At 42.1% G+C, this 72,089-nt stretch overlaps 2 protein-coding genes across 4 annotated transcripts; both read right to left on the bottom strand.

The window, feature by feature from the left end:
* Positions 1-21,119: 21,119 nt before the first annotated feature.
* On the bottom strand, positions 21,120-24,605 carry LOC147904866 (E3 ubiquitin-protein ligase RSL1-like). The gene is made up of 2 exons (XM_087395976.1): positions 23,433-24,605; positions 21,120-22,356 (listed from the first exon to the last, which is right to left on the bottom strand). The coding sequence occupies exons 1-2, from the start codon at positions 24,407-24,409 to the stop codon at positions 22,299-22,301; spliced, it is 1,035 nt and encodes a 344-aa protein (XP_087252102.1). The 5' UTR covers positions 24,410-24,605; the 3' UTR covers positions 21,120-22,298.
* A 9,358-nt stretch (positions 24,606-33,963) lies between these two features.
* Positions 33,964-54,534, bottom strand: LOC147904865 (nuclear transcription factor Y subunit A-7-like). 3 transcript variants are annotated; one of them, XR_015542499.1, is made up of 6 exons: positions 52,892-53,744; positions 36,114-36,232; positions 35,918-35,989; positions 35,642-35,809; positions 34,886-35,479; positions 33,964-34,677 (listed from the first exon to the last, which is right to left on the bottom strand). XR_015542499.1 is itself a non-coding variant. In XM_087388821.1 (5 exons), exons 1-5 carry the CDS (start codon positions 53,136-53,138, stop codon positions 35,063-35,065), a joined length of 1,023 nt encoding a protein of 340 aa, XP_087244947.1. In that variant the 5' UTR covers positions 53,139-53,744; the 3' UTR covers positions 33,965-35,062. The 3 variants fall into 3 exon arrangements, 2 of the variants coding, with proteins under 2 accessions (XP_087244947.1, XP_087244958.1); XM_087388821.1 differs by having other exon boundaries at positions 33,965-35,479; XM_087388832.1 differs by lacking the exon at positions 52,892-53,744 and adding an exon at positions 54,352-54,534 and having other exon boundaries at positions 33,966-35,479.
* Positions 54,535-72,089: the final 17,555 nt, after the last annotated feature.

Raw genomic sequence — 72,089 nt, 5'->3', positions numbered from 1 at the left:
TGCTTATGTGGAGGAAAGTAACACAAGAGGACCTTCCATAAAGAGCCAAATGCCATTTGGAGAAGTTGATTCAAAAGGTTTGCATGGAAACAGCGAGAAAGATGAGGGTTCAAGAACTTCCACTCAAGAGAGTACTAGAAGCAGTGAGGATATTGAGGGCATTGGTTCCTCAAATGCAATAGAATACTCTTGAGCTATAATCATACTAGTGAATTCACATAGTTTAGAAAAGAAAGATGAGGGTTCAAGAACTTCCACTCAAGAGAGTACTAGAAGCAGTGAGGATATTGAGGGCGTTGGTTCCTCAAATGCAATAGAATGCTCTTGAGCTATAATCATAGTAGTGAATTCACATAGTTTAGAAAATCAAATTTTATCAGCTCATTCAAACTATGGTTTTTGTGTTTTCTCAAATTCCGTTGATGTAAAAAGTATGAGCTTTTAATGGTACTTTTGTAATGTCAAATGCAAAAAGACTATAATTTAATGGTTCCAAGGGACCTTATTATGCATAAAATTGCATGTTTGTAGAAATAGCTTTTTCTTCAAACGTTTTTTGGGAATCTTTAGAAGATGTCTTTTAGTTGCCATTTGAGACGTAATGTTTTCGTTTCAAATGTTACATTATTCTCTGTGTCCCATGCCTTGTATTGTAGACATAATGGGACATCAAGAGAGTGTAGTGGTATTTGATGGACCAACTCATGCTTAAAGGATATTCACTAACTTCTTTGAGGAACCTTATGCCAAAAGATATTTTGTCAAAGGGCACATAGTGATAGCTATGGTAGAGGTGGAAAGGGAATTCTTGTGAACTATATGTTTGAGCCGATTGATGGCCAACACTTTTGTACAAAATTTCTAGGGAGTCCTTAAGGAGAGGAAGAATTACTTCAAAAATCTCCAAAAAATATCAAAATTCAGATACTTTTTTATGCCAATATCATGTACAAAAATCCTATAAAGTATCCCATTGAATAAAAAAGATTGAAGTATCAAAAAGAGGATATGCATATAGTCATGTTATGTTTAATCATGCTTTGCTTTTTTCACTGCTAGAGCTATGTCCTTGTATGTATCTTTCCTTCCTCATATGTTGGCAAGCATGTACTCTTTTTCCAAATCTTCAATCTTACAAAAGCTGATGTAAGTGTGCATCAGAAATGTTTCTCAAAGGTGAGAAGTTTTCTAGGAAGAAGGATAAAGAGCATCACATGGAGTATTGTGATGAAGTGGAGGTGAAAAGAGATGCATATCTTAGTGGAATTAGATATCTCATAAAAGACAAAGGCATACCTCTCCATAATTGCAACATAGAGATGGATGTAATCAGGCAACATTTTTGCTCTTTTTGTACATCAAAGTAGAGGCAAGGGCACACATGTGGGTAAGGGTAACAAAGGTAATGCATTGGATGTTAGTTCATCCTATATTAGATTAGTTGAAAAATATATGAAACTAGATTGGGTGCTAGGAGAAAGAGAAGTGGAAATTCCTATTCAAATTAATCTTGACAATGCTTCTTTTTAAAATAGAGTGGGTGCAAGTGTAAGGGGAAAAGTGGACATTCGTTTTCGAAATTGACATTGAGGGGCTTATTTTTAAGGATAAATGAATTCTCTTTAGCAAGTGAAAGCTATTTCAATAGCAATTTTAAATCAAAGGAGAAAAAATGTGGATCTATGGCTTGATGGGAAGGTATAGCATTCATAACCAGTCTCTTCACAAGGTCCATAATGGGTTACCTAGTATTTGTGTATGAGGGTGAGAATGGCTTGTTAGGATTTTGTTGAAGGTCTTTATAGCCACTAGAAATCTTAGTTCTTTAGAAAGAGATGCAAGGATTATAATGCTATAGGCTTGGAATTAGTATTCAATATCACCTATACATGATCTAAATATTATTATGACCAAGAATGAAAGAGGGAACACTAGTCTTCAAAAGTAAAATCAATCATTGCAAGGTGGCATTTGAATACTAAATGTCACATGGTAAAGAGTACCGTAGAAACTCTTGAACTTTAGATGAAAAATGCATATTTAAATGAGGAGATCTCAAAGTTACAAAGACAAATATTATGCATGAAATATACTATCTATAATTTAGCACATCTTTTTTATTAGTGCATCTATGTGACTAGCACATATGTGTTTGTGGCACAGCTATTGCTAGCACATTTTTTATTAGCACATCTTTTAGTAGCACATTTATAATTGGTACATATGTTATTCAACACATAAGTTAGTGGCACGTCTATGTTTCTATCTCATCTATGTTATTAGAACATTTGTAAATTAACACATTTGTGATTGGCACATCCATAATTAGCACATCTATGTAAACAAACTAACATACTCATATGCAAAAGAGAGATGTTAAAATTTCTAATTAGCATGTGTATGTTGAGTAACACACCCTTGTTACACATGAAAAAAATAGATGATATTGACTATGCCAATTAGTACCATTTATATATGCTTGCTGACATGCTCAAGTACTAATTAACATTTCTATTTATAATATAGTATTTTATGGTTAAAGAGACATAGCAGTTCTCTATTGACTTTGCTAATTAACCTTTTGTCTCTTTCTAACTCTTTGTCTTTCTTGTGTAGGTAGATCGTGAAGAGGATAGGACAAAACTAAAACAACATGGAAATGAGTTTTTTCTTGCAAAAAAGGATATTTCTCCTACAAAGGTCTAGAGAGAAATAGATGAGTCAAGTGGAGAGGACATCTTGCACCTAGATGAAAAGACAGTCCACATTGAGGACTTGGTTGATGCCTTGGAATGGGTGCTTGACACAAAGGCACAACATGAAGCTGTAATTGTTAATGTATCTATGCCTAAAGATGTAGCTGCAAATGATGCTATAGTTAAAGTATTGACTAAATTTAATATGCTTAAGGAGAACCAAGGGGGGGCTCCAATTGATATTCAAATGGACATGGTGGTGATGACACTCCCTTGGAAATATGGCTCAAAGGAATGGTAAGAAGAAGAATTCCACCACTTTTTCTCCTCTTCCTTTGACTTGAAAGAAACAAAAGCTCCCATTTGGCACAAAGGAGGATGCAATAGTGTTAAGCATATACTTAAACCATGTGTACACAATAAATTGTGATGTATCTTACTACATTATATTTGAGATTCCTTAGAAAGTCCTTGTAATACTTTTCGATTGCATGGGAGAACTAAGATCCCACATAGCTTTTTCTGATGGAAAATTGAGTCAAGTACTTCTAATAATTTTTGGTTCCATACAAGCCTTTTGCATGTGCATACTATGTCTTACCATGACACCCTAATTTGAAATTTATGTAAAACATTTCAGACATGACCATTGGAAAAAAATAGCTTTGAATGTGTTATACGTATGCTCATTTTGAATGCTCTCCATTTTTGCAGCAACTACTATATGTGTAGTTGAAAATGATGTAGTTAAGATTGCAAACTTTATGCTAGCTACTTATATCTATGTCTACAATTGATATGTGTGTAGGTGAGAGTACTATAGTCAACATTATAGACCACCTGAAAGCTTTGAAGGCTACTTGGCCAATGCATTGGTTTCCTTCACTTTCATAGTTAAAGTACTGATGATGTGCTCTAGGGAGATGTGATCATTGGTACTAGATATGAATGACATGCTAATGCATATGCTTAATCACAAGGAGCACATTTGTTTTCCCACATGGCATGCATCTTATAAGCAAGCAAGATTTTGTAGGAAAGGACATCAAGATGTCCACACGGTCTAGTTGTTGCTGCAAAAGGATGCCCAAGCATTTATTTGATAGGGTATTCACAATGGTTGTACATGTTTGTGTGGAGTAGTCCAATGGTGCACAATCTCAAACAACATTTTGATATTCACTTTTCTAGCATGAGGAGGGAACTTAAAAGAATGCTAGGTCAAGATAGTTGTGCAAAGGCTACATTTTGCTTTTGTGGTGGAAAAGCCAGGGTTTTTAAAGGACTTGGCCACCTTTTGGAAAAGCTCGGGTTTTTTAAGGACTTGGCCACCTTTTGGAAAAGCCAAAGGTAGTATGGGCCAACAAACATAGTGTTGGTGGATGATAGTTTCCACAAGGTGTCTAGAAACCCACCTAGAGTGTTTTTTCTCATCCCTAAACCTAGGCAAATGTCACAACCAGATCATGAAAACTTTCTAGCTTGATGCATGATCCCATTTCTCAAGGAGAGGATTAAATCTCATAATCACAATTCATTTTTGCCAAGGATGTATTTAGTATGAGCGAAGTGTGAGCAATGATGAGCATACCTTATTTTTTAGGCAATTCATGTGTCTATGGAAGATGCCTCTATGTTATTTTTGTAAAAAGGATGTTGTAATGCAAGAATTCTTATTGTCAAGTCATTGTCTTGTTTCATTATTAATTTTTTACCATCTTCCTATTTCCTTGTTAATGCTACACAGTCTTGACCACTTATAGGTGAAAATGGACATATTTTATATATGTGGAATTAACAAGAGGGAAATTCCTTTCTCTTAGTTTATCCAATAACACCTCACACAAAGCACTTGAATGTGTTCAAGCCCAATCTAAAGTGTGCAAGTGAGAAAGAGAGAGAGAGAGAGAGAGAGAGAGAGAGAGAGAGAGAAAGAGGGAGAGGGAGGGAGGGAGGGAGGGAGGGAGAGAGAGGGAGGGTGGGAGCGAGAGAGAGGGAGGGAGGGAGTGAGAGAGAGAGAGAGAGAGAGAGAGAGAGAGAGAGAGAGAGAGAGAGAGAGAGAGAGAGAGAGAGAGAGAGAGAGAGAGAGAGAACATACACAAAAGAAAAAATTATTATTATTATTATTTTAAAACCTAGCATGTGGCATTATTTTAAAAAACTACCATGGCATTTGGCAATCGAACTGCCAAATGGCATTTTGGTCGTTGAAATGCCACATGGCAAGGCCCCCCCAGGTGGAAATTTTATTTAAATAGTCACCCAAAAACACCTACTCTTCCTATCCTTGTCATGCATAGCTTGCATTGGCCTCCCCCTCCTTGCCCCAATGCATGGAAACTTTCCCTCCATAGCTAGTTGACCTACATGCCTATGCCCCATGCCTTGGAAAAACCTTGCCTTGGAAGCCTTACTTGCTTGGAATTTCCCAATCATCACGTCGTTACCTATACCTTGGGAACCTACCAGCTAGAAAAATGGATTATACTCACATATAATCAAACATAAAAATGCTTAGAAAAAGATCCAATAAATCCCTTGAGAAAAATGGATTATACTCACATATAATCAAACATAAAAATGCTTAGAAAAAGATCCAATAAATCCCTTGAGAAAAAGGACTTCTAGTTGCCCATGCAAAATATAGATATGCTTGGAAAAAACTCTAATCAATCCCTTGAGCACCCTCATGAAAATTTTTTTGGGAAATACCTTTAGAAGGCACCAAGATATGAGCCACATATTTACACGAGGCTAAAGGATGGAGAATCATGCACAACACACCATTTATGGGAGGCATAACCACTTAGGGATCACTCACTTAAAGAGTGCCTCCTATGGACTTACCATTCAAGAACTTGAGCACAAGAGCATAGAATTACTTATGGATAATGGAGATGAAACCAACACAAAAGTGAAAGAATGCACACCAAATCAGCCACGCCAATCCTATGAAAAGTATTATTCCAACATGCTAGAGTATCAATAGGATGACTACCAATGGTACAAGCAATAGTATGACTAATGACAATCTCTCTAATGAATGCTCCCTAAGAGAATCTCTTCTCCCCTACCTTCTCCTATGGTATTGAGCCTCCTATATCAGTGGCTCACATTAATCAAAGCAAGTCAATGGAGTAAGAGTTTTAAAGCCCAACATCTAGCCTACTACTAGAGCTAGCCAATTTCCATCCTAGATACAAGAATTTGACAAATGAGGTTTTACCATTGGTGTGAGAAAGCCATTCAGGTGAATACCAGTCTCGACTCTTCACAAGATTTAGCATGCATCCTAAAGTTCATAGAGTAACAACCCTACCAACAGCTCAAGAGATGCACGTCCAAGAGGCAATTCTCTCTAACCTGAGAAATGGCCTATAGAAAGCAAAAGGGGTGCATAGCTTAGATACTAGCTGCAAAGAGGGAGACATTAGCTATGTTGGTGTCCCCTGGAACAAAGAATAAACGGCTTGGGCCCACAATGTCGAAGATGTTGTCAATTAGAAGGACCAACATGGCTCTAGTGGTTGAACATAGAGTGGAAGAGATTTTCTTTACTTCAATAATAGGACAGAAGATGCATCCATCAGAAAATATTTCCATTGCTTAAGAACTTTTTTTCCATCCACTTTGATTTTCAAAGAGCATTAAAGCATCAGGGGGAGAGAAAGTTATTGCAAGGACCTAGTTATATGCTTTCATCCAATGTCCTTCATATTCGTTGAAACACCCATCATGTTGGAATTCACAAAGTAGTATCAAAGAAACTGTCTAAAAACACTCTCATAGCAGTTGATGATGTCTCCAACAAGTCAAGAAGCAATCTAAAACAACTCTCAAAGCAATTCATCATGCCATCCCATAGGTTTCTTTGTGGCCAAAACTATCATATCAATTTGTGCCCCTTTGTGCATTGTGAGCAGTCTCAAAGCAGTTACTCAAAACAATCTCAAAGTAGTTACTCAAAGTAGTCTCAAAGCAATTGTTTGAAAACAATCTCAAAGCAGTTCATCATGGCTCCAAACAATCAGAAAGAAGTCAGAAAATAGTCTCAAACCAGCTCATTGTGGCTCCACAACCATTCAGAAAGCAGTCTCAATGCATGCTCAAAGCAGTTCATCATGGCTCAACAACCAGTCAAAAAGCATTCAGAAAGAAATCTTGAAACATTCAGAAAGATCCAAAAATCAAACGCAATCGGAAAACACTCCTAGTGTAGTTCATCATGGATCCAATCAGTCACAAAGCAGTTTATCATAGGTCGAGCAACAAAGCATTTTCAAAGCAGCCTCAAATAGTCTCAAAGTAGTCTATCATGGATTTAGCCACAAATCATTCTCAAAGCAATCTCAAACAACCTCAAAGCACTTTATCAAGGCTCCAACCACAAAGCAATCTAAAAGCACTCTCAAACAATCAAGAAACATTCATAAAGCAATCTAAAAACATTTAGAAAGCTCCAAAAATCATAAAGCAATCTGGAAACACTCTTAATGTAGTTCATTATGGATCCAATCAGTCACAAAGCAAGTTATCATCGATCCATCCACAAAGCATTCTCAAAGTAATCTCAAACAGCCTCAAAGCACTTTATCATGTCTCTAGCCACAAAGCATTCTAAAAGCACTCTCAAACAATCCCAAAAGCAAATTTAGTATGTGGCCCCTGAGAGTGCTCTCAATGGAAGCAAGAACGGAAGAGGGAGAGAGAGAAACAGAGAGCCACACAAGTTTTGGTGGGTGCAGAACCACCCTAATCTTCTTTTTCATTCATTTATATATGTGTTCGAGTATTGTACATAACCGAGGTAAAGGCACAGTGACCTTTAACCCCCACAACCTCCCACTTAAAGGACAATGTGCCTTTAAGGGAGAACAACCAGTGAGCATACTATCCAATGCCCATCAATACACGACAATACTCAAACCACTGACTAGGTAGACTCTTCGTCAGCATATCTGCAGGGTTATCATCTGTATGAACCTTGACAAGCTCTATGCGCTTGTCCTCAAGTACCTCCTTGATGAAATGGTACCTGACCTCAATGTGTTTGGTCTTTGCATGAAAGACCGGATTCCGTGCTAGCTGAATAGCACTCATGGAATCACTATGCAATGTCGGTACACCTGTATGAATCCCCAAATCTCCCACTAGCCGATCAAGCCATATAGCCTCCTTGCAACCCTCTATGGCTGCAACTTAGCCTCTGTGGTAGACAAAGCAATGCACTTCTGTGCATGAGACATCCACGACACTGTACCACCTGCAAAGGTAGACACATAACCAGAAGTGGATCTCCTACTATCCACATGCCCTACATAGTCTGAATCTGTGTACCCAAGTACACGCATGTCTCCTCTACCAAAGCAGATGCACATCTCCTTGGTATCCTTCATGTACCTCATGATGCACTTAACTGCCTCCCAATGCCTCTTTCCTGGATTAGCCATATACTGGCTAACAACTCCCACTGCAAATGCAATGTCTCATCTAGTAGCTATCATAGCATACATAAGACTCCCAATTGCTGATCCATAAGGAACCTTGGCCATCATAGCCCTTTCCTCATCTGATTTGGGACTATTTGTATGACTCAGTTTCACATATGGAGGCAATGGAGTACTCACTGCCTTCCCCCCCTCCATATTGAAATGCTGCAATACTTTTGTAACATACTCTTTTTGTGAAAGCCAAAGGAGTTTCCTACTCCGATCACGCGTGATGCGCATACCAAGAATATGACCTGCAAGTCCCAAATCCTTCATATCAAATGCCTCATGCAACTTGGCCTTTAATGCATCTAGCTCATAAGTATTCTTGCTAGCCAATAGCATATCATCCACATATAGTGCCAAGATTACCAGGCTATTATCCTTAGCCCTTTTAGTGTAGAGACAGAGATCAATTTCACTCCTTCTAAAACCTTGGGACCGAATGAAAGCATCAAACTTCTGATACCATTCTCTAGGCGCCTGCTTAAGACCATAGAGACTCTTCTTTAGCTTGTAAACTAAATGCTCTTTGCCCTTTTCTTCAAAGCCTTCCGACTGCACCATGTAAATTTCCTCATGCAAGTCCCCATGCAAGAAAGCTGTCTTGACATCCATCTGCATAAGCTCCATATCCTCTAATGCCACTAGTCCAAGCATGCATCTAAGTGTGGTCATCTTCACAACCGGAGAGAATATCTCATCAAAGTCCACACCCTTCTCTTGCTTGAACCCTTTAGCGACCAAGCGGGCCTTGTACCTAGGCACATCATATGTGACCTTCATTTTGTAGACCCATTTACATGGCAATGCTTTCTTTCCATGTGGCAAAGAAACCAAGTCCCAAGTCTTATTCTTCATAAGTGAACTCATCTCTGATTGCATAGCATACTCCCACTTGCGTTGATCCTCACGCATCATAGCCTCTCTGTAGCAAGAAGGCTCCTCGCAATCAGTAAGCATCACATAGTCTACCCCTAGAACAAACCTATCAGGTAGTCTAGACACTCTAGATGATCTTCTCAAGGGCATTTCAGCTTGCTGTCCCACTTGCATATCAGCCACATTTGGCTCATCATTTCCACCAATAGATAATCCATCATCTACCCTTGATTGTATACCTGTGGGAGTACTTGATGGTACCATTTCTTGCACATTTGGTGCATGGACAGCTTGATGTCTATCAACATATGCAGGTGGATTCACATCCTGGAAAGTGATTCTCCTCATTTCCACATCCCTCATGGGTGCCTTATGCATCTTCTTCTCATTGAAGACTACATCATGGCTGCGTATGATCTTCTTTGCTTCTGGATCCCAGAGACGATAGCCCATCTCTCCACTTTCACCATAACCCAGAAAGATGCATTTCCTAGACTTAGGATCTAGCTTCTTTCGAAGCTCTTTTGGCACATGTGCATATGCCTCACACCCAAATATATGCAAATGAGAGTAAGAGGGCTTCTTGCCACTCCATGCCTCTTCAGGAATACCACCATCCAAACTCTTACTAGGTGATCTATTGATCACATGCACTGCAGTCTTCATTGCCTCAGCCCAAAAACCACCAGAAAGACTTGCATTGGAAAGCATGCATTGCAACCTTTCTTGAATGGTACGATTCATCTTTTCTGCAACTGGATTTTGCTCTGGAGTACGAGGGGATGTGAGCTCCCTCTTAATCCCACGTGTATCACAGAAATGCTGAAAGCCATGAGAGAGATACTCTCCACCATTGTCAGTCCGTAGGCATTTTAGCGTTCTACCTGACTGATTCTCAACCAAGGCCAGCTATTTTTGAAATACTTGGAACACATCACTCTTCCGAGCTATAGCATAAGCCCACACTTTCCTAGTTGCATCATCAATGAATTTCACATAGTATTCAGCCCCACCTAATGACCGTGTAGGCATGGGACCACATACATCTGAATGCACCAAATCAAGCTTTTCAAACTCTTTCTTTCCCCTTCTTTTATGGGCTGATTTAGTCTACTTCCCATATAGATAGTGCTCACAAAATTCAAAATCAGAGAAACTCAAATGCGGTACATAACCCAAATGGCATAAGAGTTTCATTCCATTCTAGCTCATGTGCCCCAACCTGCAATGCCACAAAGAAGTGCTTGGCTGCTCGGTTATTGCAACAACACGATCAAATACCCCTGATACACGTAAGGGATACAAAGTCCCACACTTGGCACCCCTGGCCAAAAGCATAGAGCCCTTTTGAATTTTTCAACTCTAAAAGCCAAAAGTGGTGTGAAAACCAGCATCATCTAGCTAACCCACTGAAATAAGACTCTTGGTCAACTTAGGCACATGTCTCACATGTTTCAAAACAAATGCAGACCCATTTGCAAAAGAAAACGTTATGTCACCTACTCCCACTATGTCACATGCATAGTCATTTCCAAGATGCACACAACCTGTCTTTCCACTGTCATAAGTGGAGAACCATTCCCTATGGGGAGTAACATGGAATGAAACACCAAAATCCAAAATCCAATCCTGGGAATATGCATCATCTGAAGTGATAAGCAACTCTGCAAATAAATTAGACATGAAGAGAACGTCATTGTCACTATCATGTGTGATTGCATTGATCTCCTCGATCTTTACTTTTCCTTTGTCCTCCCTTGGACTCTCTTCCTTTTGATTTGCACCCTAATTTGCATTCTTTTTCTTATCCTTTTGCTCTCTTTTCAGCTTGTAGCAATCCTTTTTCATATGGCCCTTCTTGCCACAGTGGTAACACTCAATGTTCCGTGCCCTGGATTTGCTACAAGACTTCCCTCTTTCTTGGGACTTCCCCCTGAATTGTGATCTGCCCCTTTGCACATTTAAGGCTGCATCCTGCTTGTTGCCATCCATAGACTTCCATCTAATCTCCTCGGCCAACAAGCTACCCACAACATCATCAAATTTCAGTACTCCACCAGGTGCAGAGTTACTGACAGCTGTACGGAAGGTATCCCATGAGGATGGCAATGAACATAAGAGAAATATTGCCTTAGTCTCCGCATCAAAATTCATCTTCTGAGCCTGAAGCTGGCTGAAAATAATATTGAATTCATTCAAGTGAGAAGCAATGGAGACCCCTTCCTTCATGTGCAGCTCAAACAACCTCTTCATGAGGTAAACTTTATTAGAGGCAGTTTCCTTCTCATAAGTGGCACACAGTTTCTTCCACAAATCTTCCGTAGTTTGCTCATTTACTACTGTGAAATAAACTGACTTTGCAAGATGAAGTCTAATAGTAGACTTTGCTAATGCATCCAACTCATTCCAACCATCCTCAGACATATTTGCAGGCTTACCTTCAATCCCTACCAAGGGTTTAATCTGCTTCTTTTGAATAAGCACATCCCTTATCTATTCTTTCCACAAAGGAAAGTTTGTCCCATCAAACTTTTGAATGTTGAAAAACTTCTTTTCAGACATGGAAGAGGATGCCATATTGCAAATAAAGCAAAATCCCAAATGCTAGTGCCTACAAGAGAGAATCACACCAAATACCAGGTGCACCCAAATGTGTATGTCACAATAGAGTGAAATATCACCAAAACTCATGTCTCAAAGCACCTGACTCATGTGCATATACTATGCATCCATATGAGCAAATCTGGCCCAAAAGAAAATGCCAACTGCAATGGCAATCCAAAATGCCAATAAGTGCCAAATGATTCAAGCATAAGCACCGTCCACTGGCATATGCATCAATAATATCTCATCCAAGAGAGCATAGCACTATCAGTGCATCACCTGCAATGTGTCAAAGCTGTCCCTCAGCATAAAATAGCATCCATAAAACTAGCATCCACAAGGCAATTTGGGCCTATCAGCGCATCCAATAAGGACCGCAATCCATCCAAATGGCCTATAAATCATCCATTACAACCCAATGCACACCACAAATGAGCGCACACTGCTCAAACTACAACCAGAGTGATCTTCATAAGGTATGTTCAAGAAATCATGATCCCATGGTAATGACCGCTACTGAAAATAGAAACTGAGATGCCTCAAAACATGGGCGCCATTGCATAATCAGACTCAGCAAGAAAATCTGCAAATATCTCTCTTCTGTCAAAACTCCAAAATCCCAACCAATGAGTGAGAAATGGGAGTCAACACTTATCCAATTCCATGTGGCATAAATCTAAGGTTTCAAAACCTTAGAATGAAAAATGCATAACAGAGAGACGAAATCGAATACCCAGAGATCTATAACTCTGAAAATACTCCACCGAATCATGCAAGAACTGATAGGTAGGGGTTTTTGGGCGTCGGAACGCAATGGGACAGACAGTTTTGAAAACCGTGGTCTCAATCACTGGGTCCAACACACGGGCTGAAAAACGTTTTTGAAAATAGAGCTATTTGTAAACTCCACTGGAGTGCGAATGATGAGCAACACAGAAGTTTTAGAACCTCCTAAGTCCACCGAAACTGACAGATCTGCAAATGGTTGCTCCAAACTTGAGTTCCAACACCCAGGCAGAAAAACGCAAAAACTGACATAGTGAGTCAGAAATCCAATGAAATGATCCCAGATTCAAGAATGAAGGTGTTTCCAAGCTCCTGAAGTGAAGTGGACACCAAAAGCAAGCAATAGTTGCCTCTACAAGTCAATATGGAGTCTCTGTCATCGAACAGAACATCGAACAGAACAGGGAAAAGCTCAAAACATGACTTTTTCTTTGAAAACACTTAACAGGCTCTCAAAACCACTTCGCAAAACCAAAGTGACTTTTCCAAAGGTTCCTCCAAGGTCTCTACACACTCAAATGCAAGTAAAGTCACCCACAAAGCTTCCCACAGAGCTTCTCCTTCCTCCCACAAAGCTGCTAAGCTTCAAGCATTCACTCATGCTCAGCTAGATCACCCGAGCTCTGATACCAGTTGAGAGTGCTCTCAATGGAAGCAAGAACAGAAGAGGGAGAGAGAGAAACAGAGAGCCACACAAAATTGGGTGGGTGCAAAACCACCCTAATCTTCTTTTTCATTCATTTATATATGTGTTTGAGTATTGTACATAACCGGGGTAAAGGCACAGTGACCTTTAACCCCCACAGCCCCCAGCTTGGGGGAGTCCACATGACCCCAAGCAGTTCCAAAGCAGTCAAAAAATACCAAGAATTTGTGGTTTTATTGCTTGTGATCTTCATTATGGCCTCTAGTAGCCACACAACATTTTCAAAGTAGTCCCAAAGCACCTCAATCCAAAGCAATCCAAAAATACATAGAATTTATTAGGGGACAATGAATGTGTAAAGCATTGTTGTGTCTATTGGAAGTACCCAATAGCAGTCCCATGAAAACTACAAAAATCAGTGAGTGCACTAATCTGAGGTTCCTCAAGAAGGTGGATAGGATGCTTCATACAGCTTTTTCTGCCTAACCTCTTTCGACATACATCTTTCTTATTAAGGGACACCCTTGTTTCTTAAGTCCAAAATACAAAGACAATATCATGAACCTCCTGTGTAATGCTGCTACATCAGTGTTGTTGTCTGCAGCACATGGATAGCAACAACATTCCTTGATCTTCAACCAACAAATGAGATTTTGCAGAGTAAAAATTCCTTCTTGGACACCCAAAAGCTTCGAGGCTTTTGTAATGTTAAATTCCTGGTATTTTGGTCCATTAGAATTCATCACCATCATCATGGTAGACCTTTTGAAGAAAACTTCATCAAAGGTTCGTGGGCTACTTGACATGGCTTAAGGTGCTGCAGATGTTGGATAAAATTGCTCCCTACAACACTAAAGTTCATCGTTGGCATTATGCAAATTCTTGACACAGGAATGAGAAATGATTTGTTCAAAGATTTCCTCTCTAGCTACTGATCCCATTCTACTTGTTTGTTTTAGCAAGAACGGCACAACCTCATTCGCTATCTTTCATCTCTTGTCCAAGTCAACTTCAACAGTAGCCTGATTTGCAACAGCTTGCTTCATCCTTGTTTTTTGTTGATGCTTTCTTTTTTTCATAGCCTCATATTCTCTTATAGTGTTTGCCTCTTATTCTCGACAACTGGTCAAATGTTTTAGTGTCCCTGCGTTGACATCCTCTGGTGCAGAAGGCAAATACGTTAGACACACCTGCAAAAACAAAACATAAAAGATCACTAGTTTCATTCTAAAATATCAATCAAGAATAGAAAATCCAATGTATTTCTTGCAGCACAAGCACCTATCATTTCCTTGAAAAATAAAGTACAAGAAACAAGGAGCTTGTAAGAAAAGACAGTGCAGAGAGAGAGAGAGAGAGAGAGAGAGAGAGAGAGAGAGAGAGAGAGAGAGCTTGCAGTACTGGAAGAGATAGGCAGGCCAGGAAAGATGAAACAGGGAGACACAATCGAGGGAGACAAAAGTAGCCAAAGATCGTGGGCAAGGGAGAAATAATTATAAAATATTTATAAATTTGAAATGCATTTGTAAATTTTTTTTAAATTTTTGAATTACGACATTTATAATTTAAAATGTGAAAATTTAAAATTTAAAAAACGTTTAATGAGGCATTTTTTATTCAAAATGTGAAAATGTTCTATATTTCTGTTTTTTTTATGTAGCCTTTTCTTTATGAGACAAGACATGGGACTTGGGATGTTTTTTTAAATCACATACCACTTTCAAATCTACACTTGCAAGACTTGCAAGGTACTTTTTAGGCATCAAAAAGCATTTCCATGGACACTGCTTTTTAGTCCAGCCAAGCATGCATGCATCCAAATGACAATGACTTTTCAATTGTCAGAAGTTATAGTTTCAAAGTGAGTGAATCTCCATCTATATCAGTTAAATTCAATCCATTGTGTGTTCTTTAGCACACTCATATCAATTGTGTCTTTAAATATGTATTTTGGGCAACCAGTTTTTCTTAGGCAATGTCATTTGGGATTAGTAAACAGCTATGTCTTAAGTAGTTGGAACCTTGCTATTGCACCCAGCTCTTCACTCTATATTCTAGCATGGTCTTGCTAGATTAGTGTGATGATTCCATCATGAAGTGGGTTTACTAATTTCCATTTGATTGAACCTAGAAACATTTTGGTGGGTTTAGATCAAGAATTTTTTCAATATTTCTATCCACCCAATGTGCTAGTGATACATAGTTAAATGTCCAAATAGTATTTAGTTAATAAACTAGATACAGTTACTTAAGTCGTTTTCATATAGCAAGATACACCAACTATTAGGTGCATCTCTTCATTCCTCCAATTCATATAATGAATAGAGATAAACACATTATGCGGAGGTATGGGAGAGGATTGAATGTTGTGATGATGAGAACTGTTGTATTTGAGGTCTCTAATAAAAACTCATTCTATTTTTTGTCATATATCCCATTATTTGTGTAGTAATGTTTAAAATGTGATTTTCTATAATTGTTTATCAATTCCTCTATCCCAAATGAGAGAAGGTTCACAAATTTGAGATCGTATGAGTTGTGCAAGTAATCTGCATTGTATTTCAATAGCCAAATAATGGAGTATCCAAATGAACCCCTAAACAGTGGTGGCAAGTGCCCAAGTGACAAAGGTTGAAGTCACAGGCACTCAACCACCCATAGACATAGGAACATGACAAGGATTTAAGTACAAGGGAAAAAAAGGCAAGAATATCTAATAAATGGGATCCCTAACCTAGCTTATTGATATATCCTCTCATACGTCCAAATGCATCCTTATAGAGCACAACGTAGATGTTGATTGTCATGACCACCATAAGATTCTAGGACTAACATAAGGAATGAGTGCAAGATCATAATGGAATGCACATTGACTCGCATTACATTGCACAATAAGGAGCTCAACAATAATAGAAAACTTAATTCCAATACTGCTCAATAGATTGCAATAAACTTTCCTCCTAGCAAAGGCTGGAAATCCTTTGTATTGCCCTAGAAACTTACCAACATGTATAGCAATTTCAATACAACTATCTAAATCAGTATGCTACTAAGAATATAATGAATGGATAACCATGTAACGTCCAATCTCTTAACTCCTTCAATGTGGATGTCATGCACTTCAAGGGTGTTACAAGAACTACCACTATGCTCATGCTATCAAAGTCTTGACTATTTTCTTGGAATAGCCTTTTGTGTTATTGTCTCACCTTCTTTGCAAGATCCCATGCAGTGGCATGGCTTAACACCTTGTAATCTCCTGATGGGTCAACCATACTATAGATAAATAGAAAACCAAGATAACTTGGGTGATGGGTGCACAACATTCATGCAAGTGTGGGTCGACTAGTACAGCACATAAGCCCACTTTAGAGGTATAATTCAGGATATGGATGTGGTAGATGACCACACTAATCCAAGAGTGTGAAATGTATGTGGTAGATGACCACACTAATTGGGAAGGAATTGAAATGGAAAGAAGCTAGAAGCAGACTGAAGAGGGGGAAACCAGTCATGTCATCATTTGATAGTGGAACCTTGGGCATAAGGGGAGAAGGAGGCATATGTGCATCAGAATCAAATGCTATTACTAAAGAACTAGGTTATGGTGGAGGTGATCGAATGGTTCTTGAATTGATGATGGCCAGCTAGAGGTGGGGTGTGGGGTTGAGTGTGGGAGAATTGTTTGCATTCACCATCAGGTGTAGTAGTGGTAGCAAATGGCCTCAAGTAAGGTAGGCGATGTAGTTAAGGTTTTCAAGTGAGCAATAAAGGAAATTTTGGATTAGTTCTACTGTATGGATGTTTAGTGGCATGATAAAGGGGGACCCAAGGGGGTCAGGATGTAGAAATTCTCCAAAATCATATGAGGGAGGATACATAGAAAACCCCCCTACATACACCCCCCCCATGTATATATTTCTAGATCATAAAATTTCCTCCCTCTTTTGTATACATATATTGGGTGTACATTCTTTGAATTACAAATACCCCTAGTTTGCTCATAAGTGTTATGATAAGCATGTTTCAATGGAGGTTGGAATGAGTGGTGGCAGGGACTAGTGGTGAGGATAGCACCATGTATATATTTCTAGATCATAAAAATATCCTTCCTCTTGTATATGCATATATTGGGTGTACATTCTTTGAATTACAAATACCCCTAGCTTTCTCGTAAGTGTTATGATAAGCGTGTTTCAATGGAGGTTAGGACTAGTGGTGGTAGGGGCTTGTGGTGAGGATAGCACCATCTAGGAGTAAAAGGAAAATGTAGAGTTGAGAAAAGAGAGGGACCACTATAGTTGAAAAATCAATATCATGTCTAATATGAAGTTTGCCAAAGACTGGAAAAGCTGGATCTAGGTTGTAAAATATAAATGCCATGCCTTTTACATTAGCCTCTTAAAACCCTTCAAGGGACCTCTACCTTCACATCATGTTTACAAGCAGGTCCCATTGATTGTTGATGAAGAAGAAATACTTGAACTCAATGAATTGTTAATCATCAATTATTCACAACCCCAAAAGGAAATGCTTATGATAAATATTTGCTCAAGTTTAAGAACCATCTGAGAGATGATGCTCATGCATCAGTGGATGCTTGAATGGTTCTTTCAAGCTTTTCCATACCTCACAGTTCCTATAATCAAACATCAACTGAGGTCAATTGCAATACATGAAAGAAGGATGTTATGGAATTGCATTTATGATATTCCTTGCTATCGATAGTACTTTACTTTTAGCTAAGTATTTGCCCAAAGGCAACCACTTCATTTTTCTTGTACAATACCACATCTATTTCCTCTTCAAGAGTATGGCAAAGCATACCATACAGTAGCAATGGATGTAGCGAGGGTTCTAGTGGTTTGTGTGATCTAGTTGGGGACGCCTAACTAGCCTGTGTTTTGCCATGCTAGATAGTCAGTATTGTGGGTGATTCCATGTTAATACTGATGTTTCTAGCGCTATTGGTATCATGTTTGATTACTATACTTTGAGTGTAATTAAATTAGGATCGATTGATTCACTGATTCATTCAATTAATTCTTAACAGAAATGTAATTGGTGGCTTGAGTATAGGTGATGGAATCAATGACGAGGATTGGAGATAGCATGACAGTGCTGATTGAGGTGTCGCATGGCACATGCTCCATGGGCAATATCTTTTATAAAAAGCATAAATCATTTTTGGGATAAAGCAAGCCCAAAGAGGCTATGTAAAGAGCATCCCTTATTTTTCAAGAGAGGGATAATTTTGGGTCCTTAAGATTTTCATGAAATATTATGAATACTCTAGATGAGGGAAGCAAGAGCTACTCATTTAGGGGGAGAGATTGTACCTAGTTTTTTGTCACTGCCTCTTTGCACTTTTTGTTTTCTTATTCAATCTATCAAGTGGTTCCCTTTATGGTTTCAATTATAAATCTTGAAAATTTGTGAGGGTCTGAAAATTCTTCATATCAATTTTCTTTGTTGAAGCTTGCTTCACATTAAGAACTTAGGAGATGAAATGCTTAAAGTGTTAATTAAATTGATAACTCCTCCCCATGAACTAGAATCAATGTTGAAACTCCCAAAAAAAGGAATCAACATTGAACAAACAACATTGAAGGACCATACACATGACAAATAAAGAGATTTTGCTAAAATATTTATATTCTACTAAGATGGAGAGATTGCATACTAGACGGCTCTAACTCTATAAGAACAAGTAAGCATTCTTAGGAAACTATTCCATGATGTAGTTTTCAAGGATGTAAAATCTACTTAAGAGAGAGGAAGTGTTAGAATCTATTGAATAATCAATTTGGATGCTATTAGATAACATTTGGTTATTGAATTTTGCAATCTTAGTTGTGACCCCATAGTGGTCATAAGAACCATTTCATTCACCAGCATCTATGTTGTGAGAGAGAAGGAGCAATGCAAGCTTGAGAGAAACCAAAAAAAATTAGATGAATGAAACAAAAGAGAGTAGAATCGGTTTATATAGGTCCCAAAATCACCTAACTTTGGGAAAAACCTCTTAAGGAGGAAAAAGTGCCCTAGTACTAACATAGTGCATTAAACACAAGAAATGTAGCAAGCTCAAAAGCTTTTTGACAAGCTTCTCACTTCTCATGAGGAAGTGCCTTCTCACTTCTCGTTTTCATGAGAACATGGCTTTATGAATAAGTTTGCCATATTCAAGTAATTTTGTCCTTCCACTATGAAAACTATATGCCACAAATAAAAGTGCAACAAGCCCAGATCTGTCATGTCAAAAGATGCATGCAAGCCTTAAAGGTTGCAATATCTTCCTCATGGGTCCTATGAGAAGCATGCCACTCATGTAAATCACAATGAGCATAAACTCCACTTTTGTCTTCGTAGCATAGAGGGTACTTTAAGTTGAACTATTATAGAAGCCATGTGCAATCAAGTAAATGTGTATATTTTCATCTTGGTGCCTACTTAAGGCCATAAAGAGCTTTCTTCAACCTACACACTTTATTTTCCTATCCCTTTTGCACAAAACCACAAGGTTGAGAAATGGTCAACATTGCCACCTGCCTTATGTTTAAGGTTGTAAATCTACTTTGTGCCAATGGAATTCTTGTCATCATAAGGCAAGTAAGTCAAGCTCCATGTGTCATTCTAATGGTTGAGACCATCATCTAAAGTATCCAACCTTCACCTAGGAACTTGTCTAGAAACTTGTATCCTACCATCCTTCACCTAGGAACTTGTCTAAATGAAAGAATCATTTTCTCTCCTTGTCTTGCATCCTCAACACTTGATTCATCAATTGGCAATTTGCCTATATATCAGTCATAATAGGCTGATTGTGATTGCTATACTAGGGTGCAAAACATAACTCATATTGTGCAAGTGTAGCATGGTATTTGGCACATATCATGGTGGCCATATATCTTGCTATTTTGCACAAGATAGCAAGGTTCGACTGGAGAACATCACGTGTCTAATAGCTATCTTGTTTGAGGGATGCTAGAGCCTACATCCTATGCTCATTGTACTATACCCCAAAAATATGCATTTGATAGATTTGTACTATAGACCACAAATATAGCTTTATCATCACTAGCTTGGTTCTACATTACTCTAGCATCTGAGAATATACTAAGCATCTAAAGACATGATCGTGTGAGACTGAAGGGCCTTTTTTGGACCAATCATGAGGGGATTATTTGTCTATAAGACTTTTGTTGGCATCGATTCAAGACATAAGCTGCACACATGATGGCCTCTAGTGTAAGGCACAAGGCATTGGTGAGTATATCTTTGTCAACTAAAAAGCATGAGACTCCATGTACTCCCCTCCTTGATGATCTGTACGAAGATTCAAGAATACCAACCCCAGTTTCTCAATTATTTTTAGTCATGGAAATGCTTGAATTTTAAGAAGACTTTGACTTCGCTCTTAAGGCATAAACCATAGAAGCGAAAGTAAGGTTTTCCAGCTTCATATGAGTGTAGTCATCAATAAAGATTAGAGAGTAAAAATATCCCCCAAACACAAACACTGTATAAGCTACAATCTCCTTATAGCTCTTGTTGTCCCATCCTTGGGGAATGATGCCCAATGCATCTTGCCTAGAATTCACACCTCACATACATGCCAAACGGGGGCCTCAATGCTAAGTTGGTAGTTCAGAAACCATGTCTTTCTTCTTTAATCACGATTAAAAGTAGACAATTAAAATACAAGTGGTCCAAGTGGGCATTCTCTAGGTCCGCATCCACCATTTCAACAATAGGGTGTATGCAAGTGTCTGGAACATCGAGGGACATCATTACTTTTACCTCTTTCTAAGGGCAAGTAATACATTTTAATGCATCAAAACCAAAAATCACAGTGCTTTTAAAACATTTGATAATTTGGAATATTTGAAAAGAACTTGGTATTTCTATTCTGAAATCCATGAAATGCTTTAAATTATGCTGTAAAGTAGTGGACATCACTTAAAGTGTACCACTGTATCTTGCGTTTACCCAACAAAGCAAGCATCAAACTTTGATAATAATTCAACTTATACAAGCCATGGAATAGTGTTCATGAAGCAAAAATGGTGTTGCCATCATCCATGTCATGAACCGTGCATCCAACTTGAAAACTAGGCCAGACCTAGCAATGGCAAAAGCTGACAAAAGTTTCTTCTTAATTCTAGGAGTGCATAATACATCTAAGATTTTAAGTGTCCCACCATTGGCAGCAATTTGTGGGAATGAGGAGTTGTTTGCACATGTGATTGTGCCTCTATGAAATGCATTGATGTGCTTACTAGCACTACTATCAAAATACTACACGAAAAGGAAAGAATCATAAAATAAAGGATCGTAATTATGTGCCTATGCATAGTTAATAGACATTTTGTCTCCACTAGATATTCAAAGTATCAGTCATTACCAGCCCAACATCTTTCTTCTTCTTCTTCTCTATCCTCTTCCGGCACTCATTGATGGAGTGGCCAAGTTTTTAGGAATAGTCCCATATCATATATGGCAGGTATGAGTATTGAAGGCCTATAAGGCCTATGGGCTAGAGCATTCTTACATAAGCCAATACAAGTTAGCTACGAATTAACTATGTTTCATTTAGCTACAAGTTAGCTTACTACGAGTTAGCTATGTTTCATTTAGCTACAAGTTAGAGATTCCATCATCATACTACTTCATTGCTATATAGAAAACATGAGCCTTGGCTTAGAGGAAAAGAAAATAGGACGAAAGAACACGATGGAAGTCAACAATGCAATAAAGAAAGATTTACATCACAGGAAAGCGTCAATGTTTATGACTGTTTCGTTTAAGTAAATTTGAAAACTTATTGGCAAAATAAGTACAAAAAGTTTATACATAGCACACAAACATCAAGTTTTCTATTGAATATTATTCAAAAATCTGGTAAACAATGAATCAAATTAATGCTAGGATGCATACAGAAGGGCCCGAGGGAGAAGACTAGGATATAATAGTAGAATTCAAAGCAAAGGGAGGGGAAGGAAATTATGAAACTTGTCGTGACACTCAAACCTTAAAGTCATGAAAGAAATGCCTATACTCATAAGATAAGCAATTGTAATACCTTCTTGAAGGCAAGGTGCAATCATGCACCAACAACACATATCTTACTTGGTATAACTTTAATGTCTTTGTCTAGCGCCATAAGGATGTTTGCCACCATGTCTTTCAAAATTAACATTTGCAAGTCTTCCACCTTGCTTGGCAACGGTAACAAAACTGGTAGCCACACCTGAATGGATGCCGCATGGAAAATAAATAAAAACAAAATATGATGACATGGTGCAACAAGAGTACATGCAACAATGCATAAGAAACTTAACAAATAGTTGCCCAACCTATGCAAACACTTCTAGAAAAGTAACTTCCCCTAAACATAACTTTAGGCATGCCCACAAGGAACTGCAACAATAAGTGGTGATGGGTAGGTGACACTGACGTGTTATGTTAGTACAAGGTAAAAGATATTCATATGCCGTACTTGAACTATTGCTTGATGAGTAGGCCAAAAAAGAGAACATGCTTGAATGGCCATTAAGTTATTAGTTAAGAGAGTCTATTAGCTTTTACTAAAAATACAAGAAGCAACAAAAAATGCTATGTGAATGTCCATTCTTGATACTTTGAAGGCATTCGTTCCCTATGTCTTTATTGGTTCTACCATTGAGGGGCACAAACTATTAATCCTGGTACTTATTTTGCTGATTCAATTATTAGGTGTCCTAAATTCCTAATATTTTGACTACACATGCTTTTTCCACACCCCCACGCACTCACACATGCATGGCCAATGATGAGGGACACATCTGCACTTGGCTATGTTGCCAAATAACAAGGAGTCATCGATCAGGATTCAACGAGGACAACCGCTCAAGTGAGCAAACGCCTCCTATCTAAGTGCCATTGCTCCTCAAATCATGCCAAGTTTGGCTCTTCTTGAAATGTGGCGTGGAGAGTAAGAAATAGAAGTTTCCTTTATGAAAAAAAATGTATTTCCAAAACTTCAAGCCTCTCTCTCTCTCTCTCTCACACACACACATTTATGTTCACTTTTTTCCAATGAGTGCATTGAAAGAGAAAATTCACGATTTATGTTCACTCTTTTTCAGCATGCACTCATTGGAGCAACATGTGAGTATTCTATTTCTATCCCACGAAATTCTTCGGGCGGGGGCTCTCTCTCCTTCTTCTTCTTAGTCCTCCCTTAAAATCCTCCACATTTTTCTCCAATAAAAGACAAAAGCATTTAAAACCTCCCTTAATCTCTCTCTCACACACACACACACACATCCACACCCACACTCGTACCTGCATGTCATGTGGTTACAACCTTGGCTGCGTTGAATCATCATTCGACACTGTTTGCACCTCTTCCAGTTGCTCATGGCCGCAAGCCTGTGCAGCTTTAGGTAGTCCTCCTGCCTCTCTTCGGGAGGAAGCTCCCAATACCTCTCGCAAGTCCACGGAACATGTGATGGAACCATACACCGCGTGCAAAACTCTCGTCTGCACCATACACACCTCACTTCTGTGGATAGCCTCGCTGCTGATCCTTCCGCCCTCTGTAACATTTCTCGGCAATTCGGATACGGGCAGTAGAGCCTCTCCCATGGCGGAATTAAGGCTTCCGCTAGTACTCCATGGAGTAAGACGTGTAGCTCCCTAGGCAGAATCTCCTCGCATTGCTCCACGGCCATCTGGGTCCGGCAGTGGGGCTCTGGACAGAGCGGAGCTCGTCTGGAGTGCTTGAGCTCCACCTGTGCATGCTGGGCTATGCACGCGAGGCAGAAACCGTGCGAGCAGCTGCTCAAGCTTACCATTTCCTTCAGCTGCTTGTCGTCTAAACAGATCCCGCAACGTTCCGTGATTGTTTCCGTTATATGGGTTGCCGAAATTAAAATGCACACAGATGTCACATAGTATCTAACAATTCTGTAGTCTGAAAGAACCATACGAGAAATTTCCCGACCCAGAGCCGGAATCGAGAAGATCGTCGCCATCGCCTGCACTAAACTATATCGAAGAGTTCTGTAGTCCGAAAGGAGCATCTCGCGAATTTCCCAACCGACAGACATCATCATGTCCCAAGCAACGAGATAAGCGTATGTAAGATTTCTGAGGTCTGAAAGCAGCATGTCTGAGATCTGTCGAGGCACGAACATCACAAGGTCCAAGAGAAGACCTTTAGTCAAGGGACGGAAGACGTTCCCGGCGAGGGGAATGAAGCTGCGATTGGATGGGCACGGATGAGGTTGTTGGGAATCCTGGACGATTTTTGAGGCCATGTCTTGTCTGTCTACGGTGAGTGTGTTTGTGGGTGAGTCCGATTCAAGTTTTCAATACTTTCTCCAACGAGCATGATCCATAGTCTTCGTGGAAGCGCCCTAGTCACGCTCCGGAATCAGGGTTGCGTCCCTTACAAGCAACGAGAGGGTCGACCATTCAGAACATTTCGTCGCAGGAGACTTTCTGGAGAGATGGATAGATACCTGCAAGTAACAATTAACCAGCTCCTCCTCCAATCGTATCCACCTCCTCGAATTTTATCCACGGAATGTGCTCGCTTTCAGAATGATCCAAAAACTCCTAGAACAGAAAATCACTCGCCTTGCTTTTACCCCAATGCCTTCAAAGTTCTAATCTCAGATTATCTCGGCACAACAGCTTCCGCCGACCATCTTTGCTAGCTCAATAGAGTATGCCGATGAAACCCGCGATATATGAGGATGAGTGGTGTTTTCTGTTCATTCAAGTTCGAATAGCACGAGCAATGGGTGATGCAGTATGGCGGCGTGGGTAGTGATCTGTGTCAAATAAATTTGATGCCTAAAGTAGCCGATTACAATGTAGTTTGCAAATTACGATTATGGACAATGGACATTCGTTGATCACAGCTACAAGGAATTCTTGACCAATCTCTATATAGTGAAATGGTACAAAACTAGAAATTCACGCATACTAGGACAAAATTCTATTTCCTATCTAGCCAACATAGTGCTATCTAGGAACTGTGAGTTTTGTTTGCAGAAAATGAAGTGGTTTCACATTCCCTACATAGAAATTGTATATCTTATATAGCTTATATAGTGAGATCTAGCAAATGTGAATTGGATTCTCCATTTCCTATATAAGAAATAAGGTCTTTGTCTAGGAAATGAGCAAGAATGTATATTTTCCTATTTGCTATTGTAATTGTCTACATACGAAATGAGTTGTTTATCTAGGAAATAAGAAAGTCTAACATGTATTCTCCATCTAGAAAAGCTTTCTAAATTTTAAGGAAAATGATCATTAAACCAATTTGAATCAATATTCCTTACATACATAACAAGCTTATATATTTATGTTATAGGATAATTATCTTGATTCTATGTATAAATTGCTACTTCATTTTCTATACATCCAAGAATTATTAAAATACTTTTTTAAATAAAAATTGATTCTAAGAACAAGACTTGAATTACCAAATTTTGTTGAGGTCTCTTTCTAACTAGTAACCTTTTACTTAGTGTCCTTTGATTTTATGTCCTTGTTGATGTACATGTTCCCCCCCCCCCAAGCCCTCCCCTTGTATGCATGCGCTAACACCCCCCCAAGTAGGCCTCTAAAGCTAAAGTGTGATCTTGATCCTTACTATTGACATGTTGAAAGTATCCTATTGGTGACTTGCGTAGCATGTACCCAATTTGGTCGAGGTCTCTTTGTAATTGGAAACCGTTTACTTTGTGTTTGCTCCTTTTTTTTTAATGTCTATTTGTCCTTTCTATCCAATGCAATCTGATTTTCCCGTCTTCCTTTACATGATCCTTGGCTTGGTAGTAGATGCGATTGATGTCAAGGTTGGGCAATTACTTCATCATCAACAAATGGGTACATCCACAAAAAATGCAGACTAAGGTACCCACAAATGTGCTTATTTTCTACACTCCAATAATGATCTCTCTGCTCATGCTATTATAAAGAATGGAATGAAAGTGAAGCCATCACAGATTCTGTATCCTTGATAAGAAAAGTAAGGTGGTCACACAAGGAGTATCCATCAATAGTCTTTACAAGATCAAGACAACCAAGATCACACTTAGACCACCTTACACAAAAGCTACAACATATGGTGCAAAATTAAGGTCCTCAATCTTTCTTCAAGGGACTAGCTATTCAATTGTTGAGTTTGTGGTATATGGTTGTCTCCGCCTAGGTTAGTATGAGCCACGCATAGGGCCATTTCAATGGGCTCTCAATTATTCAAATATGAAAGCCACACTAACCTTAGACATTGTGAAGGCTGTTTATCTCATGCAAACTATATGCCTATACCAAATAATATGCTATATGCCTATACCAGATGATAAGCTTAATGCACTCATTTCATATGCTTCAGAACTAAAACTCCTCCCTAATGTATTCCCAAATGCTTTGTTTCTTTCATATACTTGAGGGATCCATCAAAGCATTACACTTTGAAAGGGCCCCATAAGAAAAGTGTCCAACAGCTACTAAAGACTGATTGGCATTGAGCATTTTTTCGTTGAAAGACAGGCATCTTGTACTCATTGAAAACATTATAGTTCTTGGTTGGATCCAAGACAAAGGCAAATTGAAACACATCTTATAGTTGTTGCTCTTAGATTGTTAAAACGTGAATGCAGTCCAGCGAGAAAATACGAACATATAGATGAGACCCACTTGTCATGTGCACGGATTGGTGTCTGACGTGTACTGGGTACACAAGACTAGCTCAGGTAGCCTGGGGAGGCTTAGAGCTAGGCAGGCTTGATTCTCGGGTTGAGTGGCAAGGGTACGAACTAGTTAGAGGTCTTCGCTATTTTTGGCGCTTGGGGCCCGAGTCTATATAAGGGGCCCAGAGGTTCAATTCTCAAAGAGCTGATGGGAGCAAGTTTTGTTCCCAGGTGCTAGGTTTGATCCTGGATTGAGTCGTGGACGCACACCGGCATCATAGCATAGCCCAAGGCCCAGTAGCAGATCCCAGGCTTCACAGCGCCACCTGGTGGTATGGGACACCAGGTTGGTTAGGATCTGGTTGGGAGTTCGTACCAGTAGCTTAGCTCGTGGCTCAAAGAGGACATCTCATGATTTAGGATCACATCTCGTAGATGTCATGGTTGGGTGGTGAGCAGCCTGCTCAGTTTCCTCACGTTGGTGTGTTCTTGTGTTTGCTTGCAGATCAGAAGTTTTAGGAGTGATGGGGGCGTGTCAGTTGGTATCAGAGCCAGTTCCTGAGGTAGGAACTTTTGTTCCAATAATTTTGGATGATTTTTTTCCTCTAGGTATGCCCTAATTTCGAAATTCATGTTTATTACCCTGCACGTGCCTTATGGTTCATGGTTAAGAGTGGCCGTTAGATGGGGAAAGAAGGAAGGAGAGACAGAGAGAAAGGGTGAATTCGCAAGTAGCAAGGTGGAGTGGAAGAGAGGCCATGAGAAAGGTCGTCAGTAAGGGGAAGAGCTTGGGAGCAGTTCATTAGTTGTAGGAGTTGGCGCAGGAAAGAAGTAGGAGCGAGTTTCAAAATAAAAGAAGAGAGCAAGGACGGGATGGAAGGCCACGAGCAACCTTCAGGATGAGAGTTAGGGAGCAGGTATTGATGGCTGGAGTGAGGATGGAGATGTGCAGCAGATAACAGTCTCGAGAGACTAGCTTGGGTGCGAATCAGGCTGGGGAAAGCTACGTCCAAATTTGGGCTTGGAAAGCTGAAAGAAGCAAAAGCCCTACCAAAAGTAGGTGTCTATTTTTTTTGGCTTGCAGGCTGCTATAAGCCTAGAGTATGGCGATCTTTGTTCAGGTGGCCATCTCGCATGCTCTAGTTCGTAGTCCATGAGTGCGCATAGCCAACCATCCACCCGCCCTCACCTAGTATCACCCGTTAGCTCAGGCTGCTGTATCACAACTCTGAGTTAGGAACAGCCCTTCTCTCATATCCTTCCGGTTCGCCATCTTGCTACTCCTTTGCTTCACCACTCTCCCCTCTAACGAAATCTCCAAGCAGATCGTTGTTTGCTGCCTGCTTTGGGATTCCGTTTTCTCTGCTACCCCCTCCTTTCCTCACAACTCTCTCTCCTTTCCCTTTGGCCTTCAGAGCTCTTTCACTCCACATCCTTTATGGCTGATTCTGTAGACCTTGAGCTTGCGATGGGAGACCAGGATATGAACTACCATGCGGAGGATGACCAGGGTCTGTACGATGATCTGATTACGAAAAAAGCCTTCAGTGAATTCACCACTGCTCTTGATGGAAAGTTTGAGCAAGTTAACACGAATCAAATGGGGTTGACGCAGCAACTCCAAGGGATTCAAACTACACTCACACTTTTGACTAGCACTATTCAGGCGCTCACGCATGTGGATGCCATGGCTTTAGTGTTAGGTCCGAACATCACTGCAGATCCTTTTCCCGGAGATCAAAAGTCTCGTACCAAGGAGGTTGTTGACACTTGGTTGCACAAGTGGCAAGTACACTTCCAATTTCACCCTTACCCATATGACAAGAAAATACAACTTGCAATCGGGTTTATGTCAGGAAAGGCTTTACTGTGGTGGAAGGAACTCCAACCCAAGCCTGCAACATGGATAGAATTCGAAGGGGTCTTCAAGAAAGAGTTTCTGAAGGAGGAGGAAGATTATGATATCGTAGGCAAGCTCAAAGCCCTCGATATGTCCAAGCTGAATTTGACTTTTGAGGTTTATCTTCACAAGTTTTGGGATTTGCAGACCAGAGCTACAAAGATGGATCTAGTGACCTTGTTAGGTTTCTTTGTGGATGGTTTACCTGACTTGTACAAGTTACAGATCAAGAACAACAAGTGTACCACGTTGCAAGAGGACATGAATTACGCGCGCATTTATGATGATGCCATGGCCAGTGCAAAGGGAACCACAGTTGCCGACACGGGTGGGAAGAACAAGAGGAAGTTCTTCCAGTCTACCACTGGTACCGGGGAGTCGAAGTCTATAGACAACGCCTCCAAGAAACATTTGACTCAGGCGAAGAATGGTCGTGCCCGTTTCCTTCGTACCTTGAAGCTAAAGAAGGAAGGACATTGATTCTTCTGCGAGGAGTGGGGCCACACTAAGAATGATTGTCCTAAGCGCAAGAACCAGAAGCAAGCGCTGGGACCGAAGCTCCAGGTGGGTCCAGGTACCAAAGCTAAGGGAGCTAATCAAGTTTCGATGACTGGTATTTCTGTAAATGTCATTACCTACCCACTTTCTTGTAATTGCACTTTTAATACTTCGTTATTTGGTTCCCATGATCTTTTCCGAGTTTATGGAGAAGTTAGGGACCAAAGAGTTCACATTCTTTTTGACTCGGGCAGCTCTCACAACTTTGTTAATTACAAACTTGTGCAGAAGATGGGGCTGTCCACGATACCTAGCGATCACACCTATGAGGTGCAGCTTCCAGCTGGGAAGCAATTTTGGGATCGCAAGATTGAAGCGCTTTCTATCTGGATTCAAGAATACACAGCAGCTCTTACATGCTATGTCATGCACTTGGAGCATGTGGACTTGTTAATCGGAATAGAGTGGTTTAAAACCCACGATATTCGGATTGGATGGAAGGACCATACTCTTTCTTTTTTGGATAAGGACACCCAATTTTGTATTCAGTGTGATAATATTCCCTCTTCTCAGGGACCTATTGTATCTGCGATGTAGCTTCGGAATATATTAAACACTTCTCATTATGATGTCTATCAGTGTGTTTTGATTCCGCTTTCTTCATTTGTTGTCTCTCTTAATAACAAGAATGATTTAAGTGTGTTTGAACACCGTGAATTGAGAACGTTGTTAGATGATTTCATGGATGTATTCCCTGCTCAACTGCCGAAAGGTTTACCTCCAGAACGGGCAGTAGACCATCGCATAGATTTAGTACCTGGGGGGTGCAACCTATTAGTGTTCCACCTTATAGGATGAGCCAGCTTGAGGAGGATGAGTTAGCTTCACAGCTACATGATTATTTGAAAATGGGCTATATTCGCCCAAGTAAATCACCTTGGGGAGCACCTGTCCTCTTAAGAAAGAAGAAAGATACTTCATGGAGAATGTGTATAGATTATAAACGATTGAATAAAGTGACAATTAAGAATCGATACCCTCTACCTCGTTCCGATGATCTAATAGACCGTTTGGCCGGAGCGAAGTATTTCACTAAGATTGATTTGCATACGCGTTATCACCAAATCCATATCTATGCTAAACACATAGATAGAATCGCCTTCCAAACTAGGTATGGCCACTACGAGTTTCTTGTATTACCTTTTGGTTTGACCAATGCTCCTGCCACCTTCCAGCAAATGATGAACGATTTGTTCCGAGATTTTCTGGGCAAATTCGTTGTAGTGTTCTTAGATGACATCTTGGTATATAGCCGAACGCTAGAGGATCACATAGGACACCTCCGGATTGTCTTAGTTATTCTAAGACAGCATAAGCTCTATGCCAAGATGAGTAAATGTGACTTCTTTATGAAGGAGATCATTTATTTAGGACACAAGATTTCTTTTGAAGGTATTAGCATTGATTTGGATCGTATCCAAAAGGTTTTAGAATGGCCTATCCCTCAGACTGTGAAACAACTTCATTCTTTCCTAGGATTTACGGTATTTCAACGGAAGTCTGTGCGTGATTATTCACACATCACTGCACCCCTGACAAACATATTGAAAGGTCGTGGACGCAGGTCTACCCAACCGATCTCTTGGAATGACACATTGAACAAGGCTTTTGAAACCTTGAAGTTAACTATTAAGGAAGCACCCGTTCTTGCATTACCCGATCCTTCCCGGCCTTATGTTTTAGAGGCCGATGCGAGTGATTTTGCGATTGGGGCAGCTTTATTCCAAGAGGGCAGACCTGTAGCTTTTGAGAGTAAGAAGCTAGACGACACCCAATATCGCTGGCCCACACTAGAAAAGGAACTCTATGCAGTCGTGTATGCACTGAAGGTTTGGAGACACTACTTGTATGGTTCAAAGTTTCTTGTATTGACCGATCATCAACCAATCAAGTATGTGTGTGATGGGTCTGAGTTGAGGAAACGAAAAGGTAGATGGGCAGAATTAATGCAAGATTTTGATTTTGAAATACGTTATCGGAAGGGTTCGTTGAATAGTGTGGCAGATGCCGTAAGTCGAGTCAAGTTTGTAAATGCTATGTCATTTACGGAAATATCCTCAGACCTATTTCAATCCTTGGGAGGGCTTTGCGCAACTAATAGTTATTTCACTTCTTATTGGCAGAAAGTCCAAGATGGGAGCTCCATAGTTGACCAAGACTCAGGGATTGTGCCCCTACGGTACAGGCGACGGGAGGTCATTGGATGATTAGAAACGGCTTGCTGTTTCGGAATGGAAAGATTTGTGTGCCAGATGTTCTGAAACTTCGATCCAAGATTCTCTGGGAGTGTCATGATGCTCCTAGTGCTGGACATCCGGGTATACATCGTACTATGTCTCTTGTGAAGCATACCTTTGATTGGCCAAGATGTGTGCATTTATTGAAAACTGTGGTAGGTTACTGGGTTTGTCAGGTTACTAAGGCAGAACGCCTTAAAAGCGCGGGTTTATTACAACCATTGCAAATTCCAAGTAATAAATGGGAACGTATTTCCATGGATTTTATTACTGGTTTGCCTCGAACGCGCAAGGGTCATGACTCCATTTGGGTCATAGTCGACCCTCTAACAAAAATGGCTAGATTCTTACCTACTTGTTTGAGCAGTATGGTTTGCCCTCCAACATAGTCAGTGACAGAGACTCGAAGTTTACAAGTAACTTTTGGACACTTGTTTTTGAGAAGTTAGAAACTACTCTAAGTATGAGTTCTTCAAATCATGCACAAACTGATGGTAGTATAGAGAAGGTCAACCAATTGGTTGAAGATATGCTTCGGGCATATGTTTCTAAGAGACAACCTTCATGGGAAGATTATCTACCTATGATAGAATTTGCTTATAATAGTGCAAAGCATTCAAGTACTGGTTACAATCCTTTTATGCTTATGTACGGGTTTTAACCTAAGTCACCAGTTATGGTTGGATTAAAAGGAATCCAAAATAATGCTGCAAAGACCTTCTTGCTAGACATGCAGGAAATGTTACAGTTTGCCAAGGAGTCTATTAGAAGTGCCCAAGATCGGGACAAATTTAATGCTAATAGACATCATTCACCTAAAGAGTTCTCTGAAGGAACGATGGTATATTTGCGAATTCCCAAGGAATCCAAGAGCCTAAGTAGTGGTTTGGTTCCAAAGTTATCCCCCAGATACTGTGGTCCGTTCAAGGTTATTAAAAGAATTGGACCAACTGCATATCGACTAGAATTGCCTCCTAATGTTAAAGTACATCCAGTATTTCATGTCAGTAGACTGAAAGAAGTGTTGGGTGCAGATGATCAACTTGTTTCTCCTCAAGAAATAATAGAAGTTACAGATTTGACTTTTATTCCACACGAACCTGAGTGTATTCTTGAATTTCGTGAAAAACAGATTCGTAATAGAACTATCACGGAATACAAGATCAAGTGGAAGGATTGTGTTGAGGGGAATGCAACATGGGAGACATTACAAAACCTCCAAAGGACATTCCCGTGTTTTTTAGCGAACTCATGAGTGAATTCTTAGAGGAGGGGAAGTATGTCATGTGCACGGATTGGTATCCGACGTGTACTGGGTACACAAGACTAGCTCAAGTAGCTGGGGAGGCTTAGAGCTAGGCAGGCTTGATTCTCGAATTGAGTGACAAGGGTACAAACCAATTAGAAGTCTTCGCTATTTTTGACGCTTGAGGCCCGAGTCTATACAAGGGGCCCAAAGGTTCAGTTCTCAAAGAGCCAATGGGAGCAAGTTTCATTCCCAATTGCTAGGTTTGATCGAGTCACAGACGCGCGCCTGCATCATAGCGTAGCCACAGATCCCAGGCTTCACAACGCCACCTGGTGGTATGGGACACCAGGTTGGTTAGGATCTGATTGGGAGTTCATACCAGTAGCTCAGCTCGTGGCTCGGAGGGGACATCTCATGATTCGGGATCACATCTCGTAGATGTCATGGTTGGGTGGTGAGCAGCCTGCTCAGTTTCCTCACGTTGGTGTGTTCTTGTGTTTGTTGCAGATCAGAAGTTTCAGGAGTGCTGGGGACGTGTCACCACTCCACCCAATGCCCCACGTTGCCAAGCTCAAGAGCTACAGCAGAAAACACACCCCTCATGAAGCACATGGTAGTGACGAAAATCCATCAACCATAAGGACGCACCGTCATCTAGAGCGGCAAGATTTGAGGACGGCCATGAATACCAGCAGCTCATGCTGCTCAAACACTGCCACAATCAAGGAAGCTTCAACAGCAGTCCGAATGTCAATAAACCCAGGAAATAAGGACACAGAAGGTCATCTTGACAGCACCGACTCCCAGCAACTGAGAAACTTTGCTCAGGAGCAAGAACAAACTGCCACGGGTCAACAAAGCTCAACAGCAATCCAAACATAGCAGCAGAATTGAACACACCAATGGGTACAGAAATTCCATCGACTGCACATCGTCCAAGCAATGTCACAGACTTGCAAGGTCCTGAAGAACTTCCATACCAGGCTGATAACAAAGTTTCCTAGAAGGACGTCCAAATGGGGAGCAGGTGGAGAGAGAAGACAGTAAGTACAGGAGCAAGAACTACACTGTTTTTCCAAGAACAAGAGTTCCCTACTAATCTCAATTACACCAACATAGGAAGGGGATGAGAAAGACAGAATTAAGATGAACTAAAAACATTAATTAACATCAAGTCTTCTAAAAAAAGACACTTCAGACCTTATACAAAGAAAGCAGTAAGCAATAGCATAAGGCAGGACAAAGAGGCCTGTGCTAAATATAGATAATTTATCTCCCTGAACATGCTTAGGTTTGCTCAAGCACGCTCCTGCTCATCACAAGCTCAGATCCAACATAGCTCTCCATTATAATTAGGCACGTCGCACAGAATCATAAGAGATCATCATCAATGCTACAAACAGCATTAATTCTCTCCTTTTGAGGAAGGAACAAAGGGGGAACATGGATCCTACATAGAGCAGAGACCAAATGTTCACATCATATCACAAGTTACTTTACAAATACCATATGAGCAGCATTATCTACAGCATAAAGAAGACAAACGCTGCTGCTCACAAGTAGCAGAATCCCTGATAATTGCTTCGAAGAGAGAGGTAAAATTGTTCCATTCAGTTAACCAAAAAACTTCCTCAAATACTGCTGAATCGTGACCCAGTCAGTACTTCACCCTTGCCTTCTCCCATGAGAAAGACCCACCAGTTCAAAATTAAGACCTCATCCAGAGAATGGCAAACAGTGGGCCATCCCTGTTAATTCTCAGTGCCAGTATTTTCACAATTCCTCAGAAAGGAATCAAAATTTTGATATAATCTCTGTAATGCATCCAAGTCTGCATCAGCATTCCAAGCATTCCACAGGAACCCGCGAATAAGCCAAGAATGAATTGCCTCAGTCAACATCAATTCAAGAAGGCCAGGTGATTCTTTTAGCTCTGACCAATCAAGCAACAAATCTATCAGCCAGAGATGTTCATCCAGAGTGCAGGTGGCCGGTTCAGTCATTTACTGATCTAAGTGAGAACAAAGTCAAAAGAAAGGATGCCAAAAGGCAAGAACATGGCGCTTAGGTCATGCAGCCTGTTCATCACCCACCAAGATGGAAAAAGAAAACTACCATAGGACTGATTACTTACTGATGACACTTGCTGCCTAACAAAAATGCAAGACTTCTTCTGGTTTGATTATCTGCACATACACACACATCCCATCCCAGCAAAGAATGGAACTAGAAACAGGCTCGTTCTTGACTGAATTGTTTTGCATCACATCCGTTCTATCATTTGCACCCATGACACTGCATAGAAAAGAGAAGGCGGCTTAGCATGCCTTCATTGAGTTGCAAACAGCTCTCTGCTGTGAACCATTAGCCATGATGCCTCCAGTATTGCTCTCATCGCCCACCCCAGGGAGGGATGAATGGAATGCCTGATTCGGGTGATGGCTTTGATAAGCCCCTTGCATCATTGGATGACCACCACGGGAAAGCATACCAGGCTGGTGAACAGCTCCGTTGATGCTAGACTGACCCCTGCTGCTATCCTCTGATGCTTGATCCATAATTCCTGATTGTGAATCAGAAGTGCTGCCCCCTTGCAGAGACTGGCCATCAGAAGGTCTGGTGCTATCTGAGTGACGTTTTTCTGCTTCCTCCTTTGTCTTTGCGTTAAGGAAACGCCCTCCACTTCCCCTTGCTCTTCTCTGTGCATGTAGGTGGCGTGATTCATGTAAATAGGGCTGCCAGAAGAAAGTTTGTTAGATATCAGATCATGACACCAACAGGTCAAGGAAATAAAATAGGGCTGGTCCTGTCCACATGCATAAATCAGGCTTTTAAAATTTTATCTATAACAGTTGGGAAAGAATCTATAAGTGAAGTATATGAAATGAAGCACAAACCTTCCTCGATTTTACAAGCTTATTTTCAGATTCAGCCTTGGCTCGAGACTGCCTACGCCTCAAGATGCCATGATACTGTTTGGCATTTACATATACAGGCTCTTCTTCAGTAATTTCAGAAGGCAAGGGCATGCGAGCTTGCTGAACACCGAGCATATGAGGATGGACCTACACATCATCCAGCACCAAATCAGCAAGGCAAAACTTATTTGATTCATTACGGTGCAGAACAAGCACTGGGCATATGAAATCATAGAAAACATCATATCATCCCACCATTGTCTGTGCTCCATATGCAGCGAGAATTCCACAGAAATAGGGATCTGGATATGGATAGGCAGCCTGGCCCTGAAATTGTCCAAATCCCAAGAAGCGAACTATTAAGAAGTAACAAGATGCCAAAATAAATGCAAGTTTTAACTTTTTGAAAATCGACCCATTTCAATGGCCCCTTCCTATATTTTCTACACACCATGGAATGACCCAATTCAAGCTGTGTATGTGGCAGCATATATTCGCCTACAGCCAGGGGGAGGACTCCAGGAACACCTGGCTGCTGTTGATGTTCATCGCTTGTACCAACCTCATAGCCTGCAGCCAAGGGGACACTGATGAGAAGGCAATACGAAGGCCTTTGGCTACTTTTTATGAAGTTTCTTTCAACAGTCACTAAACGAGAAGGCTAATAAAAAGTTCTCTTCATTCAACCTTCAACTGCTTGTGAAGAGTATGAATTCATTTTAGTCTCTTCCAAACGCTAAGCAAAAACTGCTTAGACAAACTAGCTGATATGCCAATGCAACATTTAAAGATGGAAAGAACTTATCGCAATATCAGCAAACCAACAGATACTTTGCATTAGAATGCATTTTGAGATTTAATTGTTTCCTCGAATAAAACATGGCTCATGAGAATACACTAGGTGGTTACAATCTTGTCCCACACTCAATCCTCCAAAGACGAAGGCAGACGCAGTTATGCAAACCCACAGAGAGTCCATGTTACAAGGTGGTATCCCATCAATCCAGCTGTGCACGCTATTCAGATCTGCCATACGATCAGCAAATAATCTGTGGCTATAAATACAGCCTAAACCACTCTTTAACTAAAAAAATCAATAACCAATTCCTCCACCTGCTGTAATTTCTGAACTACACCTGCACAATGGGCATCTATGACCCGCACACCTCTGAACTTACGTGATATGTGCTTATTTACCTCGTAGGATTGGTCAGTGAGGCTCAGTAACACACGCTGAGTTGGCCACAAACATACAATTACTTGAGTGACTTAAGTAATATCATGACAATCTATGCTCTCTCTCTCTCTCTCTCTCTCTCTCCACACACACACACGCACACATACATACATATATTTATTTTTTTATTTTTTATTTTTTTAAAGAAGGGGAGTGGCTTCCGTCCACTCTCACGACTGATCCACTTCCACAATCAGATCCCATCAGGCTCTTATCTGATGAAGATGCGCCAACACAGGAAGACACTATTGTGACAGATCAGAGAGCAACAGGAGGCGACCAGGCCACCGGACACAGAGGCAAACCGAGCACAGTGGCACGTCACAGATTTTTATGCATTTGAGTCAGCCCCGGGACATAGTGGAGTGGAGGAGGAGCTAGCAGATCTGACGACAGCCTAGATCAGCATGGAGAGAGACACGGAGAGCAACCAGATCACACACTATTGAGGCCCAGTCTACCTCAGCTCTCCTTAGGGGAGACCTGTGAGAAGTGCAGCGGAAATGAACAGAAGTGAGAGAAAGAGAGTCCAACCTTACACACACAAAACAAGAAAGGAGAGAGGGATAAGAGAAACTGCAAGTGATCTCAGGCCAAACCCCACAGCCTGCTGGGGAAAACCTCTTCTGAAAAGGACTGCCAAAGAGCTCACAAAACTGCTCACAAGGCTCCACTCTGAGATGCAAAACACCAAGGAAGGGGGGGGCATATAAATAGTGTTAGAATTATAGATATAATTCAGCAGTGACCAATGTAATTTAATAAGCTAGTTAGGGGCACTTTTCCCTCTTTAAGAGGTTTTTCCCCCTAACCGCAGTTAGTTCACTAACTATGGTTAGTGACTACTAAGGTTTTGTCACTAGGACAAAACCTTATCTCTCACTCTTTGAGTTGTACTCTTTACACTCTTCTATTGCAACTCAGCTCTCAAGCTTTCAGCTCTCAAGCTCTCACTCTCTTGCTCTCTCTCCCCAATCTCTCACATTTGGTATCAGAGCAATTGATCCTGCTCCCTGCTCCCTCCCCGTTCAGCTCCAGCCTACAGCCCACGCTCCTGCTGCTACATCCCGTCTGTACCTGCTCGAAGCAGTCAAACGACTACCCGTACAGTCCATACGACTGTACGGAATCCGTACTCTGCACGTCCGTACCTTCCGTACCGTACCTGCTGCATCCGTACCTTCCGTACCTGCAATCTCGAAGTACTATGCGACTGTATGGCTGTACAGCTCATCGCCTTACAGCCCCGTACGTACCAACGCGGTCCGTACCACCGTACCTTTTTTGCCAACAACGATCGTACACCCGTACGGACTGACGGTCAGTACAGTTCCTCCGCCGTACAGATCTGCAACATTTCGTACTTACATGCGTGGCGCCGTCGTATGTACTCCGTACAGCTCCAATCGTTCGTACTCCGTACTTTCGTAGTCATCCGTACAATGTACGAATTTCGTACAAGACCGTACACTGATAGTTCCGTACTGTCAGCTCATTGAAGATTGAAAGTGTCCGTACACTTCTGTTGCAGGCCTTCTGTGCAGATTTTTATTTCTGCAGGTACTCGAGCAGTTAGTTTTTTGGCAAGCATTGTTTGCAGATAGCCATTGTTTGGCTTAGATCTTGCAGAGAATTTGGGGCATCCTGTTTGTTGCAGCCATTGCAATCAATTTGTAGATTCGGAGCTACACTTGGAGCAAACATTGCAGATTTGCTCTGAAATTTGGGGCTTTCTGCTGAAATTGCAAAATTTGGGGCTTTCTCAGCTTATGCCCCTCTCTGGTTGCAATTTCAAGCTCGAAATTTGGGGCTTTTGATTCTGCAGTACAATTTCTTGAAGAAACTTGGGGATTTTGTAATTACACTGCAATTTCGCAGTGAAATTTGGGGCTTTTGCAGACAGAGCGCAATTCTTGCAACATTTGGGGCTTTTGATCAATTTGCCCCTTTCTGGGGCTTTTGTGTTGGGAGAGCAATTTCTGGAGATTTCAATTCATACTGCCTTTCTTGAAGTGTTTTGCAGCACTTTTGGCAGATTCCGGAGAGTTTTTTGATGCTTCGACAGATTTCTGACAATGCAAGTGCAGAAATCTGAGTTGCATTTACAGCCAGTGCTTGGCTGTGTTTTTTGGGAGTTGTGCATTTCATTCCCAGTAAGGGAATTCAGTTTTGTATCTGCTTAAATCTCTTTCTCAGATATGGCCCACCAAAATCAGAATGACTTCCAGTTCGGTGGTCTTTCACAGGAAGACAAGTTGGATGGTACCAACTACTCCCTCTGGAGTTTTATGATACGCAATATTCTGATTTCTCGCAATTTATGGGATTATGTGAATGGGGGTGAGATCCGACCAGCAGGTATGGCACCTAATACCCCTCCTCAGCAAGGAGGTGGAAGAGGTCGTGCACAGGGTGCAGCTGCAGAACAAGTTGTTGGTGCAGCTATAGCCACTACTCCAGAGCAGAAGAGATGGGATTCACGGGATGCCTTAGCTTTGTCATGCATCTCTCTGTCAATGAAAAGATTTATCATTCCGCATATCCGGTCGTGTAAGATCTCGAAGGCAGCGTGGGATATTTTAGAAAGCATGTATGCAGCCCGGAATGATGCAAGGGTATTTTTCTTGAAAAGAGAGTTAAGTAATACACATATGGAAGAGGGTGACTCCATGTCAGTCCACCTCACAAAGCTACAGGATCTCAGAGAGCAATTATTGAACATAGATGAGATTATTCATGATTCAGAGATGATTACTACCACTCTGAATTCTCTTCCTGAGTCTTATCTCAGCTTTCATACCTCGCTGAACTTATCATTGAGGGGGGGTGCAAATCCTCTCACTTTTCATGAGTTGATAGGACTTCTGCTTCAGGAAGAGCAGACCAGGAAAAACTTGGCTTCACGTGCAGGTGAACAAGCTATGCTCTCAAAGTTTAAATCAAAAACAAAGGGACAGGCAAAGACATCAGTAAATCAGCCTTCCAGTGGGTCAGGACAGCCTTCACAAAAGGCTAAAAATGATGCAAGTAAGCCCAAGAAGAAGGGTTTTTGTCATTACTGCAAAAAGCCAGGTCATCACATTGCAGAATGCAGGAAAAGGCTTGCAAAAGAGAAGAAAAACAGCTCCGGTATGGCTGTTTCAGATTCAGCTCCTCATGCATCTGACAGTGGGGATGCTGCAGCCAACTTTTTTGGACAAGATTATGCCTTTTTATCTTGCATTTCAGATTCTAGGCTGGCTGCTCCAAATGCTCGGGATAGTACAGCCACTTGTAATGATGATACATATGCATTTTTGACTTGCAGTTATGACTCTTCTACGGATGCATCTGCTTTCAGTGTCAATGAAACACTGAACACTTGGTATTTTGACAGCTGTGCATCCAAGCATATCACTTCTAGGAAGTGTCTTTTCACTTCCTTGCATCCACCTCCCGTTGGTAAGAAAGTCACTTGTGCCAATAACTCATCATATTCAGTACGTGGCACAAGAGATGTTGAGCTTACTGCCATTGATGGCTCAGTTTTCAGACTTTCAGATGTCTTATATGTGCCTGGTATCACCAAAAATCTTCTTTCAGTGTCCACTCTTAACAGAGCTGGATTTCAGGTCATCTTTGAGGATGACAAATGTGCTGTCCAAGACAGGGAAGATGATTATGCCTTAAGATTATCTGGTACTCTCCTGCGTGGGCTTTTTCAACTTGATCTTTTTGAGAAAAGAGCAGCCCATGCTCTTGCAGTTTCTACCCCTACTGCTACCATGCAGAATGCAGAATTATGGCATGCCCGATATGGCCACATGCATTACAACAACTTGATGACACTTCAGAAGCACTCTATGGTTGATGCATTGCCACCTCTTGAGATACCTCCTCCACATGCCTGTGAAGGGTGCATTTTAGGCAAGATGCATAGATTCCCCTTCAAAAAGGATGGTTCAGTTAAAGCTGTCCGCAAATTACAGCTTATACACAGTGATGTCTATGGTCCCATGAGGACTCCATCATTGGGTGGTCATCTCTACTTTGTTACCTTTATTGATGATTACTCCAATTTCACTTGGGTCTTTGGGCTGAAGCGCAAATCAAAAGTGTTCATGGTGTTTAAACACTTTTTAGCCATGGTTGAAAATGAAACCGGACTCAAGATACAAACATTGCGCACAAATAGAGGTGGGGAATACTTGTCTGCAGATTTTGATGCTTTTCTGAAAGGCAAGGGTATTGTGCATCAGCTCACAATGAGGCTGACCCCTCAGCAAAATGGCAAAGCTGAGAGGAAAAATAGAACTCTCATGGAGATGGACAGATGTATGCTGAAAAGCAAACACATGCCTCACAAATTCTGGCTTGAAGGTCTGATGTGTGCCAATTACATTTTAAATCGGGCTCCCACTAAGGCTTTAAAAACAAAAACTCCCTATGAGATCTGGAATGGGAGAAAGCCTTCAGTGGATCATTTCCGAGTCTTTGGATGCCTTGCTTATGCTCATGTGCCAGTTGAATTTAGGCACGCACAAGTCGTCAGATAAGGCCATTAAGTGCATATTTGTTGGGTACAGTGCAGAAAGCAAAGGGTACCGTCTCTACAATCCTACTACACGCAAGATCATTGTCAGTAGAGATGTGATATTTGCAGAAAATTCAACTCACACTCAGGCTGAATTTCAAATGCCTTCTTCTTCAGAGGATGTCTTTGAGGGGTTGCTACCCATTGCCTTGGGTTCCCCTGCTGATATTTCTGATGCAAATCAGAATTTACAGCCACCTCCCGATGCTTTAGTTCCGCCACAGGAAGTCTTGCCACCTCCACAGACAGTGGAACAGGTGGTGCAGCAAGAAATTACAGACATACATGCAGCAAAAACAGTCCCAAACTGGCTGTTACAGACTCTCAGGGAGAGTAAAATTGATGCTCCATTACTTGGCAGGACTCGCAGTGCATCAAGGCACATGGAAGGTGCTAATTCAGTGGAATCAGCATATGCAGGTACTCTTCTTGATGAGGAGGAGCCTGCCACATTTGAAGAGGCAAAGGACAATGTGCATTGGATGAATGCCATGCACGATGAGTTGCAGTCCATTGAAAAAAATCAGACTTGGGATGTTGTAGACTTGCCACCAGGTAAACATGCCATTGGCACACGATGGGTTTTCAAGGTCAAACGGAAGCCAGATGGCTCCATTGACAGATACAAGGCAAGGCTGGTTGCTAAAGCCTATGCTCAGAAAAAGGGCATAGATTATGAGGAGACATTCGCTCCTACATCCCGGATGACCACCATCCGATCAGTTATTGCAATGGCTGCACATTTTGAGTGGAATGTTCATCAGTTGGACATAAAAACAGCCTTCTTAAATGGAGACTTGCTGGAAGAGGTGTATGTCAAACAACCTCCATGCTTTGAAATTACAGCAAATGCACTTCAGGTATGCAAGCTAAACAAAGCTTTGTATGGGCTGAAATGGGCCCCTCGTGCATGGTATGCCAAGATTCATGCTTTTTTGACCAGCAAGGGGCTGCACAATAGTCCTACTGAGAGCACCCTCTACATCAAGATGGATGGGGGGAAAATTTTAGTCATCCTTCTTTATGTCGATGACTTACTGCTCACACGGTCCAATGAAGACAAAATTGCAAATTTCAAAGCTGATTTGCAGACCAACTTTGACATGTCAGATTTGGGCCTGCTTCACTTTTATTTGGGGATCCAGTTCTCTCATGAGAGACGTGGCACTGTTATGTCTCAGTCCAAGTATGTGCAGAAACTCTTGGACAGATTTAACATGCATGATTGTAAGCCCATAGCCACTCCCATGGAGCCAGGGCTGAAACTCACAATGCATGATGCAGGAGAATTAGTTGATGCCACACTTTACAGTCAGGCTGTTGGATGCCTCATATATCTCTGCAATACTAGACCTGATATTCAGTTTGCAGTATCTCAGGTGAGCGGGTACATGCACAGCCCAAAAACTATGCATTGGCAGGCAGTTAAGCGCATCTTCCGTTATTTGCAAGGCACGAAGTCTTTTGGCTTGCTATTTCCAAGGGGGGGTGACTTGCAGATGCATGCCTACAGTGATTCAGATTGGGCTGGTGATTATGACACTAGGCAGTCCACTAATGGCAATTGTTTCTTTTTGGGTAAATCTTGCATTTCCTGGCTGAGCAAGAAACAATCTACAGTGGCTACCTCATCATGTGAAGCTGAGTACAGGGCAGCTTTCACATCAACAGTTGAATGTGTCTGGCTGCGACGTATATTTGCTGATCTTCATCTGTCTTTGGAGGGTCCTTCTCCAATTCTCACTGATAGTCAGAGTGCCATTGCAGTGGCAAAGAATCCAGTCTTTCATGCTCGCACGAAGCACATTGAGGTTCACTATCACTACGTCAGAGAGAAGTTGCATGCAGGAGAGATCAGTATGATCTTTGTGTCCACACATGACAACGTTGCAGATATTTTCACCAAAGCACTACCACGTGAAAAGTTTGAGGCATTTCGCAGTGCCCTAAACTTATATCCGTTTGGTGATTGATCAGCCTTGTACGACATTGGCACTGCAGGGGGGTGTTAGAATTAGAGATATAATTCAGCAATGACCAATGTAATTTAATAAGCTAGTTAGGGGCACTTTTCCCTCTTTAAGAGGTTTTTCCCCCTAACCGCAGTTAGTTCACTAACTATGGTTAGTGACTACTAAGGTTTTGTCACTAGGACAAAAGCTTCTCTCACTCTTTGAGTTACACTCTTTACACTCTTCTATTGCAACTCAGCTCTCAAGCTTTCAGCTCTCAAGCTCTCACTCTCTTGCTCTCTCTCTCTCCCCAATCTCTCACAAATAGCCCCAGCCTCTCCCTGGTCGGTCAGCAAGAAGGAGAGCTCCCTGGTCGGTCAGCAGCAAGGAGAGCCGTCCAGCTGCTCTCCCTGGCCGACTCATATGCAGGGGGGCCGACCCCCCTCTACCCACTATAAAGGGCTGGCTGTCAGCCCTAGTGCCCCTCCTAGAGGGCTGACTACACGGCGCCTAAAGGGCCAACTGGCCTGCTCTCAACACTACCCTATAAGGGGCCAAAGGGGAGCCTCTACTCCTGCCCAACCACCCCGACCAGGCTGCCACTGCCTGCAGCCCTACAAGAGGCTGCCACGCAGCCTACCCTATGCCTTGTTGGAAAGGTCACCTCCCCATCTCAAAGCCCCCATATGAGGACAGCATGGGGGAGGGAGACCTAGGGCAAGACATGCGTAGAGGGAAAAGCCTAGAGAGGGGGATTGCCACATGGGCAACACCTCACAGAAAATAGCAGGGCAGAGGGCTACAGCATGTTTCCAGTACAGAAGAATGGCAGATCTATACGGATTACAGGCGCCTGCTGTACAGCTGGTTTCAGGGACATGTACGGAGCTGGAACAAGCCTGGAGCAGAGACGAGATAGTCTGGGACAGATTGCGATGGATCTAGTACATGAAGGCGCACTGTTTGCAGCAGGTTTTGGGGGGGGGGCTGGACCCTGAATATATAGGAGGGCATCTGCCCTTGAAGTGAGGGCCAAAGCCCTAGTGTTAAGGGCCAGGGGACCCAGTTTTGAGATCCCTTAAGGGCGGGACCTGCAGCAGACTGGTCAACTCGGTATTTTGGCAGCCTCTTGGGTACCTATATAAGGAGGGCCTTTGTGCCCTCATAACTTATCACCTGGAGCAGCCAACACAGACAGGAGCAGCACTTAGGGATTCCTTGGGCCCATTCCCAGAGGGTGAAGGAGATCTAGAGGAGCTGCAGACTGAGCTAGTAAATGCTGCCCACCTACGGACAGCAAGGTGTTGCAATTATAACAAAGAGTCTATATACGCTCGAAGTGGAGCACGTGGGCTCAAGTCTAGAGAAATCCGGCAAATAGTAGAAGTACCTTGTGGTAAAATCAAAGGACCACGCTTTGGTGGGACTTTGGATCTCTCTCTTTTGTATTGTGTCCATAGCTTTGGACGGAAATGTATTGTTTTGGGTGGTTTCTATATCTGGCTGGATCATTTTCTATTGATGAGTCTGCACATCTATTTGATGCACATAAGTTAAAGAAGTTTATGATTCCACTCCCCACACATACTGTGTGAACTCCTGGGCTATTCTATCAGTCTTCCGCTGTGCGTACCCTCTGTTGGTCCATTTCTAAAATGCCTCCACCCAACAAGCCTAGGTGGCCAGCTATCAGGTCGGCCCACCTCAGCCAAGGAAAGGGCACCACAAGAGGGGGCAAGGCATGCCTCCAGGCCTGCGCAGACACATGGTGACCAACTTTCCCTAGACTACCCTCATGGGGACAGCAGGCACACCCACAACACAGGCCCTCACTCATCTACCCTAGCCTCACACTAGGCGGGCACACCCACAAGCAAGGCCCTCTCTCTCTAGGTGACATCAAGAGATATAGCCAATGCCCAATTGCATTCTCAACCAAAAGGCATGAAGAAAGAGCATTTACAAGAGCCGACCAGCAAGAATTCCACTGAAAAATGCAAAAAGAAGCACTTTTATTGCGAAGAAGTGGGAGTTCTTAGGCTCAAAAGAAGCGTGCTTCAGAGATGAATTCATTCAGAAGGTTTTGGAGAAGTTTCATCGCCGCAAAGTTCTCCAAAACTGAGAAAAACCAGTCAACCAACGCGTGGAACCACTTGAAATTCAACAGAAAGCTGTAGCTTTGCAAGAGGAGAGACCCAAGAGGCTGTAGAAGCAAAAAGGTCAAAAAAAAGCCACTTTTGCAAATTCGACCAGCAAAAGAAGTGCTCAGCTCTGCCCATTCTACCAAACGCACAGAGGGAAAAGCATATCACTGCGAAGGGAAGTCAGAGGGGAAGCCATTGGGCCAAACGGAAGTCGAGAAATCCAAACAAGTGAGGAGTTATGAAGAAAAACGGAGTTCAGCTGAAGGAGGTTGAAAAACCAGTCCAAAATCTCAACAAAGGGAGAAGATGAGAGAGAAAATCACGCATGTGAAGTTCAGAAGGCCCTGGAAGGTCCAGGAATGGCAAAGGAGCATGTAGAAGGTACTAGAGCCACCTAGAACTCTAGGGGGGCCACTGAAGGTACATGGCCCTGTCACGATCTGTGACGTATTCCTTTCTCTATTTCTAGACTTATGGATGGTTTGATGAATGGACACTTGTGGAAGGGTATGCCCTTTCGACAGGACACTTCCTATCAGGCACAACCCTTGCCCTTTCGACGGGACACTTCCTATGAGGCACAACCCTTCACAAGAGACATTCTATTGAAGAGACATTTCTATTGTAATGTACCCTCTCATCAAGAGTCACACCCTTCACAAGGGGTACACACCTCTTCATGCACACACACTTTGGAGTACACACCTTTTCATGTGTGACTCTTCACTCTCTATATAAGAGAGGCCCAATTGTATGGATGACACACTACATCCGGGTACCTGCAGCCTGTTGCGCCATTGATAGCCTGCTCTCCTTGCCAGGTGGAGTCTTTCCATTCTGCTTTTAAGGATTCTCTTGTCATTATCAAATTACAGTAAATGAAAGACGCTCCCTTAAAGCATGGAAACCCCTAGTAATTCACCCGGCATTTCAAGGACACCTCAGGCATCATCTACCACACAATATCGTGTTCAGATTGCACAACCAGCCCATTTCGGAGCTTTTGCATCATGGGTTTTCTGTGTCACGTGCCCTCCTAGTGATTTGGACCACATCCTATATCGCGTGAGGCACCTCAGTTACATTACTTCCTCAGTCCAGGTTGTGTTCCGCGAGACACGAAGAAACCCAAAACCCGATATTCCTCAAGTGTTTGATGTCCATCTTTGGAGAGAATTTTACCCCTCACCTTCGGCATCTCCAGGGTACTCTCCACCTCCTTCAGCTCCCAGATATCCTCCTCTATAGGTTGTACCTTCTCCACGACAGTATTTACACTCTAAAGGCACCCCTTCTCCTGGATATCCTCCATTTCCGACAGCAGCTCCTTATCCCTTCTCAGATCCGTGGACTCTACCTACTCTTGTCCTCTCACGAGCTGTAACACCACTTTCGGCATCACCAGTGTTACCTCAGACAGGACCTCCTTTACCAGACTTCCACGGGTGGTTCCATCCTGCCTCGCCTGCCCCCTCCAACATGAGCAACCTCAGGGAGCAGCCCGAATCCTCTTCCAGCAATGGTACAAACTAGAGCGCAAGTTCGCACTTTTCTCACAGGGATCTCCGATATGTCGCAACACTCGCGTGAAGCCTCTCCAGAGATCAAAGACTCAAGTCCAAAAAAGACCCCTGAAGTCAACGTACAAGGCGAATCACTACTGCAAGACAGCATCCCGACTTGGTCCAGAAAGTTCAACAACTTCAAGATTCTCGCAATACCACACATACAGAGGATGACGTGACGCAACCAGACGACTATGCGGATTCATTCCCACCAGAGGTAGAAAACACTGAACTACGTGCCCTCTACCATTTACTTCAAGCTTCCAAAACTAAAAGACTTGACATCAAACTTCCGGAAGCCTACACTGGTCAACGCAATCGCCGAACAGTTTTCATACTGTTGACCTCACTGAAGGCAAAAAGATCGCCTTGGCAGCCTCCCTCCTCAAGGATACAGCGTTTCTATGGTGGCAAAGACGCTTAAAGGACGGCAAAAGTGTGTTAACATGGGAACGTTTTGAACACGTGCTCCGTAAGCAGTTCATACCTGCCAATGCGGACTTCCAAGCACGTTCAAAACTCCGACAGTTGGAGCAAACGGGCTCCTTGTCTTCCTACATCTCTCAGTTCACCACATTGGTGCTGGAGATTGATGATTTAACTGAGGATGATCGCCTTCATGCTTTCATCTCAGCCCAAAATCCCTCATTACGCATTGATGTCCTTAAAGCAAACATCACCACCACAACTGGCGCTATTGCTTACGCAGAGCGCATTACAGATTTCCAAAACACAGGGACGCAGAGTGCTAATCGCACACAGAACTCTACTATGGCCAAAGGTGCTCGCCCTCAAGATAACACCAGGTTTCGAAAAAACTCCGGTAATCAAGATCAGCGACAGTCTCAAGATCCCCAGAAGACTCAGAAATCATATGCTGGATTCCAACAGAAGCACTCCTCCAAGGATCGCGCCTCTTCTTCTTCACAAAGTCATTACCGACATCCCCAACATAAAGGTGCGGCCACTGACAAGAAGAACAACTCCAACACAAAAGGACTTTGTACCATCTGTACAGGCGACCATAGATGGTTCGATTGTCCCAAGCGACCAAAGCAAAATTCCAATATGGAACCTAGCACTTCCCAAAGAGAAGATGCTACCCCAGCACAAGACAAGAAAGGCAAAGCTGTTCAAATGGCGAATACCATCCACCTGAGCCTTGCCAACAACCCCGAACCTTCCCTGGCCACTCAAGTGCTTAGTGTTCAAGGATCGATTCGTGGAACAACGGTCACTATCCTCATCGACAGTGGCTGTTCTCATAACTTCCTAGCTAGTTCTATGGTCGACAAACTTCGGTTGACCACCAGTCCTAGTCTCATGGACTATCATGATTGAACTCGCAAATGGAACTACTTTCTTGTGCAACACCAGGATCAAAAACTTGTCTTTTCGCATCCAACATTATACGGGCAAGTTGAACTTCGACATCATGCCTCTTTCTCGGTACGATGTCATACTTGGACAACAGTGGCTCTACGACTATGATTCATCAATCAGTTTTCGCAGCCATACTATCCAGTTTGTCCACCAGGAAAAACTTATTGAGCTAACTGGTTCTAGGGACTCTCCTTCAACCCCAGTTGCCTCTGCCCTACAAGTAAAGAAGTGGGTTCGTAAACGTCAAGTAAAGACTTCACTTCTGTTGGTTACGGCAGTAGAGGAGACACCAACAAAGGATCCTCCTGAATACCTCAACCAACCCTTTTTCCAGCCTTACCTGGATATTTTTCCACAGGAATTGCCAAAGCAATTACCACCTCGACGACCAGTGGATCACCCAATCGAACTTATTCCCGGCAGTAATCCACCGTCGAAACCTCCTTATCGGGTTTCTTACACTCAAAATGAAGAAATCCAAAGACAGGTCACCGAACTACTCGACAAAGGTCACATTCGGCCCAGTCGCAACCCTTTCGGATCTCCTGTACTACTTGTGGAAAAAAAATGATAAGTCAATGCGCCTCTGCATCAACTACCGAGCCCTCAACAAGCTCACTATCAAAAACAAGTATCCATTGCCTCGCATCGATGACCTTTTCGATCAACTTCTACATGCAACACAATTTTCAAAGATTGATCTTCGTTCAGGTTATCATCAAATTCGCATATGAGAAGGCGATGAGTACAAGACAGCTTTTCGAACAAAGTATGGACACTATGAATGTTTGGTCATGCCTTTTGGATTAAACAATGCCCCGGCCACATTCATGACACTCATGAACGACATCTTCAGGCCTTTCCTCGATAAGTTCGTCAATCGTTTACCTCGATGACATCCTCGTTTTCAGTAGATCCCTACATGAGCACAAACATCTTCACCAAGTTTTTGAAGTTCTCCGCGCAAATTCTCTCTACATCAACATTGAGAAGAGTGAGTTCTTCAAGACCCAACTCGAATATTTGGGACATGTTATTTCAGCTCAAGGCATCTCTGTGGATCCCAAGAGGGTCCAGGTAATCCGAAACTGGCCTACTCCTAAGAATGTTCATGATGTCCGCTCTTTTCTCGGATTGGCAAACTTCTACCATACAAAGGTCTATCAGTTTTCCGAAATCGCAGCTCCTATGTCCGAATTATTGAAAAGCACAGCAATTTTTCAGTGGCTTCTCAAAACAGAGTATAGTTTCCAACAACTCAAGCAAGCACTCACTACCACACCAGTTATGGCTATTACTGACCCAAACCTTCCATTTGAGGTCATGACCGACGCTTCCGACATCGCTACAGGAGCAGTCTTGATGCAAGAAGGCAGAGTTACTGCTTTTGACAGCCATAAACATTCTGATAACCAAACCCGATACCCGGTTTATGATAAGGAGTTTCTTGCCGTTGTACATGCTTATCGCTCTTGGAAACATTATCTCATGGGAGCCGACTCTGTGGTCAAAACAAACCATCACTCTTTAAAGTATATCTTTACTCAACCAGTCATGAACGCTCGAGATCTCGACGACTCCGACACTACTTGGCAATCTGATGAAGACTTGCATCAGTACCCTGACATTTTACAGCAGTATTTTCAGAATTTACAGTGATATTTTCTACATCAGCTCATTATCTCCACCAGGGTCTTATTTTGAGTGGGAGGGGATGTCACGATCTGTGACGTATTCCTTTCTCTATTTCTAGACTTATGGATGGCTTGATGAATGGACACTTGTGGAAGGGTATGCCCTTTCGACGGGACACTTCCTATGAGGCACAACCCTTGCCCTTTCGACGGGACACTTCCTATGAGGCACAACCCTTCACAAGAGACATTCTATTGAAGAGACATTCTATTGTAATGTACCCTCTCATCAAGGGTCACACCCTTCACAAGGAGTACACACCTCTTCATGCACACACACTTTGAAGTACACACCTTTTCATGTGTGACTCTTCACTCTCTATATAAGAGAGGCCCAATTGTATGGATGACACACTACACCTACACTACAGACATTCAAGCAATACAATTATTCCTTGTTCTCTGCTATTTCAGTCTCCTTTCTGTTCCTTAGCACATTTCTAAATATAGTAAATCTAGGATTTCTTACAGGCCCTCTAGGGGACCCATTAAAAATGCCACATCATCATTTCCCAACAACCACTCTTTTAATTCCTTGGAATGCCTTTGGGCCTAGGGATTAATTACACTTATGTGCTAGGCACCATGCCGCGTTTATTTACACATTATTAAGCCCACGCTTAGACTTTTAAAACCAAAGTTGTCACGGTCTTGTAGTATATTAAAGTACTTAGAATTTCACGCCCCCGTGACAGAGAAGGCTAATCAAAAGGTAGTCCAAAATCTCTTCATTCAAGCTAAAACTGCTTGTGAAAACTAAACAATTTCACTTTAGACTCTCCCAAACGAGCATCTAAATCTAGCTGACAGGGCAACACACATACCTAGATGAATCCGGAAACATTCCCAAACTCATCCTCTAAAAACACAACATAGTGCAGTTTCAAACTCATGATAGTCACTCACAAGGTTGAAAACCATAAACTCCATCATGCATAGCAGGGACTAGCTACTATGACATCCCCACTGACGTCATCAGCGCCCAACAGTGGGTATAGACCATAGTATAAAAATATGCTCTCACACATACGAATCCACACACCCACACATACTTGAGCATCCATTTATACAAAGTCTTCGTACTGAGTTTCTGTCGGCACTCCGGAGGTGAAGGGCAACACACCACTTAAGATAAAAGAATTATCGCAATACCAGCAGGCTGCAACATGGATCTTCACAAGGTGAAATTTGCATGTATGCTAATACGGCAGAAGCATATATCTAGATGAATACAGGAACATGCCCAAGCTCATCCTCTAAAAACACAACATAGTACAGTTTCAATCTCATGATAGTCACTCATAAGGTTGAAAACGATAACTTCATGATGCATAGCAGGGACTAGGTACTATAACATCCAAATTGACATCAATAAAAGAGTGAATACTAGGCCCTCCTAGCTACTATAACATCCCCACTGACCTCATCAACGCCCAACAGTGGGTTCAGACCATAGTATAAAAATATGCTCTCACACATACAAATCCACACCCCCACACATACTTGAGCATCCATTTATACAAAGTCTTCGTACTGAGTTTCCTCCGAAGGTGAAGGGCAGACTCAGCCATGATGAAGGCTAGCACTAACGGAGAAGGCTAATCAAAAAATAGTCCAAAATCTCTTCATTCAAGCTACGACTGCTTCATTTTAGTCTCTCCCAAACGAGCAATCACGCTTTGACTAAATGAATTCAACAACCAGTTTATCTATCTATAATTCTCTGAACAACACCTGCACAATGGGGATCCATGAGCCACATTGCCTCTGAACTTACTTGATAGTTCCTTATTTTACCTCATAGGATTGGTCACTGTACATGGGCTGAGTTGGCCACAAACATAACAATTGCGGGAGTGCCTCATGTAATATCATGACAATCTGTGCTCTCTCTCTCTCTCTCTCTCTCTCTCTCTTTATGACCCATACATACGAGAGTTCATTCACTATCATTTAAAACATTATTAGGAGTTCCTCGCTGAGACAGAATGCCAACTGCAGTACTGACTATCAAGAAATTAGGGGTGATGATCTTTGTAAAAGGAAAGTAAGCAACACTCCTACAAGCAAGTTCCAAGATCCGCTGCAGAACTGCGCTCTCTGAAACTTCATCCAGGACCGAACACCAAGCAGCACAAATAAACGACTTGAAGTCTTACGGCCTGTACTTTGTACAAATAACAGGAATCCAGCCTCCAGTCTCATGTTAGACATAAGCACAAGGAACGTGACAGTTTAATGTGTGAATCTGCACCTTCAATAGAGCCAAACTAGAAATAAGAAATCTTATGTCCAGCTACTTCCCAAACAACTAACCACGCTACAATGCGCTCCCCCAGAAAAGCTCAGTGCCTAACCATTCAGTTATTGACTCAGAAGACCAGAACAAAATATCTCGAAGGGAGGCGCACACAAGGCTCAGAAGAAATCACTGAACCATCCCGCTTTATGCTCCGTAGCATCAGATATCCTCATTTTGAAAGTCAGAAAACAATCTCCATGAAACTGATAAATTACCCACAAAGCGTCAAAATCCCAGCTATCTTAGCCAATCTCAAGCTGCGATTAAGATTATGTGTCAAAATGACAAATCCCAGCCATCTTACCGCAATCTCAGGCTACGATTAAGATGATGTGTCAAGATGCAAGCATATTGAACGGACTGCGAGAATTGCGCTGACCTTTTGATGGAGCTTGACCTAAAGCTTGAGCTGAAGAATGATGCATTGCGTGGGATTGAACAGAACCCAACGGCACGACAGCAGCCGGGACTGCTCCAGGGGTTTTGACGAACAACGATCTGACGGGACTTGAGGGCTGTGGGGGATGCTGGCCAACTCCACCCCACCAAGGTACACCTTGAACCGCAGAAGGGCCAGAACACTGCCCTCCTGTGCCGTTCTGTTCTTGAGTTTCTTCAGATTGCATAATGGGGATTCCTGAACGTCTTTACTTCTTTTCGCCGACTCAAAACCCTTTGCCCGCGGATCTGGAAGAGAAAGTACTATACATTATGAAGATCTATTGGCCGCGTTGGCTGTTTCCAAGCAGCTCGCTGGCGCCCAATTCTCTCCCCTATGAAAGGGCTTACAGCCAACCGTTGATTTGGGAGGCAGGCTTGTCACCTTAGACTGAGACAGTCCTTTTTGTTGCTTTCGTAGGTCTCTACACTCTAACCCCCAGGCAGGCCACACATTCTGGTTGAGCTCGTGCGGCATACGCAAGACTCATATGGGGCGGCACCCCTTGCACAATTATTGTGGACCTATCCTCAATTCCAATCTTGCATTGGATGACAAGAACGACAAGAAAAGGAAGGAGACCCCACGCCCGGAGTTTGAAAGCAGAAAAGGGGAAGGAGGCAGTCGGCCCAACGCCACATTCTCCGAGTGCTAGGTGTCCTTGGAGATGGCACGCGGAACATACATTCTGCACATGCAGACAAGGGAAAGCAGGTAAAATATCACCCGCAGCCTGCAAGAACACGACTTTTACACGGCTCTATGGAGGCCGTCTTCACAATTCAGAAGATCCGCCGAGGGCAGATGGTTAATTGGCTGCCAGGGAGATTGGGGTTCTCTTCACTTTGACCTCGTCAGTTTTTTCGATGACTTCTGCGGATGATGCATTGCTACAGGATGTGAGATACGGATTGAAACAACAACAGATTGAGTGACGAGGGGGAGGGCAGGGAGCAATGTAAGGAGTGATTTGAACGGCAAGCGAAGGCGGATCCCTGATATGTAGGCGCAAAAGCAATGGAGATTGATCTATGGCATGTACTATATGTAGAACCTGAGTGCGACCATGCTCTCTCAGAGTAGGTTTTCCCGCTCGACAAAGTCCTATTTCAGGGCTATCGGCGAAATCAATGAGGCCTCCATCGGAGCATCCGATGATGATGCTTCCGAAATCCCTGTGAGACAAGGAAACTAACGGCGATGAAAACGCCCGAATTTACAAAACCGTTGCCACAGGGAATGAAAAGGAGCCAGACCTGGCTCGTGTTCCTTGCTTATCAGATGAATTTCTACGGCGATGGATCGCTAAAACGCGCCAGAAAAAGGGAGATGAAGAGAGCGATGGATTTGGCGGAGAAAGGGAAAGCAATGGGATGATCGATGAGGGCAAGAAAACTTACGATTACGCGAGGGAGGGCTGGGTTCTGCGCTGGAGGTGGAGTCGGAGGAGGGAGGAGAGGAATGAGACGCCATAGCCAGTTTGCCTAAGTCACCACAGTCTTCTTCTTCTTCTTCTTCTTCTTCTTCTTCATCCCTTTAACACACACACACACACGGTGAAATTTTGGGAGTTTTTTTTTTTTCCCTTTTGGCTTTTAGCTAATCCAATCCACCCACCAACACTAAATGAACATGAGAGGGAAGTTTCCCATTTTCCTTTCTCCTCTCGTCATCTTTCGGGAGCTTTCACACCCGTCAGCTTTCGTCCCACTCCTTTCGCCATTACAGATTGCCTTCTGATCGGCCTAACAGATTGCCTTTCCGAGAAGGGGGATGCAAGAGGAGGAAGGGGGGGAGGAGGAGGAGGAGGAGGAGGAGAAGGAGAAGAGGGAGGAGCGGGATGCGAGTGTTGTGTGTGTAAAGACTGTGTCCATGACAACCCGCCCATCCCATTTATTTAGGTGCCCCTAAACAATGGGCACTTGTTGAGCAACTTTTGACATGGTGTAAATAGCCTCATACCGTTTAGCCTGAGAAGCAGTGCAGGGGCATCCTACTCAAGTGGCAGGATCCAGTAAGACGGCAACAAACAGCTTTAATGGTAGCTCAAGTAAAAGTCATCCGATGGGTTAGCACTGCTCCCCATCGTGTGAACGCTATTTCAGACGGTGGGCTAAGCGGTGCAAGGGCGTTCACCCATTGAATTGCTACCCAGACGAGGAGACTCTTTATCTTCTTCGGATGGTTGTGAAACCAGCCTTATTTGTGAATGTTGCTAACCTCGTCAGAGTCGCTCCACTCCGTTCAACATTACGGATTGCCTTCTAATCGGCATGACAGATTGCCTTTCGGAGGAGGGGGATGCAGGAGGAGGAGGGGGAGGAGGAGGAGGAGGAGGAGAAGGAGAAGAGGGAGGAGCGGGATGGAAGCCATAGCCAATATGCCTTGGTCAACATGGCTCACATAAATTCATCAGACGGAGGGTGATCTGGGTGCGTGTGCTCCACTTCGATGACCTTGCTTCCCATCGTGTGAACGCTATTTCAGACGGTGGGCTAAGCGGTGCAAGGGCGTTCACCCATTGAATTGCTACCCAGACGAGGAGACTCTTTATCTTCTTCGGATGGTTGTGAAACCAGCCTTATTTGTGAATGTTGCTAACCTCGTCAGAGTCGCTCCACTCCGTTCAGCATTACGGATTGCCTTCTAATCGGCATGACAGATTGCCTTTTGGAGGAGGGGGATGCAGGAGGAGGAGGGGGAGGAGGAGGAGGAGGAGGAGAAGGAGAAGAGGGAGGAGCGGGATGGAAGCCATAGCCAATATGCCTTGGTCAACATGGCTCACATAAATTCATCAGACGGAGGGTGATCTGGGTGCGTGTGCTCCACTTCGATGACCTTGCTTCTTGTCTAATCAACCAGCTCTTTTAAGCAGGTTTCACACCCGTCCAAACGCAAGAGTACTGCAGGAGCGTTCATCTTAGTAGGCAAGATTCCATTCAACTCCTACAAGTTTGCACCCCATTAGCAATAATGTTAAAACTCATCCAAGGGTCTACTCATGCCCACTGTGCAGGCAAAAGAAGGTGGACCAGACACTTCTATGTTTTGTGCTTTGCAACCTTGTCCATCTAGCTTTGTGTGGAAGCAACAAACACCCCGACAGGAATGTGTCCCTTACGGCGGTTTCACACTCACCCATTAGACGCGGGATCACCGCTATTGGTACTATCTCCACCAAACTGAACAGAATATGTTCATCGTCCATTAATGCTTGCTTTCACAATGGCCAGACAGTTTATAATTTTGTAAATGTAAAAATACACTCAAATATCACCAAACTAAGCTGATTTGCTTGATAAGGTGTTGGCCTTTCAACCTAGAGGTCTCAATACCAAGCAAATTCATCACACGCGTTCATTACAACCTAGAAAACGGCTCACACAAGCCAGACGAGGGGACTCTTTGTCTTCTCTGGATGGTTGTGAAACCAGCCTTATTTGTGAATGTTGCTAATTTTGTCAAAGTCACTCTGTTGCACACGCATTCAACCCAGGTGGTCACTCAAACTTACAATAGGGTGCATGGTTTTCAAAAGCCCTCCAATATTCCTCACATGGCTCCTCCTCCTCAGACTCCTATTGTGAGGCAGGGGTCCCTAAGATACCATCATCAAATCACTCCTTGCTACTATCATAGGTTGCCATTTCAGGGTAACCTGGGTAACCTGGGTCTCCAAGTCCCTTCCCTATCTCCCAAAAAAAAAGGTCATCTTTCAGAACTGTCTCCTTTCTTCTCAATTGATGATGATGACTCATGAGTATTGTTGACCATGACAACCATTTTCTACCTGGAGATGGCTCATGTGACCGCATCAATAAGGGCAATGACTCATGAGTAGACATTTTCAAGCATGAAATGGGCTTCACTACTTACCGTTTCCAGGATAGAAATGGCCAATTTCCACGCCAAAAACAAGATGGTCCTCGAAGTGAAAAAAAATGATTAAACACACATGAACATGTGATTTGAGCTCTTAGGGTTCACTCTTTCACGGTCTTTGTCTTTGACGAGCCCATGATTACTTCTTCAATACACACCTTTTTTGCCCCTTCGTTGTTATGCAACATCAACATTCAAGCTATGCACCTCACATTCCATCGCCCTTCCCGCACCTCTACTACTCACTGCCCCTCTTACCATTCAAACATCACCTCCTACTTCCACACTATAATGTAGTTTCTTTGACCTAATGATTCAATTTTTATCACATTGCAAATGGCAACTAGGCACTAAGCAATCTACATTCTAGAACACCAAGGTTTGCATGTGTTTCACAAAGTTAGCTACACTATTGTTTTTCTACAAGCGGGGCAATTTTGCAAGCCTACTCTAGCATCTCTATAGGGCGATTTCAACATCCACCTTGCTATTGATCATGTGCATTGAGTGTGCATTTCTCATAGTGGTGATTGTAGGAATGGCTATTAGACCCCCTCCATGTCACAACGCTTAAAGGGCAATCTCCTACTTACACCCACTACTTATTTAGTGTTTCCACCTCCTAATCAATTTCGTCATACACACGCACATGAACATACACACATGTGCATGCCTGCACTCACAGTCACACACATATATACACGTTGCATCATACACACATATGTGCATGGATGCATGCACGCATGCACACGAATGCACAAACAGGCACACATGTGCACACGCACATGTGTGTGCGCACACACACACACATGTCCACATGCATGCATGCACGTGCGCACACATGAGAACATACACGTTGCATCGTACGCACATGTATGCACATGCATGCATGCACACGAATGCACAAACAGGCACACATGTGCATGCGTGCACACACACACATGTGCACACGCATGCACGCGTGCACGCACAGACACACATGCCCATGGATGGAAGCATATAATCTCATATGCATGACATGCAAGCTTGGATGCACATACACACACTTGCATGAACGCTTGCATGCACTTGAACATTGTAAACTATACAAGAGTAAGCTCATAGAAGTCCTAACCAAACTTTATGTGAAAGGTTATAAAATAGCTCAATCAATATGCTAAGCGGTCTAAGGTTTTGAAATGATGAACTCTCAAAAGGATTGCCAAAGCTTAAACACTTTGGCAACACTTACAATGAAACTATAACCAAAAAAGGTTGCAAGCTTCACATTTAAATCAAGAAAAAATATATGCTCAAACAATATATTGCAAACTTCACATTTAAATCAAGAACAAATAAATGCTCAGACAATATATTGCATAAATTAAAAGCTAGGGATACAAGTCAAGGGACCAATAGAGTTTGCTCACATTGACATAAGCAATAGCTAAATCCATTTGATCAAAGTATGTCTTCCATAATCTAAATTTAGGTGAACTCACCTACCATCATCCAATGAAACTTGAGAGTTAGTGCAATATGTGATGTGAGGGAAAATCAAGCTTTAAAGAAGACCTACAATTATTATCCATGACTCCAAAATGCAAGACCTAGGGTTTGTCGAGTAAAACTAGCCTTCAAGAAAAAGGTTAAATCTAATTGTTTAGAAGTAATCGAAAAGCTTCAATCATTAGATCCTTTGTTATGGAAATTTTTCATATGGAAGAACCTCTAATTATCTAGGTGAAATCAAATTATGGTTTCCTATAAAAATTTTAATAACATTGGATAAGGGAAGCCTAGCATGTTATTCTAGTAAATTCTATAAAGACAATAGCATATCAATTCCAAAAGAAAGAGGTGGCATTGATGCTTTTCAATTAGCCTAAGAAAAAGGCAATAAAAAGCATTAAAGTTACATAAAAAAGGGCTAATTGTTCATGTAAAGATGAAAAATAACAAATTTTGGTTATAAAGGCTAAGACCTTAGCGCCTCTTTTATAAAGAAGACATGATTCAATACGTCTAGTTTTTAATCTAAAAATCATTTGCTTGAAAAGAAAGGTTAGAGTACTCCAAAATGAAATTTAAAAAATATTAGCAAAGTCAAAAAGGTTAGAGTACTCCAAAATGAAATTTTAAAAATATTATCATAAATCTATAGATTAAAATTGTAGTTGGTTTAAAATACTTTTGCAAACTATTCAATAGATAAATTAGAATACAACCCTGGACTGTAACACTAACATTATTCAAACACATTGTTGGAAATATCCACGATGACATCACCCAAATTGTCATCAATGTCGAATGATGCGTGCAGAACATTGTGCCAACAATCTCTCTCTCTCTCTCTCTCTCTCTCTCTCTCTCTCTCTCTCTCTCTCTCTCTCTTTTAATTGATGCATGCAAAAATTTGAAAAACTACTAACTGCATACACAAATCTAACAAAAGGTAAGCCACATATGTGAACATAAAAAACATGAGGGATTGCATGTTCAATCGCTTCATCACAAGGAAGAATCACGTTTTTCAAACAGAACCCTCCTCCAAGGGCCACAAAGTATAAATTTGGGATAAGAAAGAATGATCTTTGAGATGAATGAGACCATGGGTAAGGTGTATGTAGAGGGAGTGATAATGGTTAATGGTAATAGCATAAATGCTAAAAGAGCTCACTCTATCAAAGATGGTTGCTAGGAATCATCATGCTACTACAAAGATAATACATTTGAATAAAAGAGATGCAATTGCAACACAAAAAATAATGCATACAACTACAAACAAAGCAACAAAGACAAACATGACATTAAGGAGAAAAAGGAGCAAAATGTGCACTACACAAGCAACACCTCCAAGCATTACCAATCAATGAGTAACAAGGAAAGTAGTAGGGGAATTTTGACTCAAAAGGGGTCTCATAAGAAATGGATTATGAACTAACAAGGCCTGAGAGCATACTGTCACCCCCTGAAAGGTGCACTCCCCAAGGATTCGAGGTCCCAATTGTCCCCCAAAAAAGGTGCACCTCCCTGTCCTAGCTTTCTTTCTTTTGGGGAGGGGGGCGGGGGGCTTCTATAAGCTTTATCTTCTCTCACTAGGAGGATCCCCTTTATAAAAACTCACATATAGCACTCCCTCCTCATGTATAGCACTGCCTCCAAAAGATTCAAAATGTGCACAAAACCTATCCAAACCTTCAAGTAAGCCGTTCCTATGCATCCAAATCAATTTCCAAGCCCTAAATCCTTAAGTTTCTCACCCTAGTGCCATATATCAATCTCAAAATCCTTGTTGGTTGAACTCCTTCTTCTTCTCAACCTATTGCCATGTTCTAATCTCAAATCTTCATTGCTTTGACTCCCCAATTGCAGTTTTATTTCTAACATTTTCTCATTGTTCCATTCAAGAGTGTGATCAACAAGAAGCAAAAAGGTTCATACACATTGAATTTGCACCCGATTATGCCATAACTCATAACTCCAATGACAACAAGAACGTGGACAATGAAAATCAAACCAACTATGGGAGGAAGTAGCAAGACATATCAACTCATAGAGTATTGGTGTACTCTTTCCAATGGATGTGCACTAGTCACAATTGAACATGTGCAAAGTTCTATTCAATACATAGAGGATGGATTAGTTTGGCTATTCAACCACATTGGACTCTATGATGCACAAGTCCATTTTGCAAGACCATGGAGATGATCTTGAAGTTACATCCACCCGATATAAATTTGATAAGCAATGGGATGCAATTTTAAACATCCCCGTGTTGCATCATGCCAAGACGCATCTCATCACAAGTTACTTTATTTGTATGCGTATGCATGGACCATGAAACCTTAAGAGAGTTACATCATGTGTTACAAAGGTTGAAGATCTTTTATTGAACATGGGACCTAAACATGGGACCGCTTGGAGGAAATACTAAGCTTTGCAAAGGCACAATACTTTTAGGAAAACCAAGAAACCCTCCCAATAAGTGTCCATGGATGGTGTAAAGGCAAAATCACTTTTATCCATAAATTAGTTAAATATGCAATGGGGTTTTGGAAAGCATAATACGAGTGTCCATAGGTTTGGAAGTTGTTCCTAATGTGAGACAACTGAGAGCATGTGTTTGGAAATCATTAGATAAAGTGGCAAATATTTTTAAAAAGCGTTTCATAAATGATGATGGCATGCACATTGTATTATACAATGTCATTGTGAAAGAGTTCACTCAAGCCATGATGGATGGTGGAGTGAAACACACATTATTGAGTGGTCCCATCAAGGAGTGGAAAAGTTAGCTCATCTTATGCAAGGTAGAAATCTTTGCAACAAATAGAGGCATCTCAAGACATTTGCCAACCTGAAATGAGTAGGATCTTTTTCAAAATCTTTGTAGAAACTCAAAGCATGGAAATCAAAAAGTATCCACTTTGGAAAACATTGGATCAGGTCACAACAAAATGCTAATTGCTTATTCTCATTGCTCACCTCAATTTTTTAAATTCAAGTAAATATTTTATTATCTATTTTTGGAGTCAATATGTTTATTTTAATGCCTTTATTGAATTGACTTCGACATATTCACATTTTCAAAAACATGGTATACAAATGATCAAGTAAAATTATTTGGAAAGGCGCTATTTTCCAAAAACTTAAGCTGACTATATAAAGATAACCTCAATGTTGGCTCCTTCCCATGGCTTCCGCAAGAAGAGCAGGGTATTCTCAATATGCAAGGTTCCGAGGCTTTTTGTAACCTATAGATATATTGTTGTCATTGTTTGTAGTATAAGCGTAACTTAGGACCTCGGGTCGTATTCCGATGAGAGACGTAGGCTTAAGTGTGATAAGCAAACATAGTGCAAAGGGATGTGCATCATTATGATTGGGATAATGAAGGCTTTCGCCTTGATTGGGGGTTGAAGTGTTTAGGAGTACTTTGAGGGTTAGAGGGAGGTTCAGGGTTTAGAAGGAGGTTCCAAGGTTTAGAAGGAGTTCCAGGGTTTAGAAAAGTTTCAAGGTTCATAAGAGTTTCGGGGTTCAGAAGGAGGATCCAAGGTTCAGGGTAGAGTACATGACGGAGAACTCGTCTCCTTGGTAGATCATGGAGGTCAAGGATTGTGGGACTAAGGGTTTAGGGGGGGCATAGGAGTGGAAGAGGAACAAGGTGTAAGAGCAAAAGGGAGAAAAGGAAGGAGGAGAGGGTGGAGAAGGGAGGAGGAGTTGCAAGGTTAGGACATGCTTTCGGACGTGGAGTGCAAGGAAGCATGGACACTTGGAGACAATTGCTTGGAATACCAAAGTAGACAATTGCTTGGATGGGTTGCAAGGTTGGAGGAGAGGGGAGGAGGAGTTGCAAGGTTAGGACATGCTTTTGGACGTGGAATGCAAGGAAGCATGGACACTTGGAGACAATTGCTTGGAATACCAAAGTAGAACTCAACACAATGCCCAAAAAGAGTATGGGCTTCATTCCATTATGGGGTATTTGTATCTAGAACTTGCATCTAGAAGTTGCATGTAGGAGTTGCAAGTTGCATGTTGCATGTTGTATGTAGGAGTTGCAAGAACATGCATGTTGCATGTAGAACATGCATGTTGCATGTAGGAGTTGCATGTTGCATGTAGGACTTGCATGTAGGAGTTGCATGTTGCATGTAGGAATCGTATGTAGAACTTGCATGTAGAACATGCAAGTTGGATTCCTAAGAGGAATTATTCCTAGCCTTATGCAAGTACAAGCGGAGCTTTATCACTACTCTACACACACATTCTGTGCTACCTAAGTCCATGTTGACATAGAGACAACATACTCTCGGATCCATTTTATTACCGTCCTTGGGTTGTGGCTGTTCAGCTTCTGGCATGCCAGTCGCTCCTGCTGTAATTCTTTTGCACCATACAATTTTTGGTATGTAGTCAAGAAGCTTATCTCCTCTTGAGGAGAGGAGAATGGCTATGAATTTTGGAGGGGATCTCGTTGTGGAGGCTACAGACTTTGTCATTGAATCTTCTTGGGAAAAGGTTTGGCGAGGGTCTCGTGCTGAGGCTGGCATTTCTTGCTATCTTGCATACATGTTGGATGCGATTACACCTAGATCATTGAGCTTGTAGATAAGTTTGTATGCAAGTGTAATATTTGTGCATTTAGGAGACGGATGTGACATTTGGCGGGGGTCTAGTTGCCGAGGCTGCACACGCTTTTGCCGATTCATCTTGAGTTTTAGCATAGCTTCTTGTCCTACTTGTGAATTCATTGCATGCTTTGAGAGTATGGAGTGAAAGTGTGGGATACTATGATTGATGCAATCTATTATGTGCCTATGCAAAATCATGTGAGTGCATGTCATCTGTGGATTAGGTAGGGACTAACTATATGCTTATTTGTGGGATTTCATAGGGCAACTAAGACAATCATCCCTAATTAGGTCTTCCTATATGTGGAAAAACATGCATATGCCAATGAGTGTGCATGTAACAATCTAGTGCAAACTATATGCGCAAAAATGTGCATATGCTAGTGAGTGCGCGTGTAACAATCTAGTGCTAACTGTTGAAGACTTGGGGTTCCCAAAACTTCATTATTGTCGAGGATGGCTTGTGTGTTGATGTAGTATCACTTCAATCGGCTCTCGTATATCGTTGTGTTGAATTGGACTCCATCCAATGTTTCTAGCAACATAGCTCCGATGGGATTCATTTTTCTTACTCTATAAGGTCCTTGACCTAGATACTTTTCCCTTGTGGACTTTGGCATTATATAGCACGACAGGTCACCTTCCTTGATGTCTTCGGCTTTAAGATTTCTGTCAAACCATGCCTTTCTTCTGCATTTTTCTATTGTCATGGAATGTTAGGCGACTAATCTGGTCTCTGTATGCTTTTCCAAATTTTATAGTCTTTCTTTTAGGGATGCATGATCTCCCATGCATTCCTGTACTGCTATGTGCAGGCTTGGTGTTACAAATTTGAGTGGGATCACAACTTCAAGACTATACACCAATTGAAAAGGTGTATTTCCTATACTAACCTTAAGTGTGGTTCCATATGCCCATAAGGTTGCATTTAGTTTCTCTGCCCAATCAAAATATTGTGGCTCTACTACCTTGGTGAGGATAATGCATAATATTTTATTGGTGGATTTGGCTTGTCCATTCCCTTGGGGGTAGTAGCGAGTGCTTTTTATATGGATTACCATAAAGCCAGACAAGAGCTCTTGGGTAACCTCATTGACAAAATGTGTACCTCTATCCGACACAATTTCAATGGGGCATCTGAATCGGGTGATCACATTCTCGTATAAGAATCTTACCATGCTTCTGGCGTGTGTCTTTCTAATTGCTTTAGCTTCAGCCCATTTGGTAAAGTAATCAGTGGCCACAATGATGTAGCGTTCATGTGTTCCCTGCTGGATGGATGGTACCTACATAATCAATCCCCCATTTTTCAAATAGTTTTTGTGCAATGACTATTGTTAGGGGGTTGAAGTCCTTGTGTTATGGTTTAGTAGTCCATTGGCATACATCACAGCTTTTGACATATTCATAGGCATATGCTTAAAGTGTTGGCCACCAGTATCCTGCAAGGAGGACTTTTCTTATTGTGGCTTCCCCTTGGAAGTGTCCTCCTGCAATGCCTTCATGGACTTCACTAAGGATTGCCATGATCTCATGAGGCATTATACATCTTCTTAAAACCTGGTCCTTGCCCATCTTGTATAGTTGTCCTGCAATGAGTTGATAGGGTGCAGCTTTCAAAATTAGTTTTCTGGCATCCACTGCTTTCATTTTAGGGGGTGGTCTTTCTGCCATTAAGTACCCAATGATATCTCCACACCAATTTGGAACAACATCTATTTGAAATAGTGTGGCTTTTGGCAAGTCTTCTTCTACTCCAGTGGCTTCTTCTCCTGACTTAACACGAGACATGTGATCGGCAATGTAGTGTTGGGCACCTTTGCAGACCACTATTTTGAAGTTGAATTCTTGAAGCAAGAGGAGCCATCTGGTTATTCTTCCTATTGTACACGAATGGTTCACAAGATAAAGCAATGCTTGATGGTCGGTGTAGAAGACAAAATCATTTGCCAATAGATAGTGTCAAAATTTCTTAACACTATACACCATTGCGAGGGCTTTCTGTGGTGGTATAGTTGATCTCCGCTATTGAGAGCAAAGTAGAATGGGTAGTCTTTCTTATGTTCACCAGGTTGGCAAAGCACTCCCAATTGCATACTTGGAGCCATCAGTATGAACATGAAAATCAATATCCCAATTGGGAGATGTAAGGATGGGTGCTGTGATTAGGCAGCACTTTAAAAGCTCAAAGGCTTGGTTGCACGCACTCTTCTGTCCATAAGAATTCCACTAATAATTTATATAGTGGTTTGGCTATCATGGCATACTACAAGATAAATCTTCTATAATAGTTGGCATGTCCCATAAAGACCTGTACGCCTTTGGAATTTGTAGGAGGAGGCAATTGCATGATGATTTTGATTTTGTCCATGTCAGTTGCAGTCCCATGTTGAGAAATGATGTGTCCCAAAACAACTCCGTGGGTGACCATGAATTGGCATTTTGTTGGATTTAAGGAGATGCCATACTCCCTGCATTTGATTAGAACTGCTTCAAGACATTTGAAGTGGTCTTTTTTGTTCAAGTGGATGCACAAATCATCCAAGAACACCTGTAAAAACTTATTCAGAAATGACTTGAAAGCTGTGAACATGACTCTCTAGAATGTGGCCAGGGCATTACAAAGTATGAATCTATAGGAAAATATACCCCATCTTGTAGCAAATGCTATTTTTGATTGGTCAGCAGGAACAATTTTCACTTGGTTATAGCCACTAAAACCATCCAAGAATTTGTATATCTTTGATCCACCAGCCACCTTTTCCTACACTGTTTCTATTAAGGATAGGGGTTAGTGATCCCTGATTGTGGTGGAATTCACATTCTTTAAGTTAACGCATATTCTTACCTTCTTGTTGCGTTTAGGCACGATGACGATGGGTGAAACCCAATCAGTGTGCTCTATCTCATCTATGAATACGGCATCTAAGATTTTCCCAGTTCATCATAGACCATGGTGCCATATTTTGGATTTGTTCTAATATGGTCCACATGCCTTAGGGTGGGCACCTTCCCTAATAGGTATAGTGTGTACTACTACTTCTAGTGAAATGCCCTTCATTTCCTTGTATGACCATGCTAGGCAGTCTCGATATTCCATTAGGAGTGCTTTGAGCTTTGTTTCATCTTCCTGTGTAAGTTGTTTCCCAATGAATACCAATTTTTCTTCCTCCCCTTCAAGGGCGAGGTTTTGGCCGGTCCCTCATAGATTGGAATCTCTCCAATGCTATCAGCTTCTTGAACTTCAGATTCTCTTAGTGGTCTTGGCATTGCTATGGGGACACTACCACTTGTGTAATTCTTAAAGTACTCTGGCACTTCTCAAAAATCAGCCTCTGATGGTGTTGAACTAGCCTGACATGTGCTATGGATATTGGGTGGCATAGTATCATTAATCGATTTTTTAGGCTCTTGTGGACTTTCTTTTTCTGAAGTCTCTTTATCGATCTTCGTCCGCACATGTGGCTTATACTTTCAAAACTTCTTTTGTTGGGAATTGTGGGGTAACTTTTCCATAGGCAAAGTATTCCCAAGTAAGGGTTCATTTGCTATGCATACTCCTTCAAGTCCATCAGGGGACCATTCAAGAGGAGGTGGCTCCGATTTTGAGGGAGCTAACTTGGTAAGATACAATTCGATGATCCTAGTTTGGACTCGTTTAAACTCATTGAAGTGTTTGGCCTTGGCTTTGTGGCAATATCCTCCTTCAGCTTTCTTACAGGATCTTTTGCTATTATTCAACTTTGGAGTTTCAACCTTGGGGAGCTCGACCGCCATTAGGGCATGCAGAATGGCTAAGTCATTGTCAAAGACATGATCTTCAAATTGAGCATTCTCAGCCTCTGTTTCAAGGTCCCAAGGAAAATTTGAGTCCTTATTGGAATGGATAGCTTCTTCAGGTTCCTTGTTCCATTCAAGATCCACCATAAAGAATGGCACCTCTAGATCGATTGGTTCTTCATGTGTCAGTGGAGGATTGACCTGCATGTCCTTAGCATCAATTTGCGAGAAGATGGGATCTAGCAAATGGCAGTTGTCAATGGTTGCTAGTGCTTGGATCCAATTATTGACATTGTTGTTCCCCAATCATGGAGGACTGATGCTTCATGCAACCAAGGACGTCCAAGCAAGATTTGATAGGATTTCTTGGAGAGATCCAAGATTGTGATTTGAAGAGAAAAGCGGACTTCTGCGACTTTTGTTGACACGCCATTCACTATTCCCAAGGGCTTTGCACGTGAATCATCAGAAAGGTGTATGTTGAAATTAGCCTTTTGCATTGGTGGGAGACCCCATTCATCATAGAGCTCCTTGGATTGGGCATTTACTTTTGCTCCACCATCCACTACGGCTCGGATTTCATCATATGCTTTATGGATCAAAGGCACAATGATGTTGTGTATGTCATCTCTCTCACCCGTCCGCACAGGGATATCTTCTATGCCTTCCATAGGTGGAGAATATTTGCTTTTTCCCACGACTTTCACAGGAAGAGCAGGGTATTCTCAGTATGCAAGGTTCCGAGTCTTTTTGTCACCTATAGATATATTGGTGTTGTCGTTGTAGTATAAGTGTAGCTTAGGACCTCAAGTCATATTCCGGTGAGAGACGTAGGCTTAAGTGTGGTAAGTAAACATAGTGCATGCATGTGTGAAAGGAATGTGCATCATCATGATTGGGGTAATGAAGGCTTCCACCTTCATTGGGGGTTGAAATGTTTAGGATGAGTTTAAGGGTTAGAGAGAGGTTCAAGGTTTAGAAGGAGGTTCCAAGGTTCAGAGAGAGGTTCCAGAGTTTAGAAGAGGTTCAAGGGTTAGGAGGATCCATGGTTCAAGGTAGAGTACATGGTGGAGAATTCATCTCCCTCATAGATCATGGAGGTTAAGGGTTGAGGAACTATTAAGGGTTGAGGGGGAGCATAGGAGTGGGAGAGGAAGCATGGGGGGAAAGGAGAGAGAGAAGAAGGGAGGAGGAAGGAGGAGGAGGAAGGAGGAGGAGGAGGGAGGAGGGAGGAGGAGGAGGAGGAGGAGGAGGAGGGAGGAGGAGGAGAAGGAGGGGGGAGCAGGAGAGGGAGAGGATGGGTTGCAAGGTTGGAGGAGAGGGGAGGAGGAGTTGCAAGGTTAGGACATGCTTTTGGATGGGAGTGCAAGGAAGCATGGACACTTGAGACAATTGCTTAGAATACCAAAGTAGAACTCAGCACAATGCCCCAAAGAGTGTGGGCTTCATTCCATTATGGGGTATTTATACAAGTTGGAGAGCTTCTCTCTCTGCATGTAGGAATTGTAAGACATTCTCTCTCTACATGTAGAACTTGCATATAGAAGTTGTATGTAGGAGTTACAAGTTGCATGTAGAACTCGCATGTTGCATGTAGGAGTTGCATGTAAAACTTGCATGTAGAACATGCATGTAGGAGTTGCATGTTGCATGTAAAACTCGCATGCATGTAGGAATCGTATGTAGAACTTTCATGTAGAACATGCAAGTTGGATTCCTAAGAGGGATTATTCCTAGCCTTATGCAAGTACAAGTGGAGCTTTGCCGCTACTCTACACACATTCTGTGCTACCTAAGTTCATGTTGGCACAGAGACAACATACTCCCGGATCCATTTTATTACCCATCCTCGGGTTATGGCTTATTTTGATTTTGGAGTTAGGATGCCATGTGCATAACCGAGTGGCTTATCTCCTCTTGGGGAGGGGTTATATGATTGTGAATTTCAGAGGGGATCTCATTTGCTAAGGCTATGGACTCTGCCATCGAATCTTCTTGGGAAGAGGTTTAGCGGGGGGTCTCGTTTGCTGAGGCTGGCATTTCTTTCTATTTTGCATACATGTTGGATGCGATTGCACCCACATCATTGAGCTTGTAGATCACTTTGAATGCAAGTCTGATATTTGTGCAGTTAGGAGACGGTTGTGATGTTTGGTGGGGGTCTCGTTGCTGAGGCTGCAGAGTCTTTTGCCAATTCATCTTGAGTTTTGGCATAGCTTCTTGTCCTGCTTGTGAATTCATTGCATGCTTTGAGAGTATGGAATGAAAGCGTGTGATACTATTATTGATGCAATCTATTATGTGCCTATGCAAAATCGTGTGAGTGCAAGTGATCTATTGATTAGGTAGGGACTAACTATATGCTTATTTGTGGGATTTTATAGGGAAACTAAGACTCAATAATCCCTAAGTGGAAATTGATTAGGTCTTCCTAAATGTGCAACAATGTACATATGCCAGTGAGTGTGTGTATAACAATCTAGTGCAAACTATATGTGCAAAAATGTGCATATGCTAGTGAGTGCACATGTAACAATCTAGTGCTATGGTCTTTAGGAGTAATTTGCACTTGGTTATAGCCACTGAAGCCCTCCAAGAAGCTATATATCTCGGAACCTACCACCTTTTCCAACACTGTATCTATTAGAGGTAGGGGATAATGGTCCCTAATTATTGTGGCATTCACATTCTTTAAATTGACGCATATTATGAGCTTCTTGTTGCATTTAGACATGATGATGATGGGTGAAACCCAATCAATGTGCTCTATCTCATAGATGAATACGACATCTAAGAGTTTTTCCAGCTCATCAAAAACCATGGTGCCATACTTTGGATTTGTGCAATAAGGTCCACATACCTTAGGGTGGGTACCTTCCCTTATAGGTATCGTATGTACTGCCACATCTGATGAAATTCTTTTCATCTCCTTGTATGACCATGCTAGGCAGTCACGGTATCCCATTAGGAGTGATTTTAGTTTGGTTTCATCTTCCTGTCGAAGCAATTTCCCAATAAAAATCAATTTTTCTTCCTCCCCTTCAAGGGCGAGGTTTATTGTTCGAGTTTTTGCCGGTCCCTCATAGATTGGAGTCTCTTCAATGCTATCGGTTTCTTGAACTTCAGATTCTCTTAGTGGTCTTGGCATTGCTATGGGGACACTTCCACTTGTGTAAATCTTGAAGTACTCTGGCACCTCTCGAAGATCTGCCTCTGATGGTGTTGAACTAGCCTGACATGTGCTATGGGTACTGGGTGGCATAGTATCATTAACTAATTTGTGAGGCTCTTGGTGACTTTCTTTTTCTGAAGTCTCTTGATCGATCTTCATCCGCACATGTGGCTTATACTTTGAAAACTTCTTACGTTGGGAACTATGGGGTAACTTTCCACTAGTAATGTGTTCCCAAGTAAGGGTTCATTTGTTGCGCATACTCCTTACAGTCCCTCAGGGGACCATTCAAGAGGAGGTGGCTCATATTTTGAGGGAGGTGGCTTCACAAGATACAATTCAACAATCCTTGTTTGGACTCGTTTGAATTCATTGAAGTGTTCGGCCTTGGCTTTTCTGCGATTTCCTCCAACTTTCTTTTGGGATCTTCTGCTATTATTCAACTTTGGAGGTTCAATTTGTGGAAGCTTGACTGCCACTAGGGCATGCAAAATGGCTAAGTCATTGTCAAAGACTTGACCTTCAATTTGAGCATTCTCAGCCTCAGTTTCGAGGTCCCAAGGAAAATTTGAGTCATCATTGATATGGGTACCTTCTTCAGGTTCATTATTCCACTCAAGGTATTGGTTCTTCATGTGTGAGTTGAGGATCTACCTATATGACCTTAGCATCTATCGGCGAGAAGATGGGGTCTAATGAATGGCAATTGTCAATGGTTGCCAACATTTGTATCCAATTATTGACATTGCTTTGTGTATCGCCTACTTTGGCATGCTATTGCAGGGGAGCTGATTTGCTTGAGATCATCGTTGAAGAGGTCTCATCCAATGCTCTAGGCACAATTGGTGATATTGCTCCCATCCCCATATTCACCCGAACTATGGTGTCACGATTTTGGATTGTCAGTATATCAGTTCCCCAATCATGGAGGACCGATGCTTCCCACAACCAAGGACATCCCAACAAGATTTGATAGGATTTCTTGGGGATATCCAAGATTGTGAATTGAAGGGAAAAGTGGACTCCTGCGACTTTTGTTAACATGCCATTCACTATTCCCAAGGGCTTAGCCCGTGAATCATCGGCAAGGCATATGTTGAAATTAGCTTTCTGCATTGATGGGAGACCCCATTCATTGTAGAGCTCCTCGGATAGGACATTTACACCTGCTCCACCATCCACTATGGCTTGGACTTTATTATATGCCTTGTGGATCAAAGGCACAGTGATGTTGTGTATGTTGTCTCTCTCACCCATCCACAGGGATATCTTCTATGTCTTGTAGTGGTGGAGGGGGATTTGTGAGTTCAATCCAACCTTTGAAACTCTCCCAGAGATTGGGACAATTTCATAGTAGGATTCCGATGGGAATTGACACATGACAACTTAGAATGCTAGAAAACACGGCTCCTTCAATTTGTGGCGGTACATTATGTTGTTGAACAGAGGTTCAAGTACAGTATCAATACTCTGTGGTGCCAAGTCAGGGATTGGATTGTGTGCTTGCTTCTCAGTCTCAAATTGAGCTTGTTCCTTTTGTACCCATTGTTGAAGAACCTGAAATCGAGCCTTCTCCACTTCTGAATTCGGGTATGGAGCTTCTTGGAGCTGATGTGGATGAGCTTGGTTGCTCATTGCTTGGCAGAGGTAGAGGCACTTGTGCATTCTTTTGAAGAAGTTGTCTTGATTGAATTGGAATATTAGGGTTCTTGGTGTCCTCTTTTTGCTGGCGTGTAATCACATTCACAGGTTGTGATATTACGCTTGCCAACCCTAGACTTTGATGGTCCATCCCAATAATGCCTATTGGGACGTCAGGCTTAGCCTCAGTTTGTTATGGGACCTTATTTTTCATTGGACAATCCATACAGGCATGGCCTATGCCACAATCTCTGTAGAGTGGTTGGAAAGTAGTGGGGCTAGCACTCTGTGATCTGGTGATCTTCTCCACAACCATAGTACTTGATTGGTGCTTGATATATGTTGGGTCGAACTTGATTTGCATAGATTGGTATTAAACCTTCTGTGCCTTTGACATAGTACACCGGGTACTCAACTTCATACTGAAATGGCGAGTCCACTTCCTCGGCTTGAAGTTGTTGTATTGGAACGGGGAAAATTTTATTGTGAGCTTTTTAATGCGAGCTTTTTTGGAAATTTATCAAAGTTTGTGAGCTTTTTTAGAGTC

This window comes from Dipteris shenzhenensis, chromosome 2 (genome assembly GCF_047967505.1).
Source record: "Dipteris shenzhenensis isolate YYH24624 ecotype China chromosome 2, Dip_SZ_1.0, whole genome shotgun sequence".
Taxonomy (NCBI): domain Eukaryota; kingdom Viridiplantae; phylum Streptophyta; class Polypodiopsida; order Gleicheniales; family Dipteridaceae; genus Dipteris; species Dipteris shenzhenensis.
The sequence above is the reverse complement of the archived record's forward strand: the minus strand, read 5'-3'. Positions and strand labels throughout refer to the sequence as shown.

Coding starts and splice junctions, on each gene's coding strand:
- LOC147904866 (XM_087395976.1), bottom strand. CDS start 24,409: ATGGCCTCAAAAATCGTCCAGGATTCCCAACAACCTCATCCGTGCCCA. Junction 22,357..23,432: donor TGTAACCACATGACATGCAG/GTACGAGTGTGG, acceptor GCATCCATTCAG/GTGTGGCTACCAGTTTTGTT.
- LOC147904865 (XM_087388821.1), bottom strand. CDS start 53,138: ATGCAATCTGAAGAAACTCAAGAACAGAACGGCACAGGAGGGCAGTGT. Junction 35,990..36,113: donor TTGAATTGGGTCATTCCATG/GTGTGTAGAAAA, acceptor GGACAATTTCAG/GGCCAGGCTGCCTATCCATA. Junction 35,810..35,917: donor CATATGGAGCACAGACAATG/GTGGGATGATAT, acceptor GATGATGTGTAG/GTCCATCCTCATATGCTCGG.